This window comes from Hemibagrus wyckioides, unplaced genomic scaffold, assembly GCF_019097595.1.
Source record: "Hemibagrus wyckioides isolate EC202008001 unplaced genomic scaffold, SWU_Hwy_1.0 Contig37, whole genome shotgun sequence".
NCBI lineage: Eukaryota > Metazoa > Chordata > Actinopteri > Siluriformes > Bagridae > Hemibagrus > Hemibagrus wyckioides.
The window spans coordinates 102,521-174,609 of record NW_026690799.1 but is presented as its reverse complement, the minus strand read 5'-3'; the positions used below and the strand labels follow the sequence as shown (position 1 = coordinate 174,609).

The following is a 72,089-nucleotide window of genomic DNA, read 5'->3' as shown; positions in this document are numbered from 1 at the left end:
ACTAGGGTGCAAAATAGAGCACACCATTTGATGAATAGAGCAAACATTTGATGGTCTAAGTAAATAAGTAAGTAAATAAGTAAATTTCTATACTTATCAAATCATAATTTTGCTAAACTATTTTAATTTTTTCTCCCCCCAACTGAATATTATTGGATATTTCTTTGGTGGATTCATAATTTATAATCCCAATCTCAAATCAACTGTAGTTCCAGGTTGTTACACAACCACAACAAACGTGCAATAGGAGTGTGTGTAAATATCTATGTAAGGCACTGTGTGTGTGTGTGTGTGTGTGTGTGAGGTCTCAAATTAATTCAGTTGTGCCCATATTTTGGATTGTGATCAGTGTCATTATAACAAAAAAAAACAATTACCTAATTATCTTCAAATAATTATCATAATTATTAGATGAAAATCTCTGCAGTGGCCTGTCAAATGATGGTAAAAAGGATGGCTGTCATCAGGATGTTGTAATAATCATAATTGTAAGAGAGAGACCTTGGACTATTAATGCAATATGTTGAATAATAATGCAGTTCTTTGATATGAAGTTCCATAAAGGAAAAGTTTATTTCCAGGACAAAATTTACAAATAATTTACTCACCTGTCATCCAAGATCTTCATGTCTTTCTTTCACAGTCATAAAGAATTTTTTTTTTTTTTTTTGAGGAAATCATTTCACTTCCAAAATGCAGTTTAAATGCAGCTTCAAAGAGCTCTAAACGATCCCAGCCGAGGAAGAAGGGTCTTATCTAGGGAAACGCCGCCATTTTATTTGAAAACCCCAAAAATCCATTGTAACTCCTCTAAAGTTGAAGTTAAAGTCAAGGTCAGGTAGTCATTATGACACTCTGCCTGAAGCTTTATGACATTATGACAGCATTATGACACTCTGCCTGAAGCTTACTTTACTCACCTGTAAGTTCCTTCCATACTTTTCCAGATGAAATCCATGTTTGTGTTAAACTAATTGTTATCCCTTCCATCTGTGTGTTGCTATCTGTGTTTGCTTTACAGTGATTATTGCAGCTCCTGGTTTGCTTGTTTCTGGAGGTAAGTTTCCTGAAGCTTCCTGAAAACTCTACTCCTTCATAAGTTTCTTTTCAGTTGAAATTTTTACCTCTTCCAAAGTACAGGAGAAATAGAAAAGTAGATAAATCAATGTTATTTTAATAGTAAGCTATTTGTGTTTGCTTTACAGCGAGTATTGCAGTAGTCAGCTTGCTTGTTCCTTCAGATAATAATTGAAAGCAGTCAAACTCCATTATTTTAAATAACCTATCATCTGATAATTGTTTCAGAGAAAACCTGAACAAATCAGTCAGGTTTCCATCTTATATCTGTGTGAATAAACTGTCGTTTCAGAGAGGGTGATTACCTGTGATGGAGATGTCCAGCGCCTCCTTTGTTTAAATGTCTTTCTTACTGTATAGCTGTATTATTACAGGACACTAGATAAAGCAAGGCTGAAAATCTGTTTTTCTTTGAATTGGAAAGACTTTTAGTTGTTCTATATTTCTCAGAACACTGGAGTAATAAAGGTGACGCTACTGTGTTCGGCCGTATGGATAGCACGATCTGTAGAACATCACATCCCCTCTTCACGATACTTACACTGGCTGTTCCAGTAATTTTTCCACTACTGCTGACAGGTACAACATTTTTCAGTTTATTATATACACAAAAGATCTGCCACATTTGAGAGCAATTTTAATGTGATTTAATATAAATTCTATAATACTTTAAAATAATAGATACCACTGTGCTGCTAAATGCTGGAATCTAATTGATCACAAAATGTTGTTCTACATCAGCTCTATATAATAGACAGAATAACAGAACAGTGCTTACAATGTTCTTTCTCTAGAGTAGCCACTTACACAGGGACGTGTATTGCTAACACTGAACATGACTGTTGATATGGTGAAATTTCCTATAAACAAATGATTATTTCATATTTCTAGGAAGTTTTATGTATCAGTGCTTTGTTTCCAACAAGGTAAAGACAGAGGACTATGAACATTTCAGTTTCACAGTAAGAGCTACTGTCACTGTTATGCAGCTTTTTGTTTGTTTCTTTGTTTTTTGACTTATAAATTTCAAGCGAGAGGAACAAAAAGAGTTTACACTGGTCAGGAAAGACAGTGTAAAGCTGCTATAACAAACAAGATATGGTATTTGTTATACCAGCTTGATGTTCCTCTATATTCTCTATGTATAAATGTCACTGGAGACGCAGCTCGGTGGGATGAGCGAAGGTAAACACAAAACGACACAGTCAGGTAGTGAAGTCACAGAGGTAGCAAACGATAATAACAGCCGTTATTATAGAGCTCTGGGTGATTGGGTGCAGGTGTCAGTGCTAGAACGCTGGTGATTGGGGTCATGGCTGAGTGGCTGTGGTTGGTGCATCCGTGACAATATGGATAGTAAGAAAAATTCACTCTCACAGAGTTTCTCACCCCTTTTGATTATGCACTACGATTGCATTTTTCTTTTGTGATAATTAAATATTGATGAACAATAAAAATATTTCTACAAATTACAGCAGTGCAGGCCAGTCAATATACATGGTTCTTGCTGAACCATGGCGAGGCCTGTTCTGAGTGGAACCTGTCCTGTAAAACCACTGTATGGTCTTGCCCACCATACACTCAGTTTCAGGGTCTTGGCAATCTTCTTATAGCCTAGGCCATCTTTATGTAGAGCAACAATTATTTTTTTCAGATCCTCAGAGTTTTCTTTGCCATGAGGTGCTGTGTTGAACTTCCAGTGACCAGTATGAGAGAGAGATAACACTAAATTTAACACACCTGCTCCCCATTCAACACTAACAAGTCACATGACACCGGGAGGGTAAATGGCTGATTGGGCCCAATTTGGACATTTCCACTTAGGGGTGTACTCACCTTTGTTGCCAATGGTTTAGACATTAATGGCTGTGTGTTGAGTTATTTTGAGGGGACAGCAAATTTACACTGTTATACAGGCTGCACACTCACTACTTTACATTGGAGCAGAATGTCATTTCTTCAGTGTCACGAATCTCAGTTTTCACAGTGTCACATGAAAAGATATAATAAAAATATTCACAAAAATGTGAGGGGTGTACTCACTTTTGTCAGATACTGTATCTCTAAATAACCCACTAAAGAAACAACCAATATATATAAAGATTTACAAATGAACCAAACTAAACCAAAAACAAAAAACACTCAAGAGAAAGGGGACGCTTAGTGACGCCAAAATAAAGAAAAATAAGAATACAACAAAACCAATTCTAACTTATTTTAAACCTCTTACCTAACTAAAGACGGAAACAAAAGAAACAAATCTTCATCGCCAAGTGCCGATACTTTCCTACTCTCAGCTCCTAAAAATGAAAGTATGGGGTTGTCACCTCTTTCCTAGGTGTCTAAACTTCAAGTTATCTACGTGTTGCACAATAGGAATCGCATAACATCTTCCCTATCCACCGCTCTCATCAGTGAAAAGTAACAAAATAAACCAAATGAAAACAGTTCAAAGAGAAAACAACGAGTAATAAGGGACAGCAACCAGACAGGGAGCAGCCAGCAAAGGAGAAGAAAGAAAGGGGGCCTCCATTTACTCCTTCCCAATGTCCTTTATCTGCCAGCGGAAACATTTCTGGCAGCGGACAGGTCAGCAGAGCTGCTGTTTAATGATAACTAACAACTTTGTGGAGCCAATCGGCAGTCAAGGGAGGCAGCCTAAGAAATCGACAGGAAAAGAAGAGAGCAAGCAGGACAGAGAAAGAAACAAAACACAGGCACTCCCACAAGGACATTTATGGACATAACAGTGCTGTTATTGCATTACTCCACACTAGACCTCGCTCATCCTGACCTCAGAGCAAGCGTGGAAAGATAAGCTGGATATGCACATGAAACATCATGACAAGCTGGAAAGTTTCTAGGATGCAGTGATCACAAGAAACTTCAGTCATGGTCCTAAGTGGATTCCAGATTTTATTACTAAAGTCACAGGACCAGTCCCTTGCAAATTCATACTAGGAGATGGCATGGTCATTCAAAGACACATGGACCAGATAATGGCAAGACCTGGAGACAAGGATGTAGAAGAATCCAGGATCAGGGAACAACCAGTGATGCCAATGGATCCAGCTGATACTATTCAATTGTCAGAGAGTTCTGGTACTAAAGGTAACAGTTGTTTTCCATGAAAAAATCACAAATCAGTCAGGGATGGTCATTTCATTTCCAAGCGTATATATCAAAAGAGCAGTGGTGGAGGTAATCGAATTACAACTACTCATGCTACTGTAATAAATTTTTGGGTATTTGTACTTTTAATAGTATATTTTTAAATCTGTAATTTTACTTGTACTTAAGTACTGTAACAACACACTCAGGAGGCAGTGAGAGAATCGAATGCCACTTTATTTATTCCAGGCAGGCAGAAGGCAAAAACGTGAAACAGGCAAAACAGGTAACTTAGGCAGGCAGGCAAAACGTAAGACAGGCAGGCAGGCAAAACTTAAGAGATCACTGACTTGAAACACACTTACGGCACATAAGCCTTACAGAGAGCGGGAAGTGCTGTTGGGGCCGGCGTGCTCATGACAGTACCCCGCCGATCCGGGCGGCACTGGTGGAACTCTGTGAGTAGCGCAGGATTGAGGATGTCTTCTCAGTCCACCCATGATCTTTCCTCTGGACCATACCCTCCCAGTTGACCAGATACTGCAGGCGGCTGTCTCGCCGCCTGGAGTTCAGAACCTCCCGGACCTGGTAGATGGTGTTGACCACATCGATCTCGGGTGGCAGTGAGATCATGGGCTCTGTGGAAGGAGGGAGAACAGGGTTAGTGTATGGTTTTAATAGCGAAACATGAAAGGATGGGGAGATGCGGTAGCTTCGGGAGATCGAGCTCATAGGTCCCTTCATTGATGGGTCGCCGGATGGTGAAGGGACCTATGTAACGAGGGCTGAGTTTTTTGCAGGGAAATTTTAGGCAGATGTCTCACGAGAGAGCCAGACTCGATCTCCCGGATGGTAGTGCAGTGTTCCCCTGCTACAAGGCCAGCGTGGGCTCTTCTTCTGGCTTAATCGCGTGGGCGCAGGTGGATGTATGCCGACTCCCAAACCCTCTCACTCTCTCTGAACCAGTGGTCGACAGATTTGGACAGCTCGCCGACCATGGAAACAGAGGCAGCTGGTAACCAAGCATGCACTGAAAAGGAGTGAGTCCAGTGGCTTCTGGAGGAGCGAGTTTTGTGCATACTCAGCCAAGGGAAGATATTTGCCCGCTTGTGCTGGTGATCACGGTAGTATGCTCGAAGATAGCGCCTACTTCTTGCACCTTGTGCTCTGCCTGGCCGTCATAGACTGGGGATGATAACCAGAGGACAGGCTCAGCGATACACCCAGTTGTTTAAAGAACCCACGCCACACTTGGGACACGATCTGGGCTCTGTCAGACACAATGTCTTCGGGATGCCAAAGTGTCTGAAGACGTGGTTAAAGAGAGCCTCAGCCATTTCCATGGCTGTGGGCAGGCCCTTGAGGCATATCAGCTTGCACGCCGCTGAAGAACCGATCGACCACAACGAGAATGGTGGTGAAGCCAGTCCGACATGGGCAGATCAGTAGCTAAATCGATCCCCAGGTGGGACCAATCGGAAGCGGCATGACCTTGCCTTCCGGCAGACAGCATGGTGTGGAAATCACAGCACAGACGGGACATCCTTTCACTAACTGGAGCACTTCCTTCGCCATGTTGGGCCACCAATACTTATTCCGGATGAGTGAGAGGGTTCGTTGACTGCCTGGATGTCTGGAGCCCGGAGAGGAGTGCACTGGAGTCCAGAAGGATGAGGCGAGTGAAGTCGGGACATAGATTTTCCTTCTGACCTCCCCGGTGGAGCAGACTCTTCCGTAGTGGCGGCACGGATGTCCTTGTCAATAGCCCAGAGGAGAGGACAGACGAAGAGATTTGGAGGGAGTATGGGCTCGCATTCTTCCGGTAGGGAATCTGGTGAGCGCATCTGGGACAGTGCATCCGCTTTGATGTTTTTGTGCCCGGATGGTAGGTGATAGTGAAGCAGAAGCGAGTGAAGAAGAGTGCCCAGCGAGCTTGTCTAGGATTCAGGTGTTTTGCTTCCCTGAGGTATTGGAGGTTTTTGTGGTCTGTTATTACCTCAAAGGGATGGACAGCTCCCTCCAACCAATGCAGCCACTCTACAAAGCCAGCTTAATGGCTAGTAATTCCCGGTTGCCGATGTCATAGTTTTGCTCTGCCGGGTTAGCTTTTTAGAAAAGAACGTGCCGGGGCTCACCTCCCGTTGGGACAGCACCGCTTCCTACTCCTACAGCTGAAGCCCACCTCCACCATGAAAGTTCAGCTGGGATCGAGATGCAGCAGGGTAGGTGCGGAGCAGAAGGTGGCTTTCAGCTTATGGAAGGCTTCGACCGCGGAAGTCGCCCAGCTTAGCACCTTGGGTTGGCGCGCAACAGCGAGGTGAGAGGCGAGTGTGTTTACTGTAGCCAGCAATGAAGCGGCGTTAAAAGTTTGTGAACCCCAGGAAGCATTGGAAGATCTTTGATGGTTTGAGGTGGCGCCAGTTCTTTCACTGCTTCCACTTTGGACTGGTCCATTTTGATGCCCTCCGAGGAGATGACATAGCCGAGGAACTGAACGACTGGTTGGTGGAACTCACACTTCTTGAGTTTCAGGTAGAGGTGGTGACGGCAGAGACGCCGAGTACCTGCCGGACGTGGCGGATGTGCTCCAACCGGTTCGAGGAGTAGATCAAGATGTCATAGATATATACGATGATGAACCAGTGGAGCATGTCACGGAAGATTTCATTCATGTAATTTTGAAACACCGATGGGGGCATTGGAGAGTCCGTATGATATGGTAGTGTCCTCGATGGTGTGATGAACGCCGCTCTTCCACTCATCACCTCACCGACGCGGATAAGATTGTAGGCACTCTGTAAGTCGAAGCTTGGTGATGATGTGAGCTCCACGTAGTTCTTCTTCTAGCTGGGACCAGTGGCAGGGGGTAGGTGAACTTCAACGCTATGCCGCTTAGACTCCGATAGTCGATGCACGTCAAGCCCACCATCCTTCTCAAGAAGAAGCTGGAAGCTGCCGGGAGGTGGATGGGCGTATAAATCCCTGGCGGAGCACCTCCTGAATGTATTCCTCCATCGCCTTTTGTTCCGGGACGGACAGAGGGTAAATGCGACCCTTGGGCAGTTTAGCGTCGGGCAGGAGATCCACCGCACAGTCCCATGATCAGTGTGGGGGCAGTTTTGTTGCTGCAGCTTTGCTGATCACGCCCTGGTAATCCCTATACTCTCCTGGGAGTTCCACTTTGGTGCACTGCTGGTGCAGGTTTTCGATGCTTGTAGATCCCAGGAGGGCTGTTTTGGGAGCCGGGAGTGCTTTCATGCAATCACAAAGGCAGTAATTGCTCCATTGATTGATACTTCCCGTGCTCCAACAGATGTTGGGCTGGTGCAGCACCAGCCAGGGGCGACCCAGGACGACATCCACTCTGGACTCCTCCAGCACTAGGAGTGAGAGTGTCTCCTCATCCAGGCAGCCAATGCAGAGAGTCAGTTCGGGTTAACCACTGCACCAGTCCGTGACCTGGCGGCTTTCCTTGGATCGGCTTGCTTATAAAATAATAGCAGTGTGCTATTGTTATGATAATCATCATGCAAATTACAAGAACATTTGTTATCATTGTAATACAGACTGTATTAATTAATTCCTAATTAATATTGCTAAATTGTTTTTGTTCTAATTTTATTGCTGACTGTGTACTTGTTTTATTGTCTTATATATATTAGTAAGGCATAATGTTTTTGTCTTATTGTAAGTGTTATGTAATGAATGGAAAGCAAAGTATATATAGGCTGATTAACCCATAATTTCATTTGTCTAATTCCTCTGTGATTTTTTCCAGAGGAAACATCCATCTAAGTTTGATCAGTACCATGACATCATAACAGCAGTCGCCACCGGAAGCCCACAGCCACACCAAACAAACTCTCAGCAAGTAAGCAAGCCAAGTTACCAGATATGATGTTAGCTGCTACGTGTTTTTAGTATCTTAGTAAAAACACATTATGGTAAGAAGACTTACAACTTTATTTGTGTGATGCTGTTTCATTTATTTATTTATTTATTTATTTATTTTGAATATGTTTAGTGGTGTTGTTCTGTGATTCATATATAAACCACACCCGACAGATTGGCTCAAATGGTTCGTTATTTTCGATTCTTAGCAAGTTAATACTGTTTTACTGTATCATTCAACAAATATCACCAGCTAAAAATTAAGTAGTACTCCTCGAGTAGTTTTTATGAGTAGTAATTTGTATTTTTACTTAAGTACTTTTTTTTTTTTTAAAAACAGTACTTTTACTTGTAATTGAGTATCATTTCAGCAATGTAACAGTACAAATTGTTGAATGAGTACAAATTTTCAGTACTCTTTCCACCACTACAAAAAGAGCCAAAAAGACAGGGACACCAGCATGAGTGTTGAATGTTTATAGTTTTAAAATGAATAAGTAAAAGAGTAAGGAGGAAGGAATGTAGTAGATGGGAGTGTCATAGCCTAAATGTCTTGTAGATGGCAGTGTTGTAGAAGAAGTAGAAGTTTTAGAAGCTGTGATTGCAAAGTGTGTGTCAGTGAAGTAAGAAAATGGTGCGTGTGTGTGTGTGTGTAGTTATTTCCATGTGATGGGGTTGCATATGTTCAGTAAGCTAAGCTAACACTCTTTGTCTTTACATCCTTTAAAACAAGTATATTACTAGTGGCGGGTCGTGCATTTCACACCCAGGCCTTCACTGTTGTCCTTCCTGAATGAATCCACCTCTATAGCATCATTATGATGCCACGGTAATACTAGATACTAATCAACCGTTAAATAACAAACTAAGAAATTAGACTACAGTATTTCACACCTCACAAGGAATAGTCAATTTTATTACCTTTACTTTTCTCAAAAAAGACATTCTTGATGCCGATGCAGCAAACTGCAACCTCCGGAGGACGCAACAGCCTAAATGAGACGCAGCGAATATAGAAACACTGTATAACAGTGCGTTGTGTCACAGGCTCTTGTAGAAAACATGAATAAAATTACATGACATATAGCAAAAAACAAATGAACACAATTCAGTCTCACAAGTTTCCTTTCACTGCAGAAAAAAACCACAGCCCACCCCGGGATCTAGAATGAAGGCAAACTGAAAACCCAGGAAAAAAGAAAACCCAAAAGCATAAATGGTTCTTCAAAAAGCTTACTAACTATTTTGAAGAATCAAAAGGATTTTCTTGAAAAGTCTTTTTCTTGAAAGTCTACAAATGCATTTTTCTTGAAAATGCATTTGTAAGGATGTCCATGACTAAATCGATTTCTTCTCCTTTGTCAGCTATTGTGAGTTAAAATATATATATATATATATATATTTTATTTAGTTTGTGTGGTTCACTGCCTCTGACTACTCGAATTATCCAATTAAAACACGTAATCATATGCCTGCTACATGGCAGCTATGAAAACCCTCCAGCTACACACTCATATCCTTGTGCATACAAGTTTTAACATAATAGACTGATTAAGACGAAGTAAGAACAGGATCCTGGGAAAGGAATAAACTGTAGGGATTAGTAGTTTTAGGTGTCCTTTGCACTGATGACTGTTCCAATGGCAGGAACGATTCATGCAAGCGCCTGTTGTCCACGCTGTAGTTTAGTTAGATTTTTCACAAACATTTCACTCTTTCTACTGAAAAGAAAGCAGAATCGACATCCAGCAACATCCAGTGTTTGATTTAATATTACATAATGATCAATCATTCAGTATTAAGACAATCATTAAGCTAAAATGTGACAAAGTACATCTGTGACCAAAACTGGGGAAAATCATAAAAGTCTGTAAAAATCCTGGAAATATAATCAGTATAATACCTGCACATCCAGGGACTGCAGTATGGTTTGTGCTCTGCGATGTTCCTGTCCTGCTGGTTGTTCCTCCCAAACTCCAGAGCTACATCTGTAGCCACAATTTCACTGGATGTAGCTGGATGTTCTTTACAGCCTGGTCTGGATTTGGACAGGGTTCTTTTGGGCTACTTGCTATCTTTTATCCAATCTTCCTTTCTTTCTTTATTATTTTCTGTCTGTCTGTCTGTCTTTTTCTTTCCCCAACATTTGGACCCAGAACACCAAATGTTAAGTTTATGAATGAATAAACTTCAAGAAAGACACAAAAATAGAAGCTGGTGAGAAAATTACATTATTAAACTATAAGCATATAAAAACAGACATGCTGTTTTTAAAATACATAACTTAGGAATGTGGAATAACTAATGAAAGAAACAATGCTTCTAGGAGGTAAGGTGTCACATCTCTTGGTATGGATTATTTTAAAGTTTTCTCCAGTTGTAAATACAACCCTACATGCTGTTCCATCCTGGAGGAAAGAAACATTATTAGTTTTTAATGCATGAATCACACCACCACCTGGCACGGATTCTTTAATGGCACACCCATGTCAATGGGTTCATATCTGTGACATAATAATAGTACTAACAATACAACAAAATTATGATATAATATTAAAAAAAAAAAAAATAATAATAATAATAATAATAATAATTATTATTATTATTATTATTATTACTACTATTATTATTATAGTATTGTATACTCAACTTTTACTACAGTATAATTTGAAAATATCAATTTTATTTAATTTCATACTGTCCAAAGAGGAGGTATATGGATGTAATAAATAAAAGATAGTGGGTGCAAGTGTTGAGAATACAGAAGATAGGGATAGGTGGAGAGAAATTATTTGCTGTGGCCACTCCTGAAGGGAAAAGCTGAAAGAAGAAGAAGAAGATTTTTCATATGTAGGGGATGTGGAAATTAAATTATCACATGATTTGCATGTGAAATTTACACATATTTATTATTGACTTTACATATTAATGTCACAGGGACCCAGGAACAGAGACAGGAGAGCTGATGGTGAGTGTGGAATAAAATTCTACTGTACTCACTACAAAAATCTGACTCCAGCTCCACACCGACCCGACAGCTCAGTCTGAGTGAGACTCACAGTTAATTAGGCCTCCAAACTAAATAAGCCAATCAAGCAGACTAGATGAATGCAGATTTTATTTGTAATCAGTGCTGACACAAGGATTGAGATGCTCATGCATGAACGTCCCAACAACCTCTACCCGGGAACTCCAACTACAGCCTTTATATACATTTCCTTATCTCTCCAATGTAACACGCCACTGGTTCTTTGCCAAGACAATCCCACCCATTTTCTTTTTGGACCTTTTAGGTTCTTTTTACACCATTATCTTTGAATTTACAACTTTTTGAATACCATTATAATTAAACTTTCCTAAATCATTATATTAAAAATTGGGCGTTTCCGCCCCACCAGTGGGATTGTCTTCGGCCTCACTCTCTCCAACACCTCATTCTTCCTCAGGAGACAGCATGGGTAAGTTCTCAGTTCTTCAGGGGCCAACACCCTTTCTTTTTATTTTTCTACTTTACACTCTACACTTCACGGCTTTTCTGATTTATCCGCTGTCTTCTATGCATGTACTCTAGACATTTCACCTGGTACCACCATCGCCGCCCAGCACGCGCTGCATTTACTTCATAATGAGATCACTGCCGCCAAGGTACCAGTGGAGCGAAGATTGGCCATGATAATCTAGGGTACGCCTCCGCCATTGATTGGTCCAAGTTTGGAAAGCCTGGTACCGCAGAGAAGGCCTGCCAGACTGACATCATCGATACAGCTGCCTGTTCTCCAAAGCCCTTGCAGCCTGTATACAAGGCCCGCGACAGAGCTACATGCCGTGGTTAAACCCTATATTGTTCTTAAGCTCAAACGATCTAACGAATAAACCTTCCTGAGATCTCACTCTTGCTGTCCCCTGATTATTTCACACAACATCAAACACACACCTCATACATATATCCTCAATATCTCCCACATGAGTCAAGTGACTGAGTCTTTATTGTGCAGCCAAACAGTGCAAAACAGGTGAAGAACTGAAAACGTAACTTAAAGAGAGGCTTATCTGAGTGGCGTGCAGGGAATCTGAGATACGGCCACACAGGACAAGACGAGGTAGGAGCTGTAGCTTAAAGTCCACAGGAACTGGAAGGTAGCATGAACAAGACGAGTGTGACATCAATACTAGTCAAGCCGTGGTGAATGAATGCGTGGTAAATAGTGTGTGTAATAATGAGTGTCACGTGAGGTGTCAATATTCTGGTGATTGAGGGCGTGGTTGTGGGCGGGGTGGTGCTGGTGGAACTTCGAGAGAAGTGAAGGGTCGAGAATGTCAGCCCAGGCCACCCACGATCTCCGGTCCGCACTTCTCCCAGTCGCACCAGATACTGAAGGCGCCCGCCTCGCCATCTGGAGTTTATGACCTCCTGGACCTGGAAGGTGGTGTCAACGGGTCGACCTCGGGTGGAGGGAGCACCTCGGGTTCTGTGGCTGCAGGAAGAACAGAATCAGTAAAGGGTTTTAACAGAGAAACATGGAAGGTGGAAGAGATACGGTAGTGCCGAGGGAGCTGGAGCTCATAGGACACTTCATTGACTTGTTTCTTGATGGTGAAGGGTCCTATGTAGCGGGACTCAGCTTCCTGCAGGGCAGTCGTTAGCGATATTCCACTAGAGAGCCAGACCCTATCGCCTCGGTTGATACCGCTGAGCGCCTTTGCCGATGGGTGTCGGCCTGACTCTTGTGGCGATGGACCGCCTCTTGCAGGTGGATCGGGCTGATTCCCATACCCTCTCATTCTCTCGGAACCAGAAATCCACGGTGGGCACTTCAGCTGGTTCCCCGCCCAAGGGAACAGTGGTGGCTGGTACTGAGTACACACTGAAAAGGAGTCAGCTCGGTCGATTCTTGACGGAGGGAATTTTGGGCGATTTGACCCAGGGAGGTATTGGCTCCAGGTATGTTGGCGGTCATGCCAGTAGGCCCTTAGATAGCATCCGATCTCTTGAATCTTCCACTCTGTCTGGCCGCTGGTCTGAGGGTGGTAACAACTTGAAGAAGCCTTGCCACACTCTGGAGACGAATTGAGGCCTCCTATCCGACACAATGTCTTCGGAAGGCCGTGAGTGTCGGAAGACATTGTGGAAGAGGGCCTCTGCTGTCTCCAAGGCCGATGGGAGTCCTTTCAGTGGGACGAGTTTGCACGCTTTGGAGAAGCGATCGATGGTGATGAGGTGATGAGTGGTGTACATGTTAGAACTGGGCAGATCAGTGGCAAAGTCAACCCCTAGGTGTGACCAGGGATGACGTGGAATAGGAAGTGGTTTTAGCTTACCTTCGGGAAGACAACTCGGGTAGAAACCATGGCACAGACAGAGCATCCTTTGACATAGTGGGCCACATCTTGGGCCATGTTGGGCCACTCAATACCGCCTCCTGGAGGAGTGAGAGGGTTCGCTGCCTGCCCGGATGACCCGATCCCAGAGATGTGTGCAATGAGTCCAGAAGGGTGAGGCGAGAGGAATGGGTACGCACGCCTTACCTTCTGGACCTCCCAGCGGGCAAGTTCGCCTCTGGTGGCAGCACGAATATTCTTGTCCAGAGACCATGTGATGGGGCATACAAACAAGGCTCTGACTCTTCAGGTGTAGGGTCTGGAGAATGGAGGCAAGAGAGAGCGCCGGGCTTTGGTATTTTTTGTTCCTGGACAATAGCTGACGGAAAACGGAAGCGGGTGAAGAAGAGAGCCCACCAAGCTTGTTGTGGGTTTAGCCGCTTAGCCTCTCGGAGATATTGCAGATTCTTGTGGTCGGTTATAACCTCGAATGAGTGGTTAGCTCCTCCAGCCAGTGCCGCCACTCTTCCAGGGCCAGTTTAATGGCCAACAGTTCCCTGTTTCGATGTCATAATTCTGCTCTGCCAGGGATAGCTTTTTAGAAAAGTAGGCACATGGGTGGAGTACAGGAGGCTCACCTCTCCTCTGGGATAGCACGGCTCCCACGCCAAGGGAAGAGGCGCCCACTTCCACTACGTAAGGGTCGGGTACGCCCGGTGAACGAGAGTGGGGGCCGTGCAGAAGGCGGCTTTCAGTTTCTGGAAGGCGACATTAGCTTTGGGTGTCCAGGTGAGTTTTTGGGCTTTTTGGCATAGCAGGGACGTGAGAGGGGCCATGAGTCCACTGTATCCTGCGAAGAAACGGCGGTAGAAGTTCGCAAACCCCAGGAAACGCTGGAGGTCCCTAATGGAGGATGGTTGTGGCCAGCGTTGGACGGCCTCCACCTTGGTGTGGTCCATCCGGGTGCGCTTAGGTGAGATGAGGTAACCTAGGGATTGGATGGTAGACTGGTGGAACTCAAATTTCTCCTGTTTCAGGTACAGGTGGTGGTGACGGAGCTGGGTCAGTACCTGTCTGACATGCTCCACATGCTCAGTGAGATTCGAGGAGTAGATAAGTATATCATTGATGTAAACAATGACAAACTTGTGGAGCATGTCCCGGAAGATCCCATTAACGAAGTTCTGGAAGATGGATGGGGTGTTAATGAGACCGCACGGCATGACCCGGTACTCATAGTGCCCTGATGGTGTAACTAAGGCGGTCTTCACTCATCTCCAATTCATCGAATATGGATTAAATTGTAAGCGCTCGGAGATCCAGTTTACAGAAGATGTGAGCTCCCTGCAACTCTTCCAAGGCCGAGGGCACCAGAGGTAGGCGCTATGCGAACTTCACGGTTTGAGAATTGAGGACTCTATAATTGATACACAGCCAAAGTCCTCCATCGCTTTTAGCTATGAAGAAGAAGGTGGACGCCACCAGAGAGGTGGATGGCTGAATGAACTCCTGTTTTAGAGCCTCACTAATGTACTCCTCCATGGCTTGGTGCTCTGGGATCGAAAGAGGGTAAACTTTACCCTTGGGCAGTTTGCTCCCTGGCAGATGGTTTATGGCACAATCCCATGGCCGGTGAGGTGACAGTTTGGTGGCAGCCGTATTACAGAAGACGTCGCGCGAACGTTTGGTACTGCTTTGGGAGGTCGACCTGGATGGATGAGCCGGGACTATCAATTGTGGTAGAGCCTAGGATGGTGGTTTCCGGAGATGGCACCGGTAGGGCTCGCAGGCAGTGCTGTATACAGTACTCACTCCACCGTACAATACTTCCAGAGAGCCACTGTATGTCTGGTTGGTGTTACACCAGCCAGGGCCATCCTATGACCACATTGACTGCAGCATCCTCCAGCACCAGTAGGGACAACTTCTCCTCATATCCCAGTCGTAGGGTTAACTCCGGAGTCCTCCATCGCACCAGTCCGTTACTTAGCGGTTTCCCCTGAATGGTGGTTATGAGGTAACGGGTAGGGTTTCTTTGGCGAGGTATGGTGCAGGTGGACAGTAGACAAGAGGAGATGAAATTACCAGGTGATCCGGAATCAAAAAGCACTTTTACTGTGAAGGCCCGGGAGGTGTGGATTAACACAGCATCATGGTAGTGGTGAGATGTCATAACTGAGTTAATAAGGGCTGTGCTCACCGCGAGGAGGGCGGACTGGGCAGGTCTGGAGGAGATGGCCGCAGTACAGACACAACCGCTGACTCAATGTGACGCTGGCGCTCGGTCATGAGAGAGGTGGTAGCGGTCAGTCTTCATGGGTTCTGGTGCTGGGGAATCTTCAGAGGATGGAGTAGCCAGAGAACTTCCCTCCTCGACGGAGACAGCAGCGAGATGTTGGGACACGCCGCTGGGCCTTTAACAGGTAATTTTCCAGGTCGACAGAGTCATCATAGATGGCCATTTGCCTTCGGAGCATAGGATGTAAGCCGCGCCGATAAGCTGATAAGCCGAGAGAAGCACCGCCACATTCCAGCCACTAGAGGCTGCCAGCATGCGGAAACGGGAGATTGTACTCGTGAATGGGCTGCTCGCCTTGCCGTAGGTTCCACAGCTCATCATGGACGGAGAGAGCGGAAGCACTCGTGCTGAACACCGCCTTGAAGTGCGCCACGAACGTGTCAAGGGTGTCCAGTGTGGGACTTTTAGATGTCCAGAGTGACTCGGCCCAGCGGCGCGCGGTTACCGGATAATAGCGAAAGCATGAACGCTATCTTTGTGCTGTCTCCAGAGAATTGCTGGGGCTGCATGTCGAAGTAGAGCTGGCACTGCATTAGAAACCCCTGGCACTCTGAGACCTCACCTGAATACTGTGTCGGCATGGCCATGGGACAGGGGATGGCTGGACGGTTCTGTATAGCCTTACGGAGGGAGGCAACCAGGTCGGAGATCGGATCCAAAGCGGGCGGCGTTCCAGCTTCCATCTCGGAGACCGTCGTTCTTCAGGGGCTAGTATTCTGTCACAGGGACCCAGGAACAGAGACAGGAGAGCTGATGGTGCTGGAGTCTTTATTGTGCAGCCAAAACAGTGCGAAACAGGTGAAAGAACTGAAAACGTAAATCTTAAAGAGAGGCTTATCTGAGTGGCGTGCAGGGAATCCGAGATACGTCCACACAGGGCGAGACGAGGTAGGAGCTGTAACTTAAAGTCCACAGGGAACGGGAAGGTAGCATGAACGAGACAAGTGTAACTTCAATACTAGTCATTGCGACTCTGAGGTAGGAGCCTCCATGACAATTAAGTTTCACATGTTCATTCTAGGAGACACAGTCCTGACTAAAGGTCAGTAGTTTACAACAATACATTATTACATTATTTATAACATTAACCAGTGTATTTTGACATGGTCAAAGATTTAGTAAAGATTTAGTAAAATGCTAGTTCAACAGATTTATTTACACTGCCAATGGTACTAAGAAGAATTTGTTATTTTTATGAGATGTTCAGTTCCTTCTGTTAATAGTTGCTTATGAAAAAGCTTTTGATGAGTAAATCAGAGAAAATAATAATAATGTTGGATTGGAGTAAAAGATTGTAATCTCTCTACTGTTGAGATCATGTTTTCTACATAGGAGGTTATCTAGATGTCTGACTTCAAATTGGAAATTCATAGTATTAATTTACTGGTTTCAGTTTTGTTATTGAAAATCTCAAAAAGTGGTGGCTGCTAAATACTGTGCTTCTCTGGTTGCCTCCCTCAATGCATATTAATATACTGCATTTACATTTTCTTAGTTTCACGGTGGTTTGTTTTAAATTGTTAGGAGGCATTTTATTAATATAAATATGTATATTTTATCATTTTTTTAATAAAATGATGTATATGTATGTGGCAAATTCAGGTAATATAAAAAGTCTAAAAAGAGAGTGTAATTTAATGACTGGGTCCTGTTTTATTCTGATTGCCTGCCACTGAGTCACAATAGACACAAATTCTACTCTCATGGGGTTTTGTGTATAATCAAATCTACTAAAACAACGTGATTCAAGAGAAACCATGACAACTGGAAGAACAGGGTAATACTCAAGCTCTTATTCAATTACCAGGGTCAAGACTAATGTTCCTAGACCAGTATCAGGCAGTGCTGCTCAGATTCATAGAGCACTCCATTGCCATTAGCAGTGATATCTGAGAGATCATCAGCATCAGATAAGATTTGTCCCAAAAGACAAACCATTTCTGCGATTTCTCTGTAGAGACCTGAAGTTACACGAACTTGCCAGTGTTTATGAATGACAGATTCTCACATTTACCACCACGCACATCCACTGCTCTGCAGTCTTTGCCCTACATTGGATATTTGTGGATCAGGGAATCTCGAGAAGATGTCATTCATTATCTGGGTTTTGTTATGACTGAGAGTTTTCTGTCGTGGTGTAGCATTTCAGCTGTTTTTTATGTGTTTGCATCAATAATAGAACATGTTTTTTGGATTTCTCTGACTGTTAATGACACTATGAAGTTTTCATCGCAATAGTAGTTATGAAGTTTGCAGATGTTGTCCATTAGATCACAGTCATTGAATACAAAAAAATATCCATTTGTGTGCTCCTATCAGAAAACAATGACTTAACGAAATAAAGAAAGAAAGAGAGAAAGAAAGAAAGAAAGAAAGAAAGAAAGAAAGAAAGAAAGAAAGAAAGAAAGAAAGAAAGAAAGAAAGAAAGAAATTTTAAATGTGTAAAGGTTTCTCATCCTATGCATTTCTAATCCTCTTCTAGTCAGTGAAGTGTTTTGCCACAAACAAGGACACAATAAATCACATATGTTAATACAATATCCAATCTTATTATTCAGTTACAAATATAGGAATGCAGGTAGACAAGAAAGGTAGGTACATTTAAAGCTCATCAGTCCTTCCCATACACCCAAAGTTCTGTCTGGCTCAGAACAGAAAAGTGTACCATGCTGACTTGCCTAGATGTGGAGTCGGCTACATGTTCAGTACATGTGCTAAACGTATACCTTGTAATGGAAAATTTTAAAGAAAGAGGTTCTGACCGTCTGTGTACATGACCAGAACTTGTTTCTGAATAGAGATTGTTTGTGCAAGCTGATAGAAGGTCAGAATGCACTGGAGATGAGGTGGCGAGACTCAATGTAGCCAATGAGTGACAAGGTTTTTCTTGCTTTGTGTTTGAATCATATTTATAAAAACTGATTGATCGAAGAATGATCAGGGCCATCCACTTTGAGATTTTTCGGAGAGCGCTGGGTCCTGCTGCACAGCAGTACAATAAATTATAAACCTATTCTTGCCTGTGTATTTCCTCCAAACATCCACAACAACCTTTTAGGCACTTTTGCAGGAGTGCAATTAAACAAAATCACAGTGATTTAACAGATTTTTTTTTTTATTAAAAGGCATTTGTCTTGTAGAATGGTATATTCATGTTATTGTCACATCTTTAATGTGTGGGAAACTCTGTTCCTAATAACATTTGATTGCAATTGTATTTTGTGTTTTTTCATACATCAGTAATTTTAGCCCTGATTTTCAGTAGCCGACTAGTTTTGCAAAATCGCAGACAAATGCCCGAAATCGGAGGCAAATCGGAGCTCGAGTATGCGAGGGACAATCACACAGTGTGAATTACCTGTAACTAAGCATACTGAACCAGAACACCAGAGGGAGCCATCGCCCGAGTACTGAACTGACTTCCAGTGTACTCGGGTATTTAAACAGCACACTGCCCTTTGTTCACTGCGAAGTATCGTGATCTCTGCATTGCATACTGAGCGTTACTCCATTGATTGCCTTGATTATTCCATGTATGATCCTTGCCTGTTCCCAGTTTACCTAGAGTTTTGGTTTGTGTTTCGGTTTTGGTTCTATAGTGTTTGTTTACCGGTTTTGACTCTTTTTGCCTGCCACTTTGACTATCGATTCTTGCCTGCCGTTTTGGATAATAAAGATCTGCATATGGATTCAGCTACACCTGTTTCGAGTGCGTCCTTACATTACCATAGACACGATCTGAGAGAACCGCCGATGAGTCGTCGATGCCTGCGAATATTTGGCATGCTAAACATCTGGACCTGTTGCCGACTCAAAGTCGTGCAGTGTGAAAAGAGTTCTGACTGAAAAATACCTCGGTGATGACCTACAGCCAATTATAGAGTGAGATACAGGGCAGCGGTCAGTTCTGGGAGGAGTTATTGACCACAATATCAGAGAGCATGGCTGCAGTTGGAGCACATTATTATAGTTAAACAGAGTTTATCAGACAAAAATGTCTTAAATATTGTTCTATCAGAATAAATATGCTTTACAATTACATCAAACAGAAATAAAGCAGAAATATTTGCTTGACCAACCTGCATCAGCAGCTGCCCATTGCAAAATTATTCATTTGTTCAATTATGCAGAACTCTGTTTCCCACATCTGGCTCACAAACTTTTTGCGGGGTCACATTTACAGTCTGAATCGCAGTTTGTGGACCAGACAGTGATGTCTGTGATTCTTCCTATTGTGAAGTCATGCAGTGTGAAAGCTCCTGTCGCTGATCCATCGTGCAGTGTGAACACAGCAGCGACTAAATGCTACCACAGATAGTCATGCAGTGTGAAAGCAACAGTGTTCCGACCACTTTGAAAATCATGCACTGTGAACTCGGCATAAATCTAGCTAAAATTAGCTCCCTCTATGAGGATTAAAAATGTTAACAAAATACCAGTTCTTGTTTTCTGCTAACTGTTCCCATATTACTGTTTATAATGGTAGAGATGCACAAATTGCTTGCACAAATTTTACACTTCAGTGAAATGACTGAAATGTTTTTTAAACAGAATCCAATCATGTGGAATGCTACACATACCATCTCTGTGAGCTATAATAGTGATTGCATAGCAACTTATATGTTTGTGCCAAATAAGTTGCCCTGAAAAGGGCACTAATCCACAGTTTTATATCTATATGCTGTAATTAAAATTCAGGGCATTCATCTAAGAATGTGATGCATGACAATGGGAGTGTCCTTTTAAAAGAAACATATAATTAGATGTTCTTTTTATTTATAATAATTTAAATCAAACTATCACAAACAAGAGGGTTTCAAATGTAATTATGTCACTTATGTCACTTGACAGGGTTTGAATCACGGAAACAGATGTAAATGCAGGTGGAGCAGGTTAAAACACAAGGCTAAATCGAAATCCAATTAATAGGCAGGCACTGGGCAGTCAGCAAATGGACATTAACAAGCAAGGGCAAGAGCACAAAAAACAGACAATAGGACCTGGGTTCAAAAACACAAGACGGCACTTGAAATTGGAAACAAGACATGGTATAGAATGATCACAAAGATACAACACTTACACTTTGTGCCAAATACATGACCCAGGAGGATTTACCAAATTTAATTAATCAAAGGGGAAAACAGAACACATGAGCCTAATGAGGATACAATCCGGGAATAACCAATAAACAGACAGGGTCGAGACAGGACATGAATCAAACACATGCCAATGTAAATGACACCGTACGATTTAAACAAAATAAACAGAAGATGCAGCAAATAACTCCTGCTGCCAGTTGCCATGCACTGAGCCTTCAGCACTGAAGCAAGAGGCAAATAATCGTGATAGCACACATATATCTCAAATGCCTTTAGTTGTGCTATTTAGATGTCCATGTTTAAACACAGTTAAAACAAAAGAAGTAGATCAAAAATATACTATAACATAGAATATAGGAAAAGTAGAGTATTTCCTCTGTGGGTACTTTTTTGCATACATCTACGCATTTTTTATGTATTTTCTGTCATGGCATATACACATTTTTATATATGATTACATCTGTATGATCCACATGCCATATTTGTAGAATTTACATGGAGTTTATACTTCCCCCATGTGAGAATGTGACAGGAATCTATATAAGAAAGGTGGCATCATGCATAGGGTGGAATGTTTGTGCTTCACTTATGTGCCAGTGATGTTTCAAGTATGGAGTGAAATGTTATGTGTCATACAGCAGAGTCTCCTATAATCAGGCCACAAACAATAAGAGTGCCTCAATAAAGACAGAAAAACTGTTGGACAACTGAATTAGAAAGGATTTGTGCTTCCATGGACGAGCCTTAAAACTGGCCTTGGTCTGGCTCCTATACCCTTACATGAGTTGAAATTTCAGGTCATAATATAGAGAAAAGCACTGTCACGCGTTAGCACAGAATGTAGTTGATTTTTCTTTAATTAATTCCCTCTCATAGTTTTGGATACTTTTAGAAAAAAGGTTTGTTGATGTTTTCTCAGAAGGCTCTTTGTTTAGTTAAGGTTTCTAGATTGGTACTATTTTTCCATCTGATATGAGAAGATTCATTTTCTTCTATTATGTTCTCATGTAAATCGTCACCATAGTAACACGATTTAAGGTATCAGAAATTCCTTTACAGCTTCAAATCAGCCATGTCTTGACATTATTCTGACTGATTTTGAACAAAATCAGGTGAAAGTAAGGGACAAAATAATCAAGATTTCAAAAAGTGACACAATTCCTGCTGCCAGTTGTGGGTGCTATGGCCGAGACTCACAATTGTCATAGCTCTCTGATCAGCTTTCTACTCTTAACATAATCCTCAGGTTTCATTTAGATCACTTAATGTACACAGAAGTTATTAGCCACTTCCTCTTTCATTTTATTATCCATAAGTTTAAGGGCTCCTCACGGCTGAACCATTTGAGATATTAAAAATCCCTTCACAATTTTGCATTATCAATGTCTTGAGATCATATTAGCCTGGGTTTGGTGACGGTTACATCAATGTCTTGAGATCATATTAGCCTGGGTTTGGTGACGGTTACATCAATGTCTTGAGATCATATTAGCCTGGGTTTGGTGACGGTTACATCAATGTCTTGAGATCATATTAGCCTGGGTTTGGTGACGGTTACATCAATGTCTTGAGATCATATTAGCCTGGGTTTGGTGACGGTTGTATCAATTTCCTTGGAAGAGTATTTCAAATTCCATTGGGTGTGTTTTGCAAACAACTCAAAATAACTGACTTCCTGTGGCTTAGACTTAATGACATGCAATGAGAAAGTTGTTCAGCTCAATGAGATCTAAGTGTTTACCGGTTTTTACATGAATACGTGCAAGTGTGTATCACCTATGCCATGCCCAGGGCCGAGCCACAGTGACCTCCTAATGGCCGCAGATTCCAACCTGTCTGCTGATTTTCATGAGTTTTTGAACATGTTAAGACCCCCAAAAGTGCCCGGATGATTGAAAAAATAAAATAAAATCCTTTGAAGAACAAAAGGGCCCTTCGCACTGCTAGTGCTTGGGCCCTAACAAGTACTCTAACTTGACAAGAAGTTAGAATACTTGATAACAAGTACAAGTATCCCTAACCTGACCTGCTTGTCTTAATTCTTGTTAAGCTGTTTGTTGTTAAACTAATTATAATGAAACCATAATGATTTGACCTAAATTAAAAATACATATAATTACATATAATTATCTCCAATTTTAATTCATTCTGTTTGGGACAAGGGTGTGACTTTAGTGCAGTGTTTTTGTTTTCAGTTACTTGTACTCAATATACTATATATAGGGAGGTTAGAGCCAGTGGTGCAGCACTTCAACACATCTGACAGCATCTACATCTAGCATCACTGCTTCAACACATTCAGCATCATGATGCTCTGCCTGAAGCTTACTCTACTCACCTGTAAGGCCCTTCCATACTTGTCCATATAAAATCTGTGGTTTTGATAAGCTTTGATAATTTTTACCTCTTCCACCAATGTTTGCTATCTGTGTTTGCTTTACAGTGCTTATTGCAGCACCTGGCCTGCTCGTTTCTGGAGGTAATATTTCAGTGCCGCCAAACACCATTTTTTATATAACCTAACGTGATAATTGTTTTCCCTTGAACGAATCAATCAGGTTTACTTCAAATAACTGTGTGAATAATATTTTCTTTCAGAAACTGTGATTACCTGTGATGGTGATGTCCAGCGCCTCACTTGTGGTAAGTTTAAATGTCTTGCATCCTGTATAGCTGTATGAAAACAATACATTATTAAAGGACACTAGATATAGCAAGGCTGTAATTCTGTATGTCTTTGAATTTAAAAAAATATACATTTTTATATTTATTTCAGACACTGGAGTGATAAAGGTGAAGTCTACTGTGTACGGCCGTTCAGATAGCACAATCTGCAGTACTAAACGTCCCCATCTTACAGTTACTGATACCAGCTGTTACAGTACTATTTCCACTATTGCTGACAGGTACAGTGTTTCTTGGTTTATGCACAATAGATCTACAACAACTGGCAGAAATTTAAACACAAACTATTAATTATATTGCTTAAAATAATTGATACCACAGTGCTGCTAAATGCTAGAATTTAATTGATCACAAGGTGTTTTTCTACAACAGCATGACTATGCAATAGACAACAGTATTGTTCCAGTGTTTATATTAATAACTTGTATGGCTAATACAAATCATTTAATTCTCTTTATTAACATGTTTATTTAAAGTTTAGGCCAGGTCAGTGTAAGTGCTTTGTATTAATCATTAAGGGCAAGTTTTGTCTCAAGTTCAAGAGAGAGGAACAAGTCTAAAGCTGCTGTAACAAACAAGATAAGAGAAACTGACCTGATGTTCCATTACATTAAAGATAACTTATGGGATAAAATGTATGGTAGCATAACCCCACTGAGCGTATTTGGTCTGTTTACCTAAACAGATGCAATGGGCTAAGAGAGTGTGAGGTAAAGACGGATTTGCTTGGCAGCTCTGACCCATGCAAAGGAACCTACAAATACTACACTACCACTTATGGTTGCATTGATGCCCGTAAGTAATCTATAGAGTGGGAGCGTGTTAGAATTTATGATGGCTCTGTTGAAATTAGCAAAAATGTTTACTGTTAATACAATACAGATACACTACATTTAATACACATCCAAAGACAGATGTTGTTATGAGGTTCTAGGGTGAAGAGTAGTGTTGGGTTTTAATATTTTCTTTATAGAATAATCTATGAAGACTTATGGAAGGTTTGACATCTGTATATTGTCAGATTGCATGCATTTGCTTTGTCTCCTTTATCTAGGGGAAGCTGTGGTCTGTGAGCATGGCTACCGCACACTGGACTGTGGTAAGAAAAATAAGTCATTACTGTTGCTGTACTACATTTTCAATGACTGTTTATTAATTACTTTTGCTCCTGAATCAAAGCAAGCTTACCTGTATATCTGTGCAGGAACGGATACTATTGAGATCTTAAATGCGAACTTTGGGCGTGCTGATTCTGTAACCTGTTCAAGTGGACTCCCCAACGGTTTCACCCAGAACACCAACTGCTACGCTCCAAACACCCTTTCAATTGTCTCCTCACTGTAAGCTTTTTCTTTGCTTTCTTAAGCTTTTTTGTTTAAAAAACTTTCACTTACTATATGTACTTGTTATCTAGTGCTGAAAGAGGCCATGTTAACATGTTACTTTCATTTACAGGTGCAATGGAATGAACACTTGCACAGTAGAAGCTTCCTCCACTGTCTTTTCAGATCCTTGTAAAACAACTGCTAAATATCTCACAGTGTCCTACACATGCATCGCTGGGCAGTGAGTTTTTTTTAAGTAATCATGGGTAATCAGGAACGAAATAAAGTTCTTATGAGCTAGGTTACAGCAACAATTGTTCTGAGAGCAGATAAGGACAAGTATATTTAGAAAACATTAAACCTAGCCAAGGTTCTACAAAAAATTCATTCTCATGAAGTCATTTACTATTTATATTTACTATTACACGTAATATATTTAGTCTAATCTTTACTTTAAATGTGCATGCATTATTTATATTCACCTGTAACATCAACAAAGATTAATCGAATGTCTCGAATTCTTAAATTCAGTAAAATGAAAGTGAATACTTTTTTATCAAAACCCATTATCCATTATAAGTAAAGCAATATTGTTTTTTGTTTTATGTTTTTTAATACTTAATTTGCATCTATCTATAAATCTAATTACAAATTACAAATTTTAAATATAACATACAATCTCATTTTTCTGCAGGCCAAATCCATGTCCTGTTCCACCATGTGGTCTGTATTCATTTTCCATTATATTATATTATATTATATTATATTATATTATATTATATTATATTATATTATATTATATTATATTATATTATATTATATTATATTATATTATATTATATTATATTACATTATATTACATTATAGTATAGTATAGTATAGTATAGTATAGTATAGTATAGTATATTGTTTTGTTGATTAATTCTCAATGCTGCCTGGTCAGGACACAAAGAATTTCTTATAACAGCAGTTCTGACAATAGCTCTGGCTAAAATTCAAATCACAAGTTTATATTAAACCACTCATTCTAATACATAATTGTTTCTATTGTATATATAATACAATACAAAATATACTGCAAAAAATATTCCAAACTTTAAAATTATTTTAATTTAATCACATCACTTACACTATGAACTTTATTTTCCATGCAGTACTACAACTATTTACTTTTTTTCCTTGTTGTTTTCCCTGCTATTCACAGACTAGAGGGACTGCAGCTTTCTTCCCAGGAATCAGCTTTAAATATGCAACCATGCACATGATAAAGTGCAGGACTGAGTGGTGGGATACTTAACTTCTGCATGTTACATAATCAACTACTACTAATTATTTTAATTTTGCATATTTTAATCAGCTTCTTTTAAACTTTCCCCTTTATTGATGACTATGCAATAAACTATCCTCTGAGTGCAAGCATAACAGAGAGTTTGTGAATTAATTTGTTAAAATTCAGTTTCGATGTCTGAAACAGTGTCCCCTTAAACAATGGTTTAAACATTGGTCCATATATTGGAAACAGCATTTGATAAGATTCACAGATTTCCAGTTTTTAAGTATGCATTTTTTAGCTGCAGTGCTTGCAAGCAAGATAAAATAATCATGAATAAGCCTTCATGATGGGTCATGCGAAGTGAACTGATATCACCTAGTATCCAAATTTTAGGATCAGGATCAATATGATTCTTTGATATATCAGAAATTGTTGCAATAACATACTTTCAGAATGTCTCTAAGGCTGGACAACTCCAGAGCATATGAAGAAGAGTCCCAGTAGATATTTTACATCTTTGACACATGGCAGAGATCTCACCATTAGGTTTGTTTAGTCTATAGGGGGTGTAATATGTTCTATGTAAGATGTTAAGTTGAATTTGTTTATGTTTGGTGGATACCAATACAGTTTGTGACTTTTTTTTCTAGAAGAGTACACCATTCACTATCATCATAAGAACACTCCAGATCCAATTCTCATTTTTGCTTTGCTGAAAATCTTTGGTATGCTGTAAGACTGTTAATAAGAATTTTGTATATAGAAGATGTTAAACCCTTTGTGGAAGTATGTCTGATATCGAGCAATCTGTCCTTAAGTAGGGATTTTTCAGATATCTTAGGGAATGCCCCCAATGATCGACTTCTGATCCAGTGTCTTATTTGCAAGTACTTAAAAAGGTTATGCTTAGGCAAGTTAAATAGTTCAGATAACTGAAGGAAACTAGCAAATATGCCATTTATGTAAAAATCACCAATTGTTTTAATACCTTTCTTAATCCAGCTTTGTAAAGTTTTGTCAACAATGGGACTTGGGATATTAGGATTTCTGTCAAAAGGAGTGTTCACTAGTAGCGATATGTTTAAACCCAAGAGTCTATGTGATTCATTTACATTTACATTTCTGGCATTTGGCAGATGCTCTTATCCAGAGCGACATGCAAAAGTCTCTATCATTGAATACATTAACACTGGTTCAATAGGTTACAGACTTAGGATACCATTAGCCTAAAATTGGATGTTTTTTTTTTACATAACAATACATAAACAGGGAAAGATAAGAGCTAGTTTAAGTGCTTCAGGAAAAGGTAGGTCTTAAGATGTCATTTGAAGACTGTCAGAGAGTACGGACATCTAGGGGAAGTTCATTCCACCACCTCGGTTCTAGAACAGAGAAGAGTCTAGATGAATAGCTACCTTTTGCCCTGAGAGATGGTGGGACCAGTCGGGCAGTGCTAGTGGATCAGAGGGAGCAAGGTGCAGTGCGAGGAGTAATAAGATCTTTGAGGTAAGATGGAGCTGGTCCATTCTTGGCTTTGTAGGCAAGCATCAGTGCTTTGAATCTGATGCGTGCAGCTACCAGAAGCCAGTGGAGGGAAGCAACAGTGGGGTGGTGTGGGAGAACTTAGGCAGGTTGAAAACAAGCCATGCAGCTGCATTTTGGATCATTTGCAGTGGACAAATTGCATTCAGAGGAAGACCTGCCAGTAAAGAGTTACAGTAGTCCAGTCTTGAAATAACCAGAGACTGAACAAGCACTTGAGTAGTCTGTGTGGATAGGAATGGTCGAATCCTTCTAATATTGTACAGAAGAAACCGACATGAGCGTGTCACATTATCAACATGGGAGGAAAAGGACAGTTGATTGTCCATGGTTAGCCCAAGGTTGCGAGCAGTGGCTGAAGGGGAGATTGAGTTGAGTTATTGAGTTGTTCAGAGATAATGCAAGATCCTGTGCTGGGGATGAATCACCTAGGATGACCAGCAGTTCAGTTTTGCTGGTATTAAGTTTCAGCTGATGAGCTGCCATCCAAGATGAAACGTCCACCAGACACGCTGAGATCCGAGCAGAAGCTGTGGTATCTGAGGGAGGGAAGGAGAAGATAAGTTGGGTGTCATCAGCATAGCAGTGGTATGAAAAGCTGTGTGAGGATATAACTTTGCCAAGAGTGTGGGTGTAGAGGAAGAAAAGGAGAGGACCAAGTACTGAGCCTTGTGGGACACCAGTAGAGAGTCTGCGTGGGGCAGATGTCAATCCCTTCCATGTTACCTGATATGAGCGACCATCCAGGTAGGAAGCAAACCATTCCCATGCTGATCCACAAATTCCAAGAATCCTGAGGGTGGACAAGAGAGTCTTGTGGTTAACTGTGTCAAAGGCTGCAGAAAGGTCGAGGAGGATGAGGACCGATGACAGCTTGGCTGATCTAGCAGCATGTAGTTTCTCAGTGACTGCCAAAAGGGTAGTCTCTGTGGAATGTGCTGCTTTGAAGCCAGACTGGTTGGGATCATGGAGGTTATTCTGCAGGAGATAGTCAGACAGCTGATTATAAACAATTCGTTCGAGAATTTTTGAAAGAAAGGAGAGAAGTGATACTGGTCTGTAATTATTGATGTCAGAGGGATCCAAAGCAGGTTTCTTTAGTATAGGGACAACCCTTGCTTGCTTAAAGGCAGTTGGTACCTGTCCTGATGTTATGAATCCATTGATGACTGTGGTGATGAAGGGCAGGAGGTCAGGTGAGATGGTCTGGAGCATATTGGAAGGGATTGGATCCAGTGGGCAGGTGGTAGGATTGCAGGAGTGGATGATTTGCAAAACCTCTTCTGCTGCTATGGTTGAGAGATGCTTCAGTGAAGGAGTAGCTGAGTCCAGGCTGCGTAATGTAGATGAAGTTGGGGCAGACGTGAAGGTCTGGCAGATCTTCTCAATCTTCTCTGTGTAAAAAGTGGCAAAATCTTCAGTGGTCAGGGAGGATGGAGCAGGTGGAGTCGGAGGGTTGAGTAGTGCAGAGAAGATGTTGTGGAGCTTTCAGGGATCTTGTGCAGAAGCTTCAAGCTTTTCCTTGTAGAAGGTTTTTCGTGATCACAGAAAGTTTCTTCCTTGTGCCCAGAAATGGAATAACTGTTACTGGGGTAGTTTTTATTTCATGCTGCTCTACTGAGACCTCACATCTCACATCACTGTTTCTTGAATACAGCCAAATCCACAGTGGGCGGAACTGTGATGCTAGATAATAAATTCTAAAATTTGGGAGATTTGGGAGACCATTTTATAGATCCAGAAAAAATTCTAATATCATTGTCCATTATACAAATTGGGACCTCACTTTTTGAGTAATTTAACTTATAACCGGATACAGCACTATATTCCTTTAGACACTGAAGTAGTGGGGGAAACAAATTAATTGGATTAGTTAAGAATAATAAGAGATCGTCTGCATATAAACATAGTTTATGCTCATCTGTGCCAAATGTTATACCAGTAATTAGGAGAAAAAGGAGGCAATAAGCTTAGTCAGGCAAGTAGAACAGTCTTAACTCAGGTAGTCATTAAGCACACAGTTCAAATACTCGCCGCTGCCACTGGCGAGTGAGGTCTTTAAATAGGCGCCGGGGAAATTGGGTGGAGGTGGCGTGATTAAAACTCCGGTTATTGGGAGTGTGGAGGCGCCGGCTGAGGCCGGCATGCCCGTGACATTTAAACAGTATAGCATTTCACAGAGTAAAGAAGACTTTGGCCCAAGTTGGATACAAATGATTCTAAAAATTATATTTTAGCAATTAGTTTTTGATGGACTAATATATAAACATTGGTCTGACCATAGAAAAATACAACAATTAATACAACATATTATATGACACTTTTCACAAATGTTGCAGACATTTCTGGATGATCAAAATGCTCTTTCACCAGAAGTTAGATGACTGAAGTATCAGGAGCTGAACCAAGGTATAGTTAAAGGGCACTTAATAGTCTAAACATAATTTGGAAACAGTCAAATTTAATACTGATATGGGTATTCAAAGGACACAGCTGACACAATATAGATAATCCCCAAGGCTAAGACAAGGGAAAAAACATGAAAAGGACAGAAACAATTTGATCCAGAAAAACAGACACTAGTGCTAATACTAGCACATATTAGTGTTAAAATCACACTGAGTTCTAAGTGATTAAATTACATATCATCACATAATCATTAAAAATAAGAAATAATCCAAAATAGGAATAATTTACAGACAAACATTACCTTACAAACATTGCCTTGTAGCCATATTCTTTTAGAATGTGGTGAAGTTATGGTGGTCTGAAATACTTTAGTAAACAGAGAATTGGTCCATATAGGAAAAGGCATTAGAGCTGACTTAATATTATGCTTATAAAGTTGAAAGTGGTTAAAACACGCTGTTATTACATTATACTCCAAAAAAAGAAAAAAAGAAAAGCATCTTAAATATATTTACCAATTCCATTTTATCTGCAAAGCATTAAAGTTAAAAGGAAAAAGTAATGCGGTGGTGGCTCATCCATGTGAGGCAAAAAATAATTATCTAATTATTTTTTATAACTCACTCTCACACACTTTAAAACCAGTGCCCTAAAGTACATATGGACAGGGCAGATTTAGTAAAACACAGGAATGGGGTCCCCCTTCAGCTACAAGTGTTTGTCTTTGCTTTTCTCCCCTCAGCTTCTGCTTGACACCTAAGATGACCAAAATTACTGCAAAGCATGACCTCAAGTAAATTACTGCTTTCATAAAATGATGACAAAAAATAAAATAACATGATTAATTCCAATTAATTCCTATATCATGTAATGTAGTCTGTTGACAGTAAGCTTTGGTTGCTAAGCAACATAACGGGCAGAGATTACAAAGCAGATTAAACAGAAAGAAGGCTAAAAGGTAAAAGAGTTTAAATTTTCTTTCTCAATAAATGCAAAAGCTGAGCAGGATATGGTGTGACAAAGCTGAAGAGCTATTTTTGTTAAGTTTCATGTTCATGCTCACTGACTCCCAAAAGGCACAAGTAAACGAAATCTCATGTATCCTTAAATACATTTTTTCCGAATACTCTATGTCATATACCAGGCCTACACCTAATATAAGGCATAGTCAATGAAGAAACTAAACTTTTCTGATGCACAACAAATAACAGTCACGTCTTTTTAATAGGCTTGAAGCATATATCAATGGCGGTGGCATGCACTAGCTTAAATTAATTCACCTGAGATTTGGCCAGTGTGGATTAATGAATATTTTTAAGTTAAATTGAAGGAGGTTTTGAATGTGATTCATCTGGTGGGAACTAACTTACAGCCTCCAATTCGTGAGGGAACGACTTCAGGTTAACAGGAAGTGAGTGTCTGGCAGACGTTCCACAACATATAGCCTAAGGAATAAAATATAATGGGGTATGCTGTTAAAATAAAATATTCATTTCCTGGGTTATTACACAACATGTACTCCTACATGTATTCTTTTAATAGCACACATTGACATGTTATAACAGGCCATTTCTAGTGGCACTAATAACTGTTATTCTAATTATTCTTTTTAATAGCCCATTTTTTCCTGCTTCAAACACATCAAATTTGAGGACAAAATTTTCACTTGCTGCCTAATATATCCCACCCCCTAACAGGGGGCCATGATGAGGAGATAATCAGTGTTATTCACTTCACCTGTTATAATATAATGACTAATATAATGACATCTTATTAATTAGCTGCATTAGTATTTGTGTCATCTGAATGTAATAGAAATACTAATACACTCACTCGAACTAAACAGAGAGGCACAGCCATTTTATAATTCTAATGAAAGAATTTCACAACATAGTTCTGTTATATATGTGTAAGGACTCACTCAAGGCAGGCGTAGCAGAATCCATAAGCAGATCTTTAATTCACAAAACATTCACAAAATCATAAACGGTGTGGAATAGCAAAAGGGTCAAAAACCGGAAAACCAAACACATTCGAAACAGAAACCAAAAAACACTAAACCGATACTCGTGGTCGAACTGGAACAGGCAAGGATCATACACATAGGAATCAGAGGATCAATATACTAAGGCTTGGTATGCAATCTAGGGAGAATGATACTTCGCAGAGTACAAAGAGAATCACACTGCTTAAATACCCGAGTGTACCGGAAATGCGTTCATGTTGTCAATCCTCGGGCGATGGTTCCCTCTGCCATTCCGGTTCTGCATGTGCCATGACAGAACCCCCCCTCTAGGAACACCTCCTGGTGTTCGACGACGCGGGCGCCCCCGCGGGCAAGGAGCGGGTCTGTTCAGGAAGTTCCGGTGACACTCCTCTGTGAGTGAGGGATTGAGAATGTCAGAGGCATTTACCCAGCAGCGTTCCTCTGGGCCATAGCCCTCCCAGTCCACCAGATATTGGAGACGACCACCTCTACAGCGAGAGTTGATGATGGTGTGTACCTGATAGGCTAGGGAGCCGTTGATGTCCAGTGGAGGGGGTGGTTCTGTGGCGGCAGGGTTGGGAATTCGAAGGTTCATGGAAGGGTTTCAGTAGAGATACGTGGAAGGTGGGAGAAATGGGATAGGAAGCAGGCAGTTCTAGACAGTATGACACTGGGTTCACCTGGCGTATGATCTATGGGCCGATGAACTTAGGACTAAGCTTATGGCACGGAAGTTTTAACCTTAGGTTCCGTGTTGAGAGCCACACTTTCTGACCCACATGGTAGGCTGGGTGAGGACACCGCCGACGGTTTGCTTGGATCTCCTGACGCCAGATAGCCCTCTGGAGCCACACATGAGCTCCCAGACCTCTTGGCTTCATCTCGACCAGTCGTCCACTGTTGGCACGTCAGTGGGTTCCCAGGACCACAGAAATAGTGGAGGTTGATAGTTCTGGGCGTATTCGGCCCAGGGAAGAAACTCACTCCAACGCTGCTGTTCACGGCTGCAATAGATCCTTAATCTCCCCAGTTCTTGATTGAGCCGTTCCGCTTGGCCATTGGATTGGGGATGATATCCTGAGCTGAGGCTGACGTTGATGCCAAGTTGTCTGCAGAACTCTGACCTCACTCTAGAGGTGAATTGCGTGCCTCGGTCTGAGATGATGTCTTCAGGGAGGTTGACCGAAGTAGGATGTGACACATGGCCTGGAGCAGGGCATGACACAGGGGAATGGCCTGGGACATGGGCATGGCCTGAGACAGAAACAGAGTTTGGGACATGAACATGGACTGGGAGTGGAACAGGGTTTGGGACGTGAACATGGCCTGGGATATGGGTATGGCTTGGAATAGGATCTGGGAGGCTGCCACTTTGGCTTCTGAATGCTGCTTAAATTGGGAAAGGGTCAGGAAGCTGGCCACATCTGCCTCTGCTTTCAGCAGAGCTTGGGAGGCCACTATATCAGCCTCAGCAGGAAACAAGTCTTGTAGAAGGACCTTGGAGGAAGCCACATCAGCATCAGAAGGAAGCATGGCTTGGTAACAGAGCATAGAGCTCTCTCCTGAGCTCATCATGACAAGGTGGCTGTCAGGGCCCTACTCCAGGGCCTGTTTGTTTATTTTGTTTAAATTGATTGGTGGTTTATTATTATATTGACACTTGTCTTTTTTTATTTATGACTTGTCTCTGCCCCTGTATAGTTATTGGATGTTTCCCGATTGTATTCTAATTATGCTCAGGTGTTCTGTTTTTCCCTTTGATTTGTTAAGGTATGTAAAACCCTCATTTGTTGTGTCTTCGGCACAAAGTATCAGTGTTGTATATCTGTGATCACGCTACATGAAGCCTTGTTTCCTGTTTACTGTTACCTGATTCTTACTTTGTTTTTAACTGATATAATTAAAAAGAACATCTAATTACAGCTTTCTTTTAAAAGGGCAGTTTTAATGTCATGCATCACATTCTTGAATGCCCTGTATTTTTCATTACAGCATGCAGATGATAACAGTAAAAACTTTGAATTAGTGAATCAGTGAATTATTGCCCTTTTTCCGGCACTTTATTTGGCACAAATGTAGAAGTTGCTATGCAATCACTATTAAATCTCACAAAGAAGGTATATGTAGCACCATGCCACATGTCACATCTTTAAGACATCATTGGATCCTGTTTAAAAAAATATTTCAGTCATTTCAGTGAAGTAATATTGTAATATGGGAACTTTTGGCAGAAAACAAGAAATTGTATTTTGCTGAAATCATTTAATCCTTTGAGAGGCACACAAATGCAAATGCAAAACATCTCTTTTTTAATGTTAATTCTTACTTTTCAAATAGACCCTTTATATACAGGAGATACAAACATCAACGTAGTTAGCTTAGTTGCTAAGTTTGGTGCTTAGTTATAGAATTACAATCAAATGTTAATATTTACTCAAGTTTCTCACACATTAAACATGACAATAGCATGAATATAACCTAAAGACGAAGACCATTTTATTTCAAACAAATCTGTTCATTTGTGTAAATTCTGCACACATCATCACTGTGATTTATACTGTTAAGGATGAGACAAATGTGCAAAGTTTACAGTTCTAAAACAAAATGAATTTGTCTACTTGCACTCCTGCAAAGATGCTTAAAAGGCACACAACATGTAAAGAGTGTATAGCCGACTCCACATCTAGGCTAGTCAGCATGGTACACACTTCTGATTTGAGCCAGACAGAGCTTTGGTGTATGGGAGAGACTGATAAGCCTTAAATGTACCTACCTCTCTTGTCTACCTGCATTCCTATCAAAAACAGTGGTAATTTAATTACATTAAATAGTGGAAATTAAATAATAAGAATGGCTACTCTATTAACTTTTGTGATTTTCTGTGTCCTTGTTTGTGGGACACTTCACTGACTAGAAGTAATGCAGAGGATTAGAAACCTTAAAATTCCACTTGTTTATTTATTTAAGTGGCTTTCTTCTGATAGGAGCACATAAATGGCTATTTTTGTGGTCAATAACTGTGATCTAAGAGACAAATAATGTAACAACTGCACAAACTTCATAACTACTATTGTGTGACAACTTATTTTTATCATTACTATCTATCAAACACAGTCAGAGGAATACAAAATAGGTGTTCCTTTATTGGCACAAACACTGAGAGAAAACGGCTGATATGCTACAGCACAACAGAACAGCCTGGGTCATAACAAAACACAGGAAAAAAAATGAATAGCTTTATCACAGCATTTTACATAGTTTGTGTCAATTTGGCAGCCAAGGCTCAATGATGCACGTGTGGAGCGAAGGCTGACCCGTGTGGTCTGATCCAACAGATGGGTCAGAACTGTTTTGGCAGCAAAAGAGGAAATATGTATTGTATGTATTGTAGCATCATCCGCACTTCCCCCTCCGATCTACCAGAGGAGGGCATCCTCACCAGAGTACTGAAAACATCCAGATCGCTCACATTTACCACTACGCAAAGTAGTGTTAGCTAGCCTACGTACCAAGCCGTTTATTTCTATGCCGATTGTTCATGTGTTTGACCGCATTGCTTTGTTGTTGTTTTTTTATTCTCGCCTTTTGGATTTGTGTATTTGTACTTCTGCTTCACTGACTGCTTTTCTGGTTTTGGATTTCTGCCCATTTTTCTGTTTGTGCCTCTGCCCGTTATATTGGATTATCTGTTTGCTTTTTTTTAAAAAATACACTGCATTTGGATTCTACTTCTGTTATCTTCCTGATGTCATCACATATATATATTGGATTTCTCACCTCTCAAAAACTGTAAACAAAAAACACAACAACTTTACACTACACCATCTCAACGAATAACGCCATCATTTGTTTTGTGTGAGTTAAGCAGAAGAATTGAGCAGACTGTTAATAGACTTGGAAGATCTGTAGGAGATTTTCTTTTATTAAAGTGTTAAGTGATGTCCAGAATATCGCCAAAATGGAGATGGTTGGTGTTGTATCACAGACTTTTATTTCTGGCCATTCTACATGATCAGACCGTGAAGTGTGCACAAGGTTGAGCTGTGGTTGTGGACACCCAAAAAGTCCCACAGAAATAAAAATTTGTATGAAATTAAAAGTTAATAGTCTTATAAAAGGTTGATTGGCATTTCTTAATTGTCCAAAGTGTGTGAATGGGTGTGTGTGAGGATATGTGAGAAAGAAATCAGCTTTAAATATGCAACCGTGCACATGATTCCAATTTAAAATTCCAGTTTTATTCATATCATAACCAACCATAACCAAATCATACACAGCGGTGAAATGCTTCTTACGATTGTCTCTGTATAAAAGAAATTGAGATAATGTCAAGTAGATTTTCAAAAATATAACAAGATTCATACATATATATATATATATATATATATATATATATATATATATATATATATATTATCACAAGGATTTAAAATTAAAATAAAAAAAGGTGACAGAACAAAAATACAGTAGTAAGTAGTTTCAGATGCTTTTCCAGTCCGGCATCCATGCACTGTAACTCCTCCCCTCAATGTCTGGGACTGGGCGTGTGACCAACTATGCCACCTTCCCCCACTGATCAAGTGTCATAGACTGTTCCCTGCCTGAACACCAGAGGGCAGTCTGACAGGGTTTATTTATACCTGTGCCATGTGTCTATGTGTGCCCCCCCAGGGTTTCTGTGTATGTTTCTGTTTATTGTTAAGAATAAAGTAAATTATCCCTGACTGGCTGCTATCCCTGCACTTTGGGTCTGATGGAGGCCACCGTTACGTGCCACCAAGCTGTAGTGACAAGGCCATCGCACAAATAACAAAATAATCAGATTCTCTAATGATTTTATTTTTGAAACTTTTCAGTTCCTCTTAAACTTCACTTTACTAATGATATGTATCCTCTGAATACAAGCATAACAGATGAGAGTTGTGTGAATTTATGTGCAGTTGTTTAATAGTCTGACGGTTTGTGTTATCTGTGTTATCTGAAGCTGATAAACAAACTCTAATAAACATTTTAAACACATTGCTCAAGTTGACTGATGCAAAAGGCAATACGAAAGCAGACTACAGGCTCAATGTTGTAATACATATAAGCATAATTAAGAAATCATTAATCACACTTAAGCTATTAAAGGCATTTATGCACAAACAATACATGCTAAGTGTTCAATAAAATATATCATAAAATAAGGACATGATTAAAGGCAGGGCAGCATAGTGGAGCAGTGGCTAGTGTTTGCCTGCTGAAAATATGCAGTTATCCACAGTGTAAAAAATTTTCGTGTAAAATTACAGTAAATTACTGACAGCAGTTTTACCAGTAAAATGCTGTTTTATTACAGTATTGGCACTGTACAGATAGACTACAGTACTTTGCTGTAATTTGATATACAGTTTATTACTATGATTTTGTACTGTTTACTGTAATTTAGTAGTAAATAATTATTCAAACAACTTGTACTTTTAACAGCATTTTTATTGTTAACAGGTTACTACTGTAAACAATGACAGAATTGCTGAACTTACACAATTCAATGATTTACTGTAAATGCACGCTCAAATTAATTCAAGGTTTCTCAGCATGTCATATTCAGACATATCAGACATTCACAAAATGATAAACATTTTTTAATTTCTGTGTGACAGTTGAACTGTTTACAAACAATTTATTTTTCAGAACATGAAAGAAGTGTGACAATGGTCCAAAGTGTTGTTTTCATGTTCTTTCTCCCACAACATAAGAACCAAAAAACATGAGAGTCTCTGTGTGTTCAAACCTTCCATGGAGTAAAAGATGCAAAATCCTTTATGCAAGCAGAGGAGTGATGAAGATTCCAGTTTGGTACTGCTTTTTGGTAACCTTTTCTTAGCAAAACTTGCACTCCCATTTGACAATGCAGTTATAGGAAAATGAACATAATACATTTAAAGAATTGCCTAATTATTGACAACAAATAAAATAAACTAATTTACCATAAAAATAAATTACCATACTCTCCTGATTTTTGAAAGGAGGTAAATGTCTAGAAAATGTTCAAGTGTGTAGTCACGTTATAAATGCTCTCTAAAAGCCAGAGTTTGCATCTACTAAAGGGTGAGTTTCTAACTATAATACACTGAATGTGTAGCTTTTTAACACTCACATTAAACAAAATTCCACTGAAAGTCCATTAATTCCCTTATGAAGGTGCACACGTGGATTAAGGGCTGCTTGTTTTTTTTTCTGAACCTCCTTCCCAGTTCGCTTGCTGTGAATCTTCCCTTGGTAAGCTTTGGATCTACGCTCTGGGTTAATGTCAATAATGCATCTACTATTGACCAAACAAACAAAAACATATTATTTGGTTCTCATGGTAATGAGAAAATAATCTCTGACTAGCCTCACTGATCTCAGATACTGAACAGGATGAAAAACCTGTTGGTTACAAGCACTCAGTGACTGACATGATGGCTCCTCACCTACAATACAATACAATGCATTGAGCAACACGGAAAATATCACCATACCTTTGAATAAACTCCAGTGTTCAGCATGCCTCATTCTGATACTGTAGGTTGAAGTTATGAAAGCTGGTGAACAGTGTGGCAAGACCCAATAGGAATGAATCTCCCTCAGTTACTACATGGCCCTCTATAGACATCATCCAGTGATTTGTCTCTTCCACTGGGCCTGCAGTAAGAAAGTTCAGATACCGCAGCAGCCTTGGTGGGCTTGTGGGTCAGGGTTGTTTTGGTGTCAACAGGGGTACCTACCAGTATTAAGCAGATCAGTGTATAAACTGTATATATCCATGCATACCTTAGACAATCAACTGAGGGCTGTCAGGCAATGTCAGGGACCTTTCAACATCAGCTGCAGAGGCAACTACCTATACAAAAATAAATCTCCTACTACATTTAAAATGAAAACATGTATTTGAACACATAAATGCTATTAGTGCTACAATAAAATATATTAGGAAGAGAGAAAAATATATATTTACATGCTGCACACTTACATCTGCTTGGAGCAGAAAAGCTTCATTCTGCTCTTTGAAGTGAGCCATCAGTATTTGCAGAACATAGGGAGCTGTAGCACATGTTTTGCTTCTTATCAGTACCGATTTAACTGATTCATTGGTAGGTTTTTGCTTGAAGAATTCCATGATAATTTTACTATACTCTTCATAAGATGCTTCTAGTCGCCTGAGAACATTAATGTCTGTTAAAGTTTCAAAGTGGATGAACATACTCCTTGGTACAAAACAAGTAAGGCCACTGAGAATTTACATACTCAAGAGAGTGTGCGGGCATTGCATTTATCATCTTGCGTTGTAGGTAATATGTTTCTGCCATGAAATGTTGTACTTCTGCTCTTTCAATCCCAGACAAGCCTTCACGTGAGTAGGACTCCATGACTCTCTGCTTTTTCTCTTCCAACGTAGTTTCTGTCTCTTCAGATGGAATGTCTGGGTGCCACTGTGTACAGTCTGCAGGACCTGTCTTTTGCTTTGCACCAGTACTACATTTAATAGATCTCAGTTGTGCTAGTGTTGTTTCTGTTTAGATGTTCTACTCGAGTTTTGATTTGAGTCAGAAGTGAGGAATATCCTCCCCCGATTATTCGACCATCTTCCATCATATCAGCAAAGGATAACCCTAAAATTTTATTTAAGTCACGATTGGTCCAGTGATGGCAGCTGAATTAATAATTATAGCACGTATAATGTGCTGTTGATGTTCGGTTTGGTGGATAGCTGTACTAATAAAATTAAACGGCTTGTACAGAAGTGATAAGCCTTTGTGCTGCATTGACACATGTAGTAAAAGTAACTGCACCTACCGTTAATACTCCCATGCATTGGAAAGTTTTTAAAATGCGTAATACTTACGTAATACATAATGCTTTTCAAAAGTGTGTAGCCTCTCTAATTTACACTCTGAGTATGACAGTGCTGGACAAATAAAATGGTTACGATACCTGATGATTGTGGATTCCACAAAAAAACGATTATGATAGACGAAAATATCCTAGCAGCATGGAGTTCCCGCGTCATTGAAGTTCCCAAACTCCTTTGCAATTTGCAGTTAATTACTGTATTTTTTTAACCAAAAGCAATGAACTGCAACAGAAAGGTTTGAAAATGCGTAATTGTTTTCAAAAGTGTGTTGACTATCTAATTTACATCTGAAGTAGGTGAATGCTGGATACATAGAATGTTTACAATAACTGATGATTGTGGATTCCACAAAAATAGATTATGATGGACGAAACAGCATACCACTCCGTAATCTCCGTGAAAATCCCAAAAGACTTTGCGATTTGCAGTTAAATACTGTAAATCATAGGAATGCTGTTCCTTTTACAGTAATATGCAGTATTTCGAAAAAACAGTCGGAAACTGTAAAATAAATCCTGCAAATTTACATCAATTTGTTACAGTAGTATAGCATTTGAGACTTTTTTAGCACTTGACTTGAGACTTTTTTTAGCATTTGAGAAAATTGTAGTGTTTATGCCCTTAAACATTGGTCTGAACATTGCTTAATATATGAAGATAAATGGTATATGATTCTTTTAGGAATGTTGCAAATCTTTCTAGATGATCAAACATACTGATGTTTCACCAGAAGTTAGTTGACTGAAGTATCAGGAGATTGTGACCCATGGTGTAGATAAAGGACAGCCTGGGCACTTTACAGTCTAAACATAAATGGGAAACAGTCAGTTTTTACTGATATCTGTATGAAAAGGACACAGTTGACACAATATAGATAATCCCCAAGGCTAAGACAAGGAAAAAGACAAGAGCAAATACAAAAACACTGTGATCCAGAAAAACTGATGTGTGTAGATATTAACGCAAAAATCACATTGAATTGGTTTTAACTGATGAAATCAGATATAATCATCACATAATCATGGAAAGATCAGCCAAAAACCCACAGAAAGAAGAAAACTCACACATTTCCCTATTTTAAGAAGTCTAGTAGCCATAGTCAATTAGAATGGGGTGAAATTATGGTGGTGTAAAATACTTTTGTGCATTCCATAGAGATATTATTACACTCAGCGGTCAAATGTACAAACTGTAACAAGCACTAACATAGATGCTGCCCCATGCTCACTCTAGGAACATTTTCAGTGGAGTTCAGTGGAGAATTTTTTGTGGCACCCAGTGTCTTGTTAAATAGCAAATAGTGAAATATTTGAAAAACAGAGAAGCATGTTTTCTTACGTGTGTTTTTGTGAGATGGAAATTTTGCTGAAAACTAAAGCAAGCAGTATTATATTATTCATTTTATTTATAAAGCACTTTACATTTGTGGGCAAATCTCAAAAAAGCAAGAATAAAAGAATAACGCACCCCCATTAATAAGCTTTCCTGAACAGAAAAGTCTTTAACTGTATTATTTAGAATCTATATTATGCACTACAGATTGTATGACAAGAAACTACACTTTATTGCCTAAAAAATAATAAATATAATTCTGTCATTATATTTATATGATGACTGCTGCTTGGACATTTCCCCATCTGACCACCAGAAGGCCATCTGGCAGGATTGGTTTATGTCGTTGTTTGTGTTCCATTATCATGCTTTTAGTTGTGTTTTGGTTTCCCTTATGTGTTCCTTGCCCCAAACTGACTTCTTGCTCTCTTCTCGCCTTTTTCCCCTCACCTGTTTCGTGTCCCTCCGATTAGTTACCCTATACTCCGCCTCTTTTTGTTTTGCTCAGTCTTTGTCTATTCCTGTTCTAGTCTTTGTCAGAGCTTGTTCCTCTCACTTAAGTTGTTGTGGCACCTGGTTGTTTCTGTATGTGTTAAGTTTATTTGGTATTCGGTGTTATTTTTGGCGATTGTGCATTGTTTGTCCACTAAATCAATTATCTGTTTTAATCCCGGGTTTGGGTCTGGATACTGTACGACGGGTAAATTTAGCTCTAGAGACCTGGGTTTGATCCCCTCTTCGGGAGGCACATATTTTCTGACATTTAATTGCATATCAGTGTGTGAGGAAATACAGTAACTAAAGCGTAATTATATTAAATCATACTTAAAAGTCATTTCTTTAAAATCTACTTTTTTTTGCAAATAATATACTTTTGTCTTAACTGTCAAGCTAAACTGACAATGTGTGAAGAAATACATGTATTCAACTGTATGTCCTTATAGCATAAAGAATACTTTAAAATTTTGATTTCAAAATACTCTTTAAATAATACCCTTAATTTAAACAGACGATAAAGTAGACTTTTGTTTCAAGCATGTTTAAATATAGAGATTTAGAAATACGCTTATTAAAAGCATAATCAAATGGAATTTGAAATTGTATTACTTTAAAATCTTTTTAAATAAGACACTTCATTTGAAATGACATTGTATTACTTTAAAGTAGACCTTTTCAAGAATACAGAACAGTATTTCATTTATTTGTATTTTCATAACCTACATGCAATTACATATTTTTATTTACTTACGACTATTTTCTTTACAGTTCACACGCTCTTAACTATACTTACTTCTATTAAAATAGTTAAAATAGTTATACTTCCTTCCATTGAAACACTTAACTATAATTCCTTTTCACAAGATCTATATTGGTAGATTATTACTAAGCCTGAATGCTGTATTACAAGCGAAAGGTGCTTTAACAAAGTTTAAGTGTGCACACCTTTGTTTTTAAGTTATGTAACATGTTATAATTATAGCCTTGAAACATATCACTTTATACTTAGTTTCAGGAAATAAGTATGAACTTCCTTAAGTTTGAATTAAACAAAACAAATACCTTCTATTGATAGATGGGAGGAAGTAACTTGCTGAGAAGTTATAAGTTGTAAGTTGCTGAGAGTTACCTGATATAGTAGCAATTGTGCTTATGCAATGCTACTTCTTTATATCCTTTTATAACATTTAAATAAATATAGCTATACAGTAGAAAGAAAGAAAAAATATCCCTCAATGTGGCTTCTTGAAATAGTTGCTAGTGAGCGTCTGGGAAAACCCAAAGAGGTATGAGGAAAAGTGGAATGAGGAAGTACAGAACAGGCATTTTCAGTAATTTGTTTTTTTTATTTGTTGGAAATGTATATAAAGTGAGCTATTCCAGTGGTGCAGCACTTGATTGTTCCACTCCAGCATCAAGATGCTCTCACTGAGGCTCACGCTACTCACCTGTAAGTTCTTCTGTCCTTTTTCATATGAAAATCGTGTGTTCAGCTAAATCATATCTGCATCTTAACAGGAGAAATAATAAACAATGTGGAATTGAATGATTTAAGTAAGCTGTCTGTGTTTTGCTTTACAGTACTTATTGCAGCCTCTGGTTGGCTTGTTTCCGGAGGTAATAACTGAATTTACTCAAACATTTTGAAAAGCTTAACATAATAATGCTTTGTTAGAAAGTCCAAGCAAATAATTCAGATTTTCTCACTCTAATATTTACTCTGTAAACAATTTATTGTTTTAGAGAATATGATTACCTGCTACGGTAATGTCCAGCATCTTGCTTGTGGTAAGTTTGAATGTCCCACATTTTCCAACAGCAAGTAAAAAGCCAATGATTAGCTTATGAAAATATTCCATTGCACAGGAAACTAGATAATGCAATACTGAATTTCTATGAAAATTCAGAATTTCTATGAGTGACAAACAAGAGACATCCAGACAACGTCACTGCTGTAGGCAGAAACAAATAGCCAAAGTAGTTTGGCAGTAAGACGAAACTAACCAGTATTTACAGCAGTGTGTTTTCTGTTTGTTTTTGGTTATTGTGTTTTCAGACACTGGCCTGATAAAGGTGAGGTCTACTACATATGGACGTACGAACCGTGACACCTGTAATGCTCGGCCCGCTTCTGAGATTGCGAATACCAACTGTGCCTTGAAGATTTCTACTATTGCTGATAGGTACAGGGTTTTGTTTGGGTTATAACACATGTTAAACTGAAGGACAATGCCTCGCTTCATTTGGCTTAACTGAACTTGGAAGAAAATTAAAGCAAAATGGCCCTTAATACAGGTGTTGAATTTCCATGAGATGAGTTTCTCATAGAAGTCATAGAAGCTATAGAATGTTGTTTCCTCTCCAGTCTTTATATTTTCTCCCTTTTGAAATTAATAAAACAGAACATGCAGCTTGTCATATAACTAATTAACTGGCATTTTCTCGTTACTGGCTGACACTGGAGACTATAAATAAAATTTCTCCTTACACAAAACTTTACCATATCCACAATTACATATTGTTGTTCGTTGAGGAATTTATTTAAGATTTGTCTTTGAATATTGCAGAAACTTTATATTTTAGATATAGAAATAATATTGCTGTCTGTTATATACCCAAAATAGGTGCAATGGACTAAGAGAGTGTGAGGTAAAGACGGACTTACTTGGCAACCCTGACCCATGTTTTGGAACTTACAAATACTACAACACCACGTATGACTGCATCAGTGGCCGTAAGTAGTGTAGAGGGTGTGGGTGTGCTGGTTATGTGAAGGCATTTATGGAAATGGTATCAAAGTACAACAATACTGATATAATACAAATGACTGAATTTTATTTTGTCTCCTTTTTTCAGAGAACATTGTGATCTGTGAGCAAGGCTACAGCACGCTGAACTGTGGTAAGATCTGCCTTACGGTTGGGCTGCTGAGCATTTTGCTACTTTTGATGTTGCCATTGAGCTAAAGCAATTTTACATGTGTCTCTGTGCAGGAGATGGTTATATTCAGATCATAAATGCAAACTATGGCCGGGCTAATGCAGTAACCTGCGTGAATGGACTTCCCAGCAGTGTGCTCCAGAACACCAATTGTTACGCTCCAAGCACATTCTCAAAAGTGGCCTCAATGTACCCTTCTTTATTTGATCTACATTTTTCTCAAATTAGAAGAATGTTTACTTTTACTTGTTAACATTTTACTTTAATTTAAAGGTGTAATGGAAAGACGACATGCACTGTAGATGCTTCATACACCATCTTTACAGATCCTTGTGTTGGGACTGCAAAATATCTTTCTGTGTCCTACATTTGCCATAGTGAGTAATCTGAGATCCCACATTACAGACATCTAAGCCATGATAAAAGTAGCCTAGAGATGATTACTTCAGAAAAAAATTATCCAAGGTTATGTTCTGACCAAGGGGGTGATTCTAGTGTAGAAGAGTGTAGTGTAGTCATGTGTTTACTATGAAACAAAATGGCATTATTGTTTGTGTCTGCATTGTTTGTGTGTGTGTGTGTGAATGTGTGTGTGTCTGTGAATGTCTGTGTGTGTGAGTGTGTGTGTGTGTGTGTCTGTGAATGTCTGTGTGTGTGAGTGTGTGTGTGTGTGTGTGAATGTCTGTGTGTGTGTTTATCATTCGGTTAATATCCTAAATCTTATTTCAAAGATTGTTCTGTTAGTAAACATGTTTTATATTAAATTGAAAGTGTGTTGAAGAAATTTCTTGGAATTGATGGCCCAAATGATGGCCCTAACCAAAGAACTCATCAATGAATCTGTTTCTTACAGGGAGCATTGTGACCTGTGAAGGCAATACTGCTATACTGACATGTGGTTTGTGTTTTTTTCTCCTTTATTATTTCTGATCACCCTTTTAAATTATTTACCATGTCGCATAATAAAGATTACTAAATACATAATATAAATACATAAAAGATTATATAAAACCTATTATAGAACAAACATTTTAAACAATTTGTACCAACTTTAAATGCATGTTCTAGGAATGCTATGTAGTGATGAATGTTACACAAAAACCATACAACCGGTCTGTTCCACTGCTTTCCTGCTGTCTTATTAACGTATTTTCCTCTTGTTTTAAATGTTTCTAACTTTAGGTGATCGCCGTATAAATGCGGTCAGTGCTAACTACGGCCGAACCGATTCCACCACGTGTTCTTCTGGACGACCTGCCAATCAAATCTCCAACACAAACTGCTACACACCTGATGCTCTAAACAAAGTTGCAGCTAGGTAATGGAAGATTTACCAGAACTATAATTTTTCAAAATTACTATGCATAGCTGTTATCATTAAATACATTACTGATATTTATGGGTACAATTTTAATAAAAACCTGTTGTTTTGTAGATGTAATGGACAGAGCAGCTGTAGCGTCCCTGCTACAAATGATTTATTCTCTGATCCCTGTTATGGCACCTATAAGTACCTGACCGTTGTGTACTACTGTTCCTAACTGTGAGTTTCTCTTTCTCATATATCAAATGCATGAAGGATCTATATATTATTTAAGTTTTTAAAAAAAAATGCAATCACTAATAAGCTCAATCACTAATTTGAAGGCCAAGGCAACTTTATATAAAAATATTCACCCTATAAATATATATTTTTATTTTTATTCTGTATTATTTAATGTCAAGTACAACACATATAACATGAAAGGTATTTAATGTTTAGAACCACAACCATTCTCATGTTCCCGTTGTCTTTACTGCTATTGACAGAATCACTTGAAGGAACCCAGCTTTCTCCCCAGTGGCCTCTCTTCAGTCTGAAGCGGTTTGAGACTGAATTCTTAATATGCAACTATGCAGCTGATACAGTGCAGGATTTGTGGTGTTGCTGTACTTAATATTTGCATGTTATATAATCAACTGCTCTAATGATTTTAATTTCTGAAGCTTTATTTCTGAAACATATCTGCTATTTACAAATGATTATGCAATAAAGTATCCTCTAAATGCAAGAGTGTCAATTCATTTGGAAAGCTTACCTTCCAACCCATGATCCTATAAAAAAAATTCCAATAAACATTTTAAACAAAATGCTAAAACAGAAAGGTGCAAATGGCAATCTAGTGGCAGACTACTGGTAAACAGTCCATGGCTGTCACACAACAGCCAGATTTATGAGATCAGCAACACGTTAAGTGCTCAATAAAAAATGTATTCTAAAATGGTTATAAGAGCTGCTCTGATGGACTCCATTAATATTTACTTGTAATCAAGTCAGGAGTAAGGCTTTCCTAATTTTGTTATTAAATTAGTTATTGGATACAGGCTAGGTAAGATGGTAAGTGTGTGTGTGTGAGCGTGTGTCTTACTTATATGCTTTACTAGATAGTTTCAATCATGTTTGTATATTAATTGACTGAAATTCACTTCTCTTCACAATCTCTTACTGCTTTGGTCGATGTTTTCCTGTATGTTTAGATTTGACTGGGCGGCTGGTGCCCATCTGTCGGTACTCTCTATGCATCTACTGATTAAGTCAAGGCCAGGTGCAAATAAATAGATAGTATGACTGCCCACTCAGTAGGGTACTGAGAATTTCATGGTGTAACATCTCATCGAGGAATAGATTTTATTCTAAATTCTACATTCTACAAAACAGGTGAGCTAAACAAACAGCTACAAAAGACAAGAATATTTTCAAGCTGAAATACAGAATCCAATCAATCCAGCTGCTGACTGACACTATCTTGAGAGAGCCCAACCTTGGTGAGTTAAAAGGATTGAAAATTGTCTTCACCAGCAAAAGAACTAGACTATCATTTATTAGATTGTATTTTTAAGGGTTATGCATCGCAGGTAGTGTCTAGACTTTATTTCATGTCAAAGAAAAGCATTAGTATGCATTAGTTATCTGAAGCTTCTTTCAATTTAGAGGGAATTAATGATAAAAACCCTTCAGATGTATAAACTAAATAGTTACTGTTGCATCTACAGCGAAATATTTCAGTTGTGAGCTTCTTCAAGCAAGATTAGAGTAGTAACTATATTTTGGGACCCTTTTAATCCAACTGAACAAACTTTAAGAGTGACTATAACCAGATTTGAGTGTAATGTAAATGAATGTAAATATAATTCAATATAATTAAAATCAACATAGCAAATCTTACATAAAGTTTTACATATATTTACTGTTTGTAAAATGCAACTGTAAATATAGATTTTGCAGTAAAATTTTAATTATATCTGAATTCTAGCCAAATTCCTGAGAGTCTGCATTTTCGATTTAAATAAATTATGATTTGTATTTGAATATTGTCTGCAGTAGGCTTCCCAAATACTGATGAAACAAATTAGCAGAATGTACACTGTCTGTGGGTTTATGTGTTAACAGTGTTGCAGACTTTCTCTGCCTGTGATTTTTTTTTTTTTTACCTTTTAATAATTGAACATTAAATCAAACATTATAATGCGTGATTAGACACAAAACATAACTAGTACCTCTCATGTATATGTTTAATTCTTTCTCTGTCATGTTTATGGTCATTTCTCATTTACAAGAATCCAAAAATCATGTGGTGTAACCATAAATGCAATTACGAAAGCTTGTTTGTTATTGCTCTATATCCGTTTAGATATTTATTTTACCATATTTTGCCCCTATTCTACATTTGCCCCAAATGTCCAGTTTAAATTCTACAATTTGTGATTTTACTTAGTTTTTAGAATGGATGGGGCATTTACTGTGCTTTAGGAGTAATATACGTTAAATATTCTCTGTTCCGTTTTGCTTCCCTGTATTGTGCATCATTAAAAAAAACAGTCGCAGGTACTGAAGTACACTTTCATGTGGCATTAACATGAAATAACAGTATTAAATTTGCAATAACAGTACAATAACAGTATTAAATTTAAATATTACAACTTTAAACACATTTAAACATTATCCACTGGTATGGTCTGATAAAGTGAATACTAGTTCTTTCTTTTTTTTGAAATCAGTTATATGAGTTTAAGTAAAAACGGGTTTATTGGTCAAATTTCTTGAGTGTCATTAATTACACATGGCACAATCATTTTTAAGACCATAAGCAATTACTGTTAAAGAAAAGCTCACGTTTTCCTATAAGTATATTTGTATGCATCATTCCAAATGTTTCAACGTTGAAACGCTTGAAATTTATATTTCGATTTTTGCCCTTTCTAAATCATTAAGTATACACGGTGTTCTGCTTTACAGTACTGACTGTAGCTCCTGACTTACTTGTTTCTGGAGGTAATATTTAATGCACCCAAACACTTAAATAACCTAAAATAACATGTGATATTGTTTTCACAGAGACCCCAAGTGAATGTTTTATGTTTACATGCACAAAGATCTGTGTTAATAGTCGGTCTCTTTCAGAGAATATGATTACTTGCTATGGCGATGTCCAACACTTGCTGTGTAGTAAGCTTCAATTATTATTATTATTATTATTATTGTTGTTGTTGTTGTTGTTGTTGTTATAACTGTTATTATTATTACTGTTTTTAGACACTGGACTGATTATAGTGAAGTCTTCTGTGTATGGCCGAACGGACAGCAGCACTTGTAGTATTGGTCGGCCTAATTCGCAGGTTGCTAATACCAACTGTTATTCGCTGATTTCTACAATTGCTGATAGGTACAGATTTACTTGCACTATTCTTACAGAATATTTCAGCATTATTATATTTCCTCTGTGATGAATTATATAACAACAATATAACTCTGGTGAGAGCATTTTGTCTTTATAACTCAAACAGATGCAATGGACTGAGAGAGTGTGAGTTAAAGACGGATGTACTTGGCAACCCTGACCCATGTTATGGAACTTACAAGTACTGCAACACAAGTTATGATTGTATCAATGCCGGTAAGTAGTCTATAGGTTATGTTTGATTTTTGAAAACACTTCAGAATTGGCATCACAATACAGTATTCCCAGTATAATTTCCCATGGTCCCTACTCCAGTTTATTTTGTCCCCTTTCTCTAGAGCTTGTTGTGATCTGCGAGCAGGGCTACAGCACACTGGATTGTGGTAGGAGCTCTTTCTCCCTACATTTGGGCTGCTGAGCAATTATTATTATTATTTGATGGTACACTTGGTTTACAGCAGGTTTATCTGTGCCTCTGTGTAGGAGCTGATTCTATTAAGATCATAAATGCAAACTTTGGGCGTGCTGACTCCAGAACCTGTTCAGCTGGACTCACCAACAATTTGATCCAGAATACCAACTGTTACGCTCCAAACACACTCTCAATTGTGGCCGCACTGTAACTTTGTTTTTGTTGTTTGTTTGTTTAAATATCTTACTTAGTAGATAATGACCTTTGGTGACAGCGGCCAATTTTACTTTCATTTAAAGGTGTAATGGAATGAAAACATGCACTTTACAAGCTTCAAGCACCATCTTTACAGATCCTTGTACTAAAACTGTTGAATACCTCACTGTGTCCTACATCTGCACTAGTAAGTAATCTTCTCCCCTTGACAGCCTTTTCTGTTTTTACCTTTTTTTTATAATCTTGGGCATACAGGAATAACTAAAGCACTTTTAAAGCAAGTATGAATAAAACAAGGTTAAGGCAAAAATGTTCAGAAAACAATGGACCTGTGGCCTAGGTTCACTCCCAAGGGTGATTATCTTCAAATCACACACACACACACACACACACGGAATCCTGGGTTATCTGTAATCACGTTTCACACTGCTCATCTATACCTGGGGTTACTTGTTAATCCTGGGTCTTCATTAACAGACGTTTCACACATTCCTAAATGCCGAGTTAACAATCTTATTTGCATATTTGCGGGTCACTGTTGCTGATTGGACGAACAGCAGGCAACGTATTTACACAACGCACATTTCCTGTTACTGATGTGACATGAGCCTTGCTGCTCAATTTCTGATTGGCTGTCTGTTGCCAAGCGTCCATCAGCTACAAGCAAACACTGCTCTGATTCACACTGAACAGACTTAGCACCACAATGCATGGTTAACGCCGCAAAAGCGGAGCTAACACCGCTTTCAAAATACAAGTGTGAAACCTTTCTTTACCCAGGGTTAAAAACGGTGTTTAAAATGACAATAACCCAGGGTTAAGTGCAGCGCAAATATCTCTGCGACACAGAAGTTAGTTTCAGCATTCAGTTGGACTCTGTATGTTCAAAGGTTTTTGTGTAAGACTTCCATTTGCAATTTGCAGTTACTTTTTTTTAAGAAGTTAGCTAGTATTTATCTCAGCATATTTTTATACAACTATACATATAATGTCTCATTAATGTTAATTAATATGGACCTTTGCTTGGCTGTTGGTACCTTTATACCCATGTAAAAACCTATTTGTTTATTTGTTTACCTGTTCTAAGATCCAGTGCTGTTATCCTCATTTTCACAAACATTTATTTAATTTTTTAAGTCAGTCAGCTTACTTCTTTTTAGTTTGTTTGTTTTTGGTTGTTTTATGCAATGAATCTGTTTCCTGCAGAGGAACTTGTGGCCTGTGAAGGCAGTACTGCGTCACTGAACTGTGGTTTGTACTCTTCTTTTCACTTCTATTCCCCTATTAATTATTATATACCTGTAACATTACATAACATTATAATAATACATTACATTCTACTACTTATATAACTATTTAACTATATTTAAACTATAAATATACGATTTAAACTATAAAAAGCTAATATACATTCTTCTAATTTTAGGTGCCAGCAATATAAAGATTATCAGTGCTAACTACGGCCGAACCAATTCCACCACATGTTCCTCAGGACGACCTTCCAGTCAACTCTCCAACACAAACTGCTTCACGGCTGACACAGTAACTAAAGTTGCAGCTAGGTAATGGAAGTAATTGAAGTGTAAATCTATTCCACCATCACATTGTCTGTCTCTGACCCCTGTCCTAACATCTATAAGTACCTGAAAATTGTGTACGTCTGTGTCTGATTTTTCTGCCAAACTGTGTATTCAATAATTGTGTTAATGCAGATCCCCACACACATATGGGTAATAGAATACTGTACTTATTAATCTCCAAAAGTGCATGTCACAGTGAAGTAGTACACAGACATAATGAAATTCATAAAAAGTTCCCAACTACAAAAATCCCTATATAGTGTTCATTTTTCCTCAAAATATGACTAAAATATAACTTAAAATTAAATAGTCTGAACTTTTATATCACATTGTTTTTTACAATATATTTATATCTGAATTTCTACACATCTTGAAGACAGTGCATATAACAGGAAAAGTATTTTATGTGCTGTTCTCTTTTTATTTGTTCTTTTTACTACTGATAGAATGACTTCCAGCTTTCCACCCAGTGGCCAGAAAAGGGATCACAAAGTTTTACCTACAAAGCCATACAGATGTTACAGTGCAAGAGCTTTGTTTTTAATGTACTTAACACTGGCAGGTTAAATCATTTTTGCTTTTGCATAATCAACTGCTGCAGTGATTTTGTTTCTGAACTATACTAATTGGCTTTTACATGTAATCCCACCATCCTAAACGAATCCACTTTACAAATGATTGCGCAATAAACTTTATAAACATACATATCAAGGTTGAGTTGTGTGTAGACAATTTTATGAAATCTAAGGCAGTGATTGTCCAAACAAATTGATACAAACAACAAAGTCTAATAAACATGTCAAACACAGAGCGGACAGGTGGCAAACAGAATCTAAAGGCATAATACTGGTTAACAGTCCAAGGGTGTTATACATATAGACACATTTCTGAGATCAGCAAATTACACACAATGTGTTACTATAGGCAATAGAGCCAACAGAAAGACTAATGTTTTGGATTTTTTTCTTTAATAGACAGGCAATAGAATAGTAAAAGTTCAGGGTAAAATTTGTTGTCTTATTTAAAAAAGTAAGAAAGAAAGAAAGAAAGAAAGAAATAGATAGATAGATAGATAGATAGATAGATAGATAGATAGATAGATAGATAGATAGATAGATAGATAGATAGATAGACATTCATAATAAAAATTAAATAAATAATCTCTGTTATTTCACTACATTTACAATACATTTCCTGCATTTGGCAGACACTCTCATCCAGAGCGATGTACAAGAGTGCTTTGAAGCCTCTATCAATGAATACATTATCACTGGTTCAATAGGTCACAGACTTAACATAAAACAATACATAAAACAAACAGGGAAAGATAAGAGCTAGTTTAAGTGTTTCAGGAAGAGGTAGGTCTTCATTCGTCGTTTGAAGACAGTCAGTGACTGACTGTTCGGCCATCTAGGGGAAGTAAATTCCACCACCTCGGTGCCAGAACAGAGAAGTGTCTAGATGTATACCTACAGGCATTTAAAAGGCATTTCCCGTGATTGCGCTTTGGTATTTAAATGCATGTGTTGTACTTCACAGAATTCCCACCAGGTGGCACATGGTACAACTCTGGCCAGAGCACATTATACAGTATAACGCAGTTCTTACATATATATATATATATTAATGCTTTAATACATATATGGTAATATTTACATTTTTAATGAACATGTATAAATTTACCCGTGATTGTGTGAGTGTAAAGCTGCGAAGTATTTTCATGTGCTTTGTAAATACTTAATTGCGCTGGTGTTTTCCTGCCATTTGCGCATAACTTTTTTTGTTCAACTTTAAAGATGCCTGTGCAAAGATAAAAATTAAAATGGACAACCTCTTGAGATTAAAGTCATTATAATGCAAAATTGAACGGGTAGTTATTCCAGAAAAAAAAGTCAAACTAAATAAAATTGTGACAAAGTAGTAATATTTCGCGAATAAAGTTAACACTATGAGAATAAAGTAAAAAAAATCACGAGATTCGTAGCAATACAAGATTAAATTCGTAATATTTTGAGAATAATGTCATTATTTACATTAACGTGTTTAGAGTGATGAATAATATATTAGGCCTATTTGTGTATAGTGAAATTAATGTATTAATAAAACGACTTAATGCATTAAGCTACATTGAGAATATGGATAAAAGTGAAACTTTACCCGTTGCATGCACAATTACTCTCACTGGTTGGTGATTACTGTTTCGCGCGCAGTGAGCAGTGGAAAAAGAATAGTTCATTGATCTACCTAAATAAATATGATATTTTAAAAATGTCAAAGTGACCGTCTAACATATTTTTTAATTTTTTAAAATCCACGAGAAATGTTGATGGTGTGCCTGATCAAAAGAGATCCTGAAGATGGAACTGCACACCTTTTATCAAGATAGTGGGAGACAGAAGCAAAGCGAGTTACACCGGTCAGTAACGGAGGACGCAACCACGTCATCGGTGACAGAAACCTCCACTGATCAGATAAATGATACTGAGCACAGTCCTACTAAATTGCATATGGTAACAGATAGCAGAAAGCATATGGTAGTAGCATGGACGACGCTAGGCCATTTTTAGGTGGGCTTTAGCCCCCCTAACATTTCTACTCAGCCCTCCTAAAATTCTGCCATTCTCCATAAACTCTACACCAGGAACGATTCTAGGATTTTCATTTAAGGGGGGCTTAGCCCCCAATGTGGGTATAATAGTAAAAAAATAATAATTAATTAATTAAAATAAAGGTTTGACTAACAGGGTAGGATGGTAAACTTATTGCAGCATTCCACTGTATATGGCATAGATGTGTCTAACATGTGAGTACTGAACAAGCCAAATACGAGTCTTTCTAATCACACACACACACACACACACACACACACTTGTCCTCTGATCCTCACTCTGTGACGCTGCGGTCTGCGGATTGAAGAACGTGCTGAAAGCCGGGGAGGAGCCGAAGAGCCGCCGTTTTCATATGAAATTTTAAGAGGACTGAGGAGATCACCAATTTGTGTAGAGTTTATGTATATTTTTAGGGGGGCTGATTAGAAAATGGCTGATTAGAAATGGCCTAGCAAAGCCCATGCTCTACACAAATTGGTGATCTCCTCTTACCTAGAGATGGTGGGACCGGTCGAGCAGTGCTAGGGGATTACTAGGGTGCAAAATAGAGCACACCATTTGATGAATAGAGCAAACATTTGATGGTCTAAGTAAATAAGTAAGTAAATAAGTAAATTTCTATACTTATCAAATCATAATTTTGCTAAACTATTTTAATTTTTTCTCCCCAACTGAATATTATTGGATATTTCTTGTGGATTCATAATTTATAATCCCAATCTCAAATCAACTGTAGTTCCAGGTTGTTACACAACCACAACAAACGTGCAATAGGAGGTAAATATCTATGTAAGGCACTGTGTGTGTGTGTGTGTGTGTGTGTGAGGTCTCAAATTAATTCAGTTGTGCCCATATTTTGGATTGTGTGTGTCATTATAACAAAAAAAAAAAACAATTACCTAATTATCTTCAAATAATTATCATAATTATTAGATGAAATTCTGCAGTGGCCTGTCAAATGATGGTAAAAAAGGATGGCTGTCATCAGGATGTTGTAATAATCATAATTGTAAGAGAGAGACCTTGACTATTAATGCAATATGTTGAATAATAATGCAGTTCTTTGATATGAAGTTCCATAAAGGAAAAGTTTATTTCCAGGACAAAAATTTACAAATAATTTACTCACCCGTCATCCAAGATCTTCATGTCTTTCTTTCGTCAGTCATAAAGAATTTTTTTTTTTTTTTTTTTTTGAGGAAATCATTTCACTTCCAAAATGCAGTTTAAATGCAGCTTCAAAGAGCTCTAAACGATCCCAGCCGAGGAAGAAGGGTCTTATCTAGGGAAACGCTCGGCCATTTTATTTGAAAAAAAACCCCAAAAAATCCATTGTAACTCCTCTAAAGTTGAAGTTAAAGTCAAGGTCAGGTAGTCATTATGACACTCTGCCTGAAGCTTTATGACATTATGACAGCATTATGACACTCTGCCTGAAGCTTACTTTACTCACCTGTAAGTTCCTTCCATACTTTTCCAGATGAAATCCATGTTTGTGTTAAACTAATTGTTATCCCTTCCATCTGTGTGTTGCTATCTGTGTTTGCTTTACAGTGATTATTGCAGCTCCTGGCTTGCTTGTTTCTGGAGGTAAGTTTCCTGAAGCTTCCTGAAAACTCTACTCCTTCATAAGTTTCTTTCAGTTGAAATTTTTACCTCTTCCAAAGTACAGGAGAAATAGAAAAGTAGATAAATCAATGTTATTTTAATAGTAAGCTATTTGTGTTTGCTTTACAGCGAGTATTGCAGTAGTCAGCTTGCTTGTTCCTTCAGATAATAATTGAAAGCAGTCAAACTCCATTATTTTAAATAACCTATCATCTGATAATTGTTTCAGAGAAAACCTGAACAAATCAGTCAGGTTTCCATCTTATATCTGTGTGAATAAACTGTCGTTTCAGAGAGGGTGATTACCTGTGATGGAGATGTCCAGCGCCTCCTTTGTTTAAATGTCTTTCTTACTGTATAGCTGTATTATTACAGGACACTAGATAAAGCAAGGCTGAAAATCTGTTTTTCTTTGAATTGGAAAGACTTTTAGTTGTTCTATATTTCTCAGAACACTGGAGTAATAAAGGTGACGTCTACTGTGTTCGGCCGTATGGATAGCACGATCTGTAGAACATCACATCCCCCTCTTCACGATACTTACACTGGCTGTTCAAGTAATTTTTCCACTACTGCTGACAGGTACAACATTTTTCAGTTTATTATATACACAAAAGATCTGCCACATTTGAGAGCAATTTTAATGTGATTTAATATAAATTCTATAATACTTTAAAATAATAGATACCACTGTGCTGCTAAATGCTGGAATCTAATTGATCACAAAATGTTGTTCTACATCAGCTCTATATAATAGACAGAATAACAGAACAGTGCTTACAATGTTCTTTCTAGAGTAGCCACTTACACAGGGACGTGTATTGCTAACACTGAACATGACTGTTGATATGGTGAAATTTCCTATAAACAAATGATTATTTCATATTTCTAGGAAGTTTTATGTATCAGTGCTTTGTTTCCAACAAGGTAAAGACAGAGGACTATGAACATTTCAGTTTCACAGTAAGAGCTACTGTCACTGTTATGCAGCTTTTTGTTTGTTTCTTTGTTTTTTGACTTATAAATTTCAAGCGAGAGGAACAAAAAGAGTTTACACTGGTCAGGAAAGACAGTGTAAAGCTGCTATAACAAACAAGATATGGTATTTGTTATACCAGCTTGATGTTCCTCTATATTCTCTATGTATAAATGTCACTGGAGACGAGCTTGGTGGGATGAGCGAAGGTAAACACAAAAACGACACAGTCAGGTAGTGAAGTCACAGAGGTAGCAACGATAATAACAGCCGTTATTATAGAGCTCTGGTGATTGGGTGCAGGTGTCAGTGCTAGAACGCTGGTGATTGGGGTCATGGCTGAGTGGCTGTGGTCGGTGCATCCGTGACAATATGGATAGTAAGAAAAATTCACTCTCACAGAGTTTCCTCACCCCTTTTGATTATGCACTACGATTGCATTTTTCTTTTGTGATAATTAAATATTGATGAACAATAAAAATATTTCTACAAATTACAGCAGTGCAGGCCAGTCAATATACATGGTTCTTTGCTGAACCATGGTGAGGCCTGTTCTGAGTGGAACCTGTCCTGTAAAACCACTGTATGGTCTTGCCCACCATGCTGCAGCTCAGTTTCAGGGTCTTGGCAATCTTCTTATAGCCTAGGCCATCTTTATGTAGAGCAACAATTATTTTTTTTCAGATCCTCAAAGAGTTCTTTGCTATGAGGCGCCATGTTGAACTTCCAGTGACCAGTATGAGAGAGAGATAACACCAAATTTAACACACCTGCTCCCCATTCAACACTAACAAGTCACATGACACCGGGGAGGGTAAATGGCTGATTGGGCCCAATTTGGACATTTCCACTTAGGTGTGTACTCACTTTTGTTGCCAATGGTTTAGACATTAATGGCTGTGTGTTGAGTTATTTTGAGGGGACAGCAAATTTACACTGTTATACAGGCTGCACACTCACTACTTTACATTGGAGCAGAATGTCATTTCTTCAGTGTCACGAATCTCAGTTTTCACAGTGTCACATGAAAAGATATAATAAAATATTCACAAAAATGTGAGGGGTGTACTCACTTTTGTCAGATACTGTATCTCTAAATAACCCACTAAAGAAACAACCAATATATATAAAGATTTACAAAATGAACCAAACTAAACCAAAAACAAAAAAACACTCAAGAGAAAGGGGACGCTAGTGACGCCAAAATAAAGAAAAAATAAGAATACAACAAAACCAATTCTAACTTATTTTAAACCTCTTACCTAACTAAAGACGGAAACAAAAGAAACAAATCTTCATCGCCAAGTGCCGTATACTTTCCTACTCTCAGCTCCTAAAAATGAAAGTATGGGGGGGGGTTGTCACCTCTTTCCTAGGGTGTCTAAACTTCAAGTTATCTACGTGTTGCACAATAGGAATCGCATAACATCTTCCCTATCCACCGTTCTCATCAGTGAAAAGTAACAAAATAAACCAAATGAAAAAACAGTTCAAAGAGAAAAACAACGAGTAATAAGGGACAGCAACCAGACAGGGAGCAGCCAGCAAAGGAGAAGAAAGAAAGGGGGCCTCCATTTACTCCTTCCAATGTCCTTTTATCTGCCAGCGGAAACATTTCTGGCAGCGGACAGGTCAGCAGCGCGTTGCTTAATGATAACTAACAACTTTGTGAGCCAATCGGCAGTCAAGGGAGGCAGCCTAAGAAATCGACAGGAAAAGAAGAGAGCAAGCAGGACAGAGAAAGAAACAAAACACAGGCACTCCCACAAGGACATTTATGGACATAACAGTGCTGTTACTGCATTACTCCACACTAGACCTCGTTCATCCTGACCTCAGAGCAAGCGTGAAAGATAAGCTGGATATGCACATGAAACATCATGACAAGCTGGAAAGTTTCTAGGATGCAGTGATCACAAGAAACTTCAGTCATGGTCCTAAGTGGATACCAGATTTTATTACTAAAGTCACAGGACCAGTCCCTTGCAAATTCATACTAGGAGATGGCATGGTCATTCAAAGACACATGGACCAGATAATGGCAAGACCTGGAGACAAGGATGTAGAAGAATCCAGGATCAGGGAACAACCAGTGATGCCAATGGATCCAGCTGATACTATTCAATTGTCAGAGAGTTCTGGTACTAAAGGTAACAGTTGTTTTCCATGAAAAAAAAAAATCACAAATCAGTCAGGGATGGTCATTTCATTTCCAAGCGTATATATCAAAAGAGCAGTGGTGGAGGTAACGAATTACAACTACTCACGTTACTGTAATAAATTTTTTGGGTATTTGTACTTTTAATAGTATATTTTTAAATCTGTAATTTTACTTGTACTTAAGTACTGTAACAACACACTCAGGAGGCAGTGAGAGAATCGAATGCCACTTTATTTATTCCAGGCAGGCAGAAGGCAAAACGTAAAACAGGCAAAACAGGTAACTTAGGCAGGCAGGCAAAACGTAAGACAGGCAGGCAGGCAAAACTTAAGAGATCACTGACTTGAAACACACTTACGGCACATAAGCCTTACAGAGAGCGGGGAAGTGCTGTTGGGGCCGACGTGCCCATGACAGTACCCCCGTCGATCCGGGCGGCACTGGTGGAACTCTGTGAGTAGCGCAGGATTGAGGATGTCTTCTCAGTCCACCCATGATCTTTCCTCTGGACCATACCCCTCCCAGTTGACCAGATACTGCAGGCGGCTGTCTCGTCGCCTGGAGTTCAGAATCTCCCGGACCTGGTAGATGGTGTTGTCCACATCGATCTCGGGTGGCAGTGAGATCATGGGCTCTGTGGAAGGAGGGAGAACAGGGTTAGTGTATGGTTTTAATAGCGAAACATGAAAGGATGGGGAGATGCGGTAGCGTTCCGGGAGACCGAGCTCATAGGTCCCTTCATTGATGGGTCGCCGGATGGTGAAGGGACCTATGTAATGAGGGCTGAGTTTTTTGCAGGGAAATTTTAGGCAGATGTCTCACGTAGAGAGCCAGACTCGATCTCCCGGATGGTAGTGCAGTGTTCCCCGTTGGCGCGCGTCAGCGTGGCTCTTCTTCTGGCGAATCGCGTGGCGCAGGTGGATGTATGCCGACTCCCAAACCCTCTCACTCTCTCTGAACCAGTGGTCGACAGATTTGGACAGCTCGCTCGACCATGGAAACAGAGGCAGCTGGTAACCGAGCATGCACTGAAAAGGAGTGAGTCCAGTGGCTTCTTGGAGGAGCGAGTTTTGTGCATACTCAGCCAAGGGAAGATATTTGCTCCGTTTGTGCTGGTGATCACGGTAGTATGCTCGAAGATAGCGCCCTACTTCTTGCACCTTGTGCTCCGTCTGGCCGTTAGACTGGGGATGATAACCAGAGGACAGGCTCAGCGATACACCCAGTTGTTTAAAGAACCCACGCCACACTTGGGACACGATCTGGGGCCCCCTGTCAGACACAATGTCTTCGGGGATGCCAAAGTGTCTGAAGACGTGGTTAAAGAGAGCCTCAGCCATTTCCATGGCTGTGGGCAGGCCCTTGAGGCATATCAGCTTGCACGCGTTGGAGAACCGATCGACCACAACGAGAATGGTGGTGAAGCCGTCCGACATGGGCAGATCAGTAGCGAAATCGATCCCCAGGTGGGACCAATCGGAAGCGGCATGACCTTGCCTTCCGGCAGACAGCATGGTGTGGAAATCACAGCACAGACGGGACATCCTTTCACGAACTGGAGCACTTCCTTCGTCATGTTGGGCCACCAATACTTATTCCGGATGAGTGAGAGGGTTCGTTGACTGCCTGGATGTCTGGAGCCCGGAGAGGAGTGCACTGAGTCCAGAAGGATGAGGCGCAGTGAAGTCGGGACATAGATTTTCCCTTCTGGACCTCCCGGTGGAGCAGACTCTTCCGTAGTGGCGGCACGGATGTCCTTGTCAATAGCCCAGAGGAGAGGACAGACGAAGAGATTTGGAGGGAGTATGGGCTCGCATTCTTCCGGTAGGGAATCTGGTGAGCGCATCTGGGACAGTGCATCCGCTTTGATGTTTTTGTGCCCGGGATGGTAGGTGATAGTGAACCAGAAGCGAGTGAAGAAGAGTGCCCAGCGAGCTTGTCTAGGATTCAGGTGTTTTGCTTCCCTGAGGTATTGGAGGTTTTTGTGGTCTGTTATTACCTCAAAGGGATGGACAGCTCCCTCCAACCAATGCAGCCACTCTTACAAAGCCAGCTTAATGGCTAGTAATTCCCGGTTGCCGATGTCATAGTTTTGCTCTGCCGGGGTTAGCTTTTTAGAAAAGAACGTGCCGGGGGCTCACCTCCCCGTTGGGACAGCACCGCTCCTACTCCTACAGCTGAAGCGTCTACCTCCACCATGAAAGTTCAGCTGGGATCGAGATGCAGCAGGGTAGGTGCGGAGCAGAAGGTGGCTTTCAGCTTATGGAAGGCTTCGACTGCGGAAGTCGTCCAGCTTAGCACCTTGGGTTGGTTGCGCAACAGCGAGGTGAGAGGCGCAGTGTGTTTACTGTAGCCAGCAATGAAGCGGCGTTAAAAGTTTGTGAACTCCAGGAAGCATTGAAGATCTTTGATGGTTTGAGGTGGCGGCCAGTTCTTCACTGCTTTCACTTTGGACTGGTCCATTTTGATGCCCTCCGAGGAGATGACATAGCCGAGGAACTGAACGACTGGTTGGTGGAACTCACACTTCTTGAGTTTCAGGTAGAGGTGGTGACGGCAGAGACGCTCGAGTACCTGCCGGACGTGGCGGATGTGCTCCAACCGGTTCGAGGAGTAGATCAAGATGTCATAGATATATACGATGATGAACCAGTGGAGCATGTCACGGAAGATTTCATTCATGTAATTTTGAAACACCGATGGGGCATTGGAGAGTCCGTATGATATGGTAGTGTCCCGATGGTGTGATGAACGCCGTCTTCCACTCATCACCTCACCGAATGCGGATAAGATTGTAGGCACTCTGTAAGTCGAGCTTGGTGATGATGTGAGCTCCACGTAGTTCTTCTTCTAGCTGGGACCAGTGGCAGGGGGTAGGTGAACTTCAACGTTTGCGCGTTTAGACTCCGATAGTCGATGCACGGCCGAAGCCCACCATCCTTCGAAGAAGAAGCTGGAAGCTGCCGGGGAGGTGGATGGGCGTATAAATCCCTGGCGGAGCACCTCTTGAATGTATTCCTCCATCGCCTTTTGTTCCGGGACGGACAGAGGGTAAATGCGACCCTTGGGCAGTTTAGCGTCGGGCAGGAGATCCACCGCACAGTCCCATGATCAGTGTGGGGGCAGTTTTGTTGCTGCAGCTTTGCTGATCACGTCCTGGTAATCCCTATACTCTCCTGGGAGTTCCACTTTGGTGCACTGCTGGTGCAGGTTTTCGATGCTTGTAGATCCCAGGAGGGCTGTTTTGGGAGCCGGGAGTGCTTTCATGCAATCACAAAGGCAGTAATTGCTCCATTGATTGATACTTCCCGTGCTCCAACAGATGTTGGGCTGGTGCAGCACCAGCCAGGGGCGTCCCAGGACGACATCCACTCTGGACTCCTCCAGCACTAGGAGTGAGAGTGTCTCCTCATGCAGGCAGCCAATGCAGAGAGTCAGTTCGGGGGTTAACCACTGCACCAGTCCGTGACCTGGCGGCTTTCCTTGGATCGGCTTTTCGTTTATAAAATAATAGCAGTGTGCTATTGTTATGATAATCATCATGCAAATTACAAGAACATTTGTTATCATTGTAATACAGACTGTATTAATTAATTCCTAATTAATATTGCTAAATTGTTTTTGTTCTAATTTTATTGCTGACTGTGTACTTGTTTTATTGTCTTATATATATTAGTAAGGCATAATGTTTTTGTCTTATTGTAAGTGTTATGTAATGAATGGAAAGCAAAGTATATATAGGCTGATTAACCCATAATTTCATTTGTCTAATTCCTCTGTGATTTTTTCCAGAGGAAACATCCATCTAAGTTTGATCAGTACCATGACATCATAACAGCAGTCGTCACCGGAAGCCCACAGCCACACCAAACAAACTCTCAGCAAGTAAGCAAGCCAAGTTACCAGATATGATGTTAGCTGCTACGTGTTTTTAGTATCTTAGTAAAAACACATTATGGTAAGAAGACTTACAACTTTATTTGTGTGATGCTGTTTCATTTATTTATTTATTTATTTATTTATTTTGAATATGTTTAGTGGTGTTGTTCTGTGATTCATATATAAACCACACCCGACAGTTTGGTTCGCATGAATAGCGCGACTAGATTAATAGCAAGTTAATACTGTTTTACTGTATCATTCAACAAATATCACCAGCTAAAAATTAAGTAGTACTCCGAGTAGTTTTTATGAGTAGTAATTTGTATTTTTACTTAAGTACTTTTTTTTTTTAAAAAACAGTACTTTTACTTGTAATTGAGTATCATTTCAGCAATGTAACAGTACAAATTGTTGACTGAGTACAAATTTTCAGTACTCTTTCCACCACTACAAAAGAGCCAAAAAAGACAGGGACACCAGCATGAGTGTTGAATGTTTATAGTTTTAAAATGAATAAGTAAAAGAGTAAGGAGGAAGGAATGTAGTAGATGGGAGTGTCATAGCCTAAATGTCTTGTAGATGGCAGTGTTGTAGAAGAAGTAGAAGTTTTAGAAGCTGTGATTGCAAAGTGTGTGTCAGTGAAGTAAGAAAATGGTGCGTGTGTGTGTGTGTGTAGTTATTTCCATGTGATGGGGGTTGCATATGTTCAGTAAGCTAAGCTAACACTCTTTTGTCTTTACATCCTTTTAAAACAAGTATATTACTAGTGGCGGGCCGTGCATTTCACACCTAGGCCTTCACTGGTGTCCTTCCTGAATTAATCCACCTCTATAGCATCATTATGATGCCACAGCAATAGATACTAATCAACCGTTAAATAACAAAGTAAAAAAGAAATTAGGCTACAGTATTTCACACCTCACAAGGAATAGTCCATTTTATTACCTTTACTTTTCTCAAAAAAGACATTCTTGATGCCGTATGCAGCAAACTGCAACCTCCGGAGGACGCAACAGCCGAAATGAGACGCAGCGAATATAGAAACACTGTATAACAGTGCGTTGTGTCACAGGCTCTTGTAGAAAACATGAATAAAATTACATGACATATAGCAAAAAAACAAATGAACACAATTCAGTCTCACAAGTTTCCTTTCACTGCAGAAAAAAAAAAACCACAGCCCACCCTGGGGATCTAGAATGAAGGCAAACTGAAAACCCAGGAAAAAAGAAAACCCAAAAGCATAAATGGTTCTTCAAAAAGCTTACTAACTATTTTGAAGAATCAAAAGGATTTTCTTGAAAAGTCTTTTCTTGAAAAGTCTACAAATGCATTTTTCTTGAAAATGCATTTGTAAGGATGTCCATGACTAAATCGATTTCTTCTCCTTTGTCAGCCATTGTGAGTTAAAATATATATATATATATATATATATTTTATTTAGTTTGTGTGGTTCACTGCCTCTGACTACTCGAATTATCCAATTAAAACACGTAATCATATGCCTGCTACATGGCAGCTATGAAAAAAACCCTCCAGCTACACACTCATATCCTTGTGCATACAAGTTTTAACATAATAGACTGATTAAGACGAAGTAAGAACAGGATCCTGGGAAAGGAATAAACTGTAGGGATTAGTAGTTTTAGGTGTCCTTTGCACTGATGACTGTTCCAATGGCAGGAACGATTCATGCAAGCGCCTGTTGTCCACGCTGTAGTTTAGTTAGATTTTTCACAAACATTTCACTCTTCTACTGAAAAGAAAGCAGAATCAACATCCAGCAACATCCAGTGTTTGATTTAATATTACATAATGATCAATCATTCAGTATTAAGACAATCATTAAGCTAAAAATGTGACAAAGTACATCTGTGACCAAAACTGGGGGAAAATCATAAAAGTCTGTAAAAAATCCTGGAAATATAATCAGTATAATACCTGCACATCCAGGGACTGCAGTATGGTTTGTGCTCTGCGTATGTTCCTGTCCTGCTGGTTGTTCCTCCCAAACTCCAGAGCTACATCTGTAGCCACAATTTCACTGGATGTAGCTGGATGTTCTTTACAGCCTGGTCTGGATTTGGACAGGGTTCTTTTGGGCTACTTGCTATCTTTTTTATCCAATCTTCCTTTCTTTCTTTATTATTTTCTGTCTGTCTGTCTGTCTTTTCTTTCCCCAACATTTGGACCCAGAACACCAAATGTTAAGTTTATGAATGAATAAACTTCAAGAAAGACACAAAAATAGAAGCTGGTGAGAAAATTACATTATTAAACTATAAGCATATAAAAACAGACATGCTGTTTTTAAAATACATAACTTGGAATGTGGAATAACTAATGAAAGAAACAATGCTTCTAGGAGGTAAGGTGTCACATCTCTTGGTATGGATTATTTTAAAGTTTTCTCCAGTTGTAAATACAACCCTACATGCTGTTCCATCCTGGAGGAAAGAAACATTATTAGTTTTTAATGCATGAATCACACCACCACCTGGCACGGATTCTTTTTAATGGCACACCCATGTCAATGGGTTCATATCTGTGACATAATAATAGTACTAACAATACAACAAAATTATGATATAATATTAAAAAAAAAAAAAAAAAAAAAAAAATAATAATAATAATAATAATAATAATAATAATTATTATTATTATTATTATTATTACTACTATTATTATTATAGTATTGTATACTCAACTTTTACTACAGTATAATTTGAAAAATATCAATTTTATTTAATTTCATACTGTCCAAAGAGGAGGTATATGGATGTAATAAATAAAAGATAGTGGGTGCAAGTGTTGAGAATACAGAAGATAGGGATAGGTGGAGAGAAATTATTTGCTGTGGCCACTCCTGAAGGGAAAAGCTGAAAGAAGAAGAAGAAGATTTTTCATATGTAGGGGATGTGGAAATTAAATTATCACATGATTTGCATGTGAAATTTACACATATTTATTATTGACTTTACATATTAATGTCACAGGGACCCAGGAACAGAGACAGGAGAGCTGATGGTGAGTGTGGAATAAAATTCTACTGTACTCACTACAAAAATCTGACTCCAGCTCCACACCGACCCGACAGCTCAGTCTGAGTGAGACTCACAGTTAATTAGGCCTCCAAACTAAATAAGCCAATCAAGCAGACTAGATGAATGCAGATTTTATTTGTAATCAGTGCTGACACAAGGATTGAGATGCTCATGCATGAACGTCCCAACAACCTCTACCCGGGGAACTCCAACTACAGCCTTTATATACATTTCCCTTATCTCTCCAATGTAACACGTCACTGGTTCTTTGCCAAGACAATCCCACCCATTTTCTTTTTTGGACCTTTTAGGTTCTTTTTTTACACCATTATCTTTGAATTTACAACTTTTTGAATACCATTATAATTAAACTTTCCTAAATCATTATATTAAAAATTGGGCGTTTCCGCCCCCACCAGTGGGATTGTCTTCGGCCTCACTCTCTCCAACACCTCATTCTTCCTCAGGAGACAGCATGGGTAAGTTCTCAGTTCTTCAGGGGCCAACACCCTTTCTTTTTATTTTTCTACTTTACACTCTACACTTCACGGCTTTTCTGATTTATCCGCTGTCTTCTATGCATGTACTCTAGACATTTCACCTGGTACCACCATCGCCGTCCAGCACGCGCTGCATTTACTTCATAATGAGATCACTGCCGCTCAAGGTACCAGTGGAGCGAAGATTGGCCATGATAATCTAGGGTACGTCTCCGCCATTGATTGGTCCAAGTTTGGAAAGCCTGGTACCGCAGAGAAGGCCTGCCAGACTGACATCATCGATACAGCTGCCTGTTCTCCAAAGCCCTTGCAGCCTGTATGCAAGGCCCGCGACAGAGCTACATGCCGTGTTAAACCCTATATTGTTCTTAAGCTCAAACGATCTAACGAATAAACCTTCCCTGAGATCTCACTCTTGCTGTCCCCTGATTATTTCACACAACATCAAACACACACCTCATACATATATCCTCAATATCTCCCACATGAGTCAAGTGACTGAGTCTTTATTGTGCAGCCAAACAGTGCAAAACAGGTGAAGAACTGAAAACGTAACTTAAAGAGAGGCTTATCTGAGTGGCGTGCAGGGAATCCGAGATACGTCCACACAGGACAAGACGAGGTAGGAGCTGTAGCTTAAAGTCCACAGGGAACTGGAAGGTAGCATGAACAAGACGAGTGTGACATCAATACTAGTCGTTTCTCGTGTGAATGAATGCGTGTTAAATAGTGTGTGTAATAATGAGTGTCAGGTGAGGTGTCAATATTCTGGTGATTGAGGGCGTGGTTGTGGTCGGGATGGTGCTGATGGAACTTGGAGAGTAGTGAAGGGTCGAGAATGTCATCCCAGTCCACCCACGATCTCCGGTCCGTACCCCTCCCAGTCGACCAGATACTGAAGGCGTCCGCCTCGCCATCTGGAGTTTATGACCTCCTGGACCTGGAAGGTGGTGTCAACGGGGTCGACCTCGGGTGGAGGGAGCACCTCGGGTTCTGTGGCTGCAGGAAGAACAGAATCAGTAAAGGGTTTTAACAGAGAAACATGGAAGGTGGAAGAGATACGGTAGTGCCGAGGGAGCTGGAGCTCATAGGACACTTCATTGACTTGTTTCTTGATGGTGAAGGGTCCTATGTAGCGGGGACTCAGCTTCCTGCAGGGCAGTCGTTAGCGCATATTCCACTAGAGAGCCAGACCCTATCGCCCGGTTGATACCGCGGAGCGTCTTGCCGATGGGTGTCGGCCTGACTCTTGTGGCGATGGACCGCCCCTTGCAGGTGGACGTGGGCTGATTCCCATACCCTCTCATTCTCTCGGAACCAGAAATCCACGGTGGGCACTTCAGCTGGTTCCCCCGTCCAAGGGAACAGTGGTGGCTGGTACTCGAGTACACACTGAAAAGGAGTCAGCTCGGTCGATTCTTGACGGAGGGAATTTTGGGCGTATTTGACCCAGGGGAGGTATTGGCTCCAGGTATGTTGGCGGTCATGCCAGTAGGCCCTTAGATAGCATCCGATCTCTTGAATCTTCCACTCTGTCTGGCCGTTGGTCTGAGGGTGGTAACAACTTGAAGAAGCCTTGCCACACTCTGGAGACGAATTGAGGCCTCCTATCCGACACAATGTCTTCGGGAAGGCCGTAGTGTCGGAAGACATTGTGGAAGAGGGCCTCTGCTGTCTCCAAGGCCGATGGGAGTCCTTTCAGTGGGACGAGTTTGCACGCTTTGGAGAAGCGATCGATGGTGATGAGGTGATGAGTGGTGTACATGTTAGAACTGGGCAGATCAGTGGCAAAGTCAACCCCTAGGTGTGACCAGGGATGACGTGGAATAGGAAGTGGTTTTAGTTTACCTTCGGGAAGACAACTCGGGGTAGAAACCATGGCACAGACAGAGCATCCTTTGACATAGTGGGCCACATCTTGGGCCATGTTGGGCCACCAATACCGCTCCTGGAGGAGTGAGAGGGTTCGCTGCCTGCCCGGATGACCCGATCCCAGAGATGTGTGCAATGAGTCCAGAAGGGTGAGGCGTAGAGGAATGGGTACGTACGTCTTACCTTCTGGACCTCCCAGCGGGGCAAGTTCGTCTCTGGTGGCAGCACGAATATTCTTGTCCAGAGACCATGTGATGGGGCATACAAACAAGGCTCTGACTCTTCAGGTGTAGGGTCTGGAGAATGGAGGCAAGAGAGAGCGTCGGCTTTGGTATTTTTTGTTCCTGGACAATAGCTGACGGAAAAACGGAAGCGGGTGAAGAAGAGAGCCCACCAAGCTTGTTGTGGGTTTAGCCGTTTAGCCTCTCGGAGATATTGCAGATTCTTGTGGTCGGTTATAACCTCGAATGAGTGGTTAGCTCCCTCCAGCCAGTGCCGCCACTCTTCCAGGGCCAGTTTAATGGCCAACAGTTCCCTGTTTCCGATGTCATAATTCTGCTCTGCCAGGGATAGCTTTTTAGAAAAGTAGGCACATGGGTGGAGTACAGGAGGCTCACCTCTCCTCTGGGATAGTACGGCTCCCACGCCAAGGGAAGAGGCGTCCACTTCCACTACGAAGGGTCGGGTACGTTCCGGGTGAACGAGAGTGGGGGCCGTGCAGAAGGCGGCTTTCAGTTTCTGGAAGGCGACATTAGCTTTGGGTGTCCAGGTGAGTTTCTTGGGCTTTTGGCATAGCAGGGACGTGAGAGGGGCCATGAGTCCACTGTATCCTGCGAAGAAACGGCGGTAGAAGTTCGCAAACCCCAGGAAACGCTGGAGGTCCCTAATGGAGGATGGTTGTGGCCAGCGTTGGACGGCCTCCACCTTGGTGTGGTCCATCCGGATGCCCTTAGGTGAGATGACGTAACCTAGGAATTGGATGGTAGACTGGTGGAACTCAAATTTCTCCTGTTTCAGGTACAGGTGGTGGTGACGGAGCTGGGTCAGTACCTGTCTGACATGCTCCACATGCTCAGTGAGATTCGAGGAGTAGATAAGTATATCATTGATGTAAACAATGACAAACTTGTGGAGCATGTCCCGGAAGATCCCATTAACGAAGTTCTGGAAGATGGATGGGGTGTTAATGAGACCGTACGGCATGACCCGGTACTCATAGTGCCCTGATGGTGTAACGAAGGCGGTCTTCACTCATCTCCAATTCATCGAATATGGATTAAATTGTAAGCGCTTCGGAGATCCAGTTTACAGAAGATGTGAGCTCCCCGTAACTCTTCCAAGGCCGAGGGCACCAGAGGTAGGCGCTATGCGAACTTCACGGTTTGAGAATTGAGGACTCTATAATTGATACACAGCCAAAGTCCTCCATCGTTTTTAGCTATGAAGAAGAAGGTGGACGCCACCAGAGAGGTGGATGGCTGAATGAACTCCTGTTTTAGAGCCTCACTAATGTACTCCTCCATGGCTTGGTGCTCTGGGATCGAAAGAGGGTAAACTTTACCCTTGGGCAGTTTGCTCCCTGGCAGATGGTTTATGGCACAATCCCATGGCCGGTGAGGTGACAGTTTGGTGGCAGCCGTATTACAGAAGACGTCGCGGAACGTTTGGTACTGCTTTGGGAGGTCGACCTGGATGGATGAGCCGGGACTATCAATTGTGGTAGAGCCTAGGATGGTGGTTTCCGGAGATGGCACCGGTAGGGCTCGCAGGCAGTGCTGTATACAGTACTCACTCCACCGTACAATACTTCCAGAGAGCCACTGTATGTCTGGTTGGTGTTACACCAGCCAGGGCCATCCTATGACCACATTGACTGCAGCATCCTCCAGCACCAGTAGGGACAACTTCTCCTCATATCCCAGTCGTAGGGTTAACTCCGGAGTCCTCCATCGCACCAGTCCGTTACTTAGCGGTTTCCCCTGAATGGTGGTTATGAGGTAACGGGTAGGGTTTCTTTGGCGAGGTATGGTGCAGGTGGACAGTAGACAAGAGGAGATGAAATTACCAGGTGATCCGGAATCAAAAAGCACTTTTACTGTGAAGGCCCGGGAGGTGTGGATTAACACAGCATCATGGTAGTGGTGAGATGTCATAACTGAGTTAATAAGGGCTGTGCTCACCGCGAGGAGGGCGGACTGGGCAGGTCTGGAGGAGATGGCCGCAGTACAGACACAACCGCTGACCAATGTGACGCTGGCGCTCGTCATGAGAGAGGTGGTAGCGGTCAGTCTTCATGGGTTCTGGTGCTGGGGAATCTTCAGAGGATGGAGTAGCCAGAGAACTTCCCTCCTCGACGGAGACAGCAGCGAGATGTTGGGACACGCGCTGGGCCTTTAACAGGTAATTTTCCAGGTCGACAGAGTCATCATAGATGGCCATTTGCCTTCGGAGCATAGGATGTAAGCCGCGCCGATAAGCTGATAAGCCGAGAGAAGCACCGCCACATTCCAGCCACTAGAGGCTGCCAGCATGCGGAAACGGAGATTGTACTCGTGAATGGGCTGCTCGGCTTGCCGTAGGTTCCACAGCTCATCATGGACGGAGAGAGCGGAAGCACTCGTGCTGAACACCGCCTTGAAGTGCGCCACGAACGTGTCAAGGGTGTCCAGTGTGGGACTTTTAGATGTCCAGAGTGACTCGGCCCAGCGGCGCGCGTTACCGGATAATAGCGAAAGCATGAACGCTATCTTTGTGCTGTCTCCAGAGAATTGCTGGGGCTGCATGTCGAAGTAGAGCTGGCACTGCATTAGAAACCCCTGGCACTCTGAGACCTCACCTGAATACTGTGTCGGCATGGCCATGGGACAGGGGATGGCTGGACGGTTCTGTATAGCCTTACGGAGGGAGGCAACCAGGTCGGAGATCGGATCCAAAGCGGGCGGCGTTCCAGCTTCCATCTCGGAGACCGTCGTTCTTCAGGGGCTAGTATTCTGTCACAGGGACCCAGGAACAGAGACAGGAGAGCTGATGGTGCTGGAGTCTTTATTGTGCAGCCAAACAGTGCGAAACAGGTGAAGAACTGAAAACGTAACTTAAAGAGAGGCTTATCTGAGTGGCGTGCAGGGAATCCGAGATACGTCCACACAGGGCGAGACGAGGTAGGAGCTGTAACTTAAAGTCCACAGGGAACGGGAAGGTAGCATGAACGAGACAAGTGTAACTTCAATACTAGTCATTGCGACTCTGAGGTAGGAGCCTCCATGACAATTAAGTTTCACATGTTCATTCTAGGAGACACAGTCCTGACTAAAGGTCAGTAGTTTACAACAATACATTATTACATTATTTATAACATTAACCAGTGTATTTTGACATGTCAAAGATTTAGTAAAGATTTAGTAAATGCTAGTTCAACAGATTTATTTACACTGCCAATGGTACTAAGAAGAATTTGTTATTTTTATGAGATGTTCAGTTCCTTCTGTTAATAGTTGCTTATGAAAAAGCTTTTGATGAGTAAATCAGAGAAAATAATAATAATGTTGGATTGGAGTAAAAGATTGTAATCTCTCTACTGTTGAGATCATGTTTTCTACATAGGAGGTTATCTAGATGTCTGACTTCAAATTGGAAATTCATAGTATTAATTTACTGGTTTCAGTTTTGTTATTGAAAATCTCAAAAAGTGGTGGCTGCTAAATACTGTGCTTCTCTGGTTGCCTCCCTCAATGCATATTAATATACTGCATTTACATTTTCTTAGTTTCACGGTGGTTTGTTTTAAATTGTTAGGAGGCATTTTATTAATATAAATATGTATATTTTATCAATTTTTTAATAAAATGATG

At 40.1% G+C, this 72,089-nt stretch overlaps 4 protein-coding genes across 4 annotated transcripts; all 4 read left to right on the top strand.

The window, feature by feature from the left end:
- The first annotated feature begins 22,990 nt into the window (after positions 1 to 22,990).
- LOC131350506 (rhamnose-binding lectin-like) lies at positions 22,991 to 26,228 on the top strand. The gene is made up of 10 exons (XM_058385502.1): positions 22,991 to 23,136; positions 23,240 to 23,275; positions 23,395 to 23,439; positions 23,573 to 23,702; positions 24,167 to 24,276; positions 24,536 to 24,580; positions 24,686 to 24,821; positions 24,937 to 25,047; positions 25,501 to 25,529; positions 26,011 to 26,228. Exons 1-10 carry the CDS (start codon positions 23,103 to 23,105, stop codon positions 26,013 to 26,015), a joined length of 681 nt encoding a protein of 226 aa, XP_058241485.1. The 5' UTR covers positions 22,991 to 23,102; the 3' UTR covers positions 26,016 to 26,228.
- Positions 26,229 to 43,077: 16,849 nt separating this feature from the next.
- Positions 43,078 to 46,631, top strand: LOC131350503 (rhamnose-binding lectin-like). Its single transcript, XM_058385497.1, has 12 exons — positions 43,078 to 43,173; positions 43,305 to 43,340; positions 43,467 to 43,511; positions 43,780 to 43,906; positions 44,348 to 44,457; positions 44,580 to 44,624; positions 44,717 to 44,852; positions 44,937 to 45,040; positions 45,517 to 45,561; positions 45,846 to 45,981; positions 46,099 to 46,206; positions 46,473 to 46,631. Exons 1-11 carry the CDS (start codon positions 43,143 to 43,145, stop codon positions 46,202 to 46,204), a joined length of 921 nt encoding a protein of 306 aa, XP_058241480.1. The 5' UTR covers positions 43,078 to 43,142; the 3' UTR covers positions 46,205 to 46,206; positions 46,473 to 46,631.
- Positions 46,632 to 47,465: 834 nt separating this feature from the next.
- Positions 47,466 to 50,004, top strand: LOC131350502 (rhamnose-binding lectin-like). Its single transcript, XM_058385496.1, has 5 exons — positions 47,466 to 49,149; positions 49,237 to 49,366; positions 49,488 to 49,597; positions 49,720 to 49,764; positions 49,865 to 50,004. The coding sequence occupies exons 1-5, from the start codon at positions 49,059 to 49,061 to the stop codon at positions 50,002 to 50,004; spliced, it is 516 nt and encodes a 171-aa protein (XP_058241479.1). The 5' UTR covers positions 47,466 to 49,058.
- On the top strand, positions 49,999 to 52,562 carry LOC131350507 (rhamnose-binding lectin-like). The gene is made up of 4 exons (XM_058385503.1): positions 49,999 to 50,196; positions 51,216 to 51,260; positions 51,436 to 51,571; positions 52,036 to 52,562. Exons 1-4 carry the CDS (start codon positions 50,103 to 50,105, stop codon positions 52,154 to 52,156), a joined length of 396 nt encoding a protein of 131 aa, XP_058241486.1. The 5' UTR covers positions 49,999 to 50,102; the 3' UTR covers positions 52,157 to 52,562.
- Positions 52,563 to 72,089: the final 19,527 nt, after the last annotated feature.

Bases quoted from the DNA above. Each gene is read 5' to 3' on its own strand.
- LOC131350506 (XM_058385502.1), top strand. From the start codon at position 23,103: ATGATGCTCTGCCTGAAGCTTACTCTACTCACCT. The intron at 23,276-23,394 runs GTAATATTTCAG...ATTTTCTTTCAG, and splicing joins TGGCCTGCTCGTTTCTGGAG to AAACTGTGATTACCTGTGAT. The intron at 23,703-24,166 runs GTACAGTGTTTC...TTACCTAAACAG, and splicing joins ATTTCCACTATTGCTGACAG to ATGCAATGGGCTAAGAGAGT.
- LOC131350503 (XM_058385497.1), top strand. From the start codon at position 43,143: ATGCTCTCACTGAGGCTCACGCTACTCACCT. The intron at 43,174-43,304 runs GTAAGTTCTTCT...TTTGCTTTACAG, and splicing joins GAGGCTCACGCTACTCACCT to TACTTATTGCAGCCTCTGGT. The intron at 44,458-44,579 runs GTAAGTAGTGTA...TCCTTTTTTCAG, and splicing joins GTATGACTGCATCAGTGGCC to AGAACATTGTGATCTGTGAG.
- LOC131350502 (XM_058385496.1), top strand. From the start codon at position 49,059: ATGTTTACATGCACAAAGATCTGTGTTAATAGTCGGTCTCTTTCAGAG. The intron at 49,598-49,719 runs GTAAGTAGTCTA...CCCTTTCTCTAG, and splicing joins TTATGATTGTATCAATGCCG to AGCTTGTTGTGATCTGCGAG. The intron at 49,765-49,864 runs GTAGGAGCTCTT...GCCTCTGTGTAG, and splicing joins CTACAGCACACTGGATTGTG to GAGCTGATTCTATTAAGATC.
- LOC131350507 (XM_058385503.1), top strand. From the start codon at position 50,103: ATGAAAACATGCACTTTACAAGCTTCAAGCACCATCTTTACAGATCCT. The intron at 50,197-51,215 runs GTAAGTAATCTT...TGTTTCCTGCAG, and splicing joins TGTGTCCTACATCTGCACTA to AGGAACTTGTGGCCTGTGAA. The intron at 51,572-52,035 runs GTAATGGAAGTA...TACTACTGATAG, and splicing joins GTAACTAAAGTTGCAGCTAG to AATGACTTCCAGCTTTCCAC.